The sequence below is a fragment of the Saimiri boliviensis genome, chromosome 17 (genome assembly GCF_048565385.1).
Source record: "Saimiri boliviensis isolate mSaiBol1 chromosome 17, mSaiBol1.pri, whole genome shotgun sequence".
NCBI classification, from domain to species: Eukaryota; Metazoa; Chordata; class Mammalia; order Primates; family Cebidae; genus Saimiri; species Saimiri boliviensis.
This window is the reverse complement of record NC_133465.1, coordinates 6,993,831-7,054,778: the sequence shown is the minus strand read 5'-3', so window position 1 is coordinate 7,054,778 and position 60,948 is coordinate 6,993,831. Positions and strand designations below refer to the sequence as shown.

At 46.7% G+C, this 60,948-nt stretch overlaps 2 protein-coding genes and 1 non-coding gene across 3 annotated transcripts; 2 read left to right on the top strand and 1 right to left on the bottom strand.

Moving 5' to 3' along the window:
* Positions 1-20,277: 20,277 nt before the first annotated feature.
* C17H17orf100 (chromosome 17 C17orf100 homolog) lies at positions 20,278-23,485 on the bottom strand. Its single transcript, XM_074388101.1, has one exon. It carries the CDS (start codon positions 23,483-23,485, stop codon positions 23,150-23,152), a length of 336 nt encoding a protein of 111 aa, XP_074244202.1. The 3' UTR covers positions 20,278-23,149.
* A 131-nt stretch (positions 23,486-23,616) lies between these two features.
* LOC101048001 (mediator of RNA polymerase II transcription subunit 31-A-like) lies at positions 23,617-29,802 on the top strand. Its single transcript, XM_003929114.4, has 4 exons — positions 23,617-23,884; positions 24,692-24,769; positions 25,051-25,144; positions 29,443-29,802. Exons 1-4 carry the CDS (start codon positions 23,617-23,619, stop codon positions 29,633-29,635), a joined length of 633 nt encoding a protein of 210 aa, XP_003929163.2. The 3' UTR covers positions 29,636-29,802.
* A 27,981-nt stretch (positions 29,803-57,783) lies between these two features.
* Positions 57,784-57,927, top strand: LOC141581945 (U4 spliceosomal RNA). The gene has a single exon (XR_012514770.1). It is a non-coding gene; the product is annotated as a U4 spliceosomal RNA (small nuclear RNA).
* The last annotated feature ends 3,021 nt before the right edge of the window (positions 57,928-60,948 follow it).

Below are 60,948 nucleotides of genomic sequence, written 5' to 3'. Positions count from 1 at the left end.
CCGGGCTCTCCTCGCTGGGTGTAGTTCTTTGCCTGTGAAATGGGGACAACGACCCTTCTGAGCTTCTAGGGGCTCATGTCAGCTATGGCGGCTCCTCCCCTGGGTCTCCTTTTCTGTAGAGCTTCTCAGGATGCCCACCCAGACCACATGAGTCCCAGGTCCACCTCAGGGCACCCTCCAGATGGGGGCTGTAGCTGTGACCTGGTGCCACCCAGGGCAGGAGTAAGACCTTTAGAAGCACCAAGCACCAAAATGATGATGTGGCCCCTTCCCTCTTCTTAGGTAAGTCATCAGAAAACAAGACTATGCTTGTGAGAAGACCAGCGCCACTGACGGGGAAGAAAACGCTGTGCAGAGTCCTGCCTGCCCTGCTCCCTGCACTGTCTCTGGGACCCCGTCCATGCAGCCTCCAACAGCTCTGCTCAGAGCACAGGGCTCCGAGACCCCATGGGCAGGGCAGGTCTGAGGCTTGGCGGGCTGGCGCTGCAGGGAGGCCGGGAGCAGGCTCCTGCCCGCTGCTGGGCTGCGGCAGTGTACCGCGGTTCACCACTTCACATTTATAGCTACAGCGCTTCTCAGCTTACTGTCCCTGTGGTCGGAGGCCTGGCTCTCTGGCAGCCACAGCTGTGGTTTGTTGGGTGCCTGCCTGAGTGCTGAGCTGGGAGGGAGGCTCAGAATGTTCCCAGGAGAGCGAGGCCCAGCCCCCAGCTTCAGGCTTGCCCTCGTCCCTTCCTAGAACCTGGCTGAGGCTGGAGGGGACCGCCAGCATAGTGAGGGGACCGCCAGCATAGTGAGGGGACCGCCAGCATAGTGAGGGGCTCCTGGCACCCCTGCTCATCTCTGGTGTTCCAGCAGGAGTAGGAACCTTGCCAGAGAGCAGGGTGGTCCTCAGGGTGGTCCTCAGAGAGCAGGGACCCCTGAAGGCAAGGGACTGGACGGAGGAGGTGAGGGTGAGTCCGGAGGCTGGAGAAAGGGCAGGAGCCAGGTGCCAACGGCCTCTTGGTCCCTGTGGTGCCATAGCCAGTGCTGTTTTCAGAGCCACCAGCTCCTCCCCTGCTGCCAAGGGCCCAGGTGGGCCTATCTGGCCGCCTACAGAGCCGGGGCTGGGCTACCTGGAGCCCGCGGTTTGATGTGTGCACAGGAAGCCTCCAAATGATTTCTAAGCTGTCAAAGCTGCTGCTCTCAAACTCGCATTTCTTTCCCCGCTGGGTTTCACCAACAGTCCCTCCACTGGAGTGGCTGGTCCTGTGTCATTCCTGCCTCACAGTGGGACTTGGTGGGTCCTCTCTGCAGGTGATGCCCCCCCCCCCGTTGACCACTGAGGACTCTGAGGCTTGGATGACCCACCTCCGAAACCCACCTTGTCTAAATGGAGGAGCCAGGACCAGGAACAGAACCCTGATTCCAAAGCCTCTGCTCTTTGCACTGCACCATGGGGTCTCCAAGCTAAGGAGCGGGACGCTGCTGGCTTGACAGAGGCCTGGGAAGAGCAGGGCCTGGCTCCTTCTGTGCACCAGCCATGCCTCTTCTGTGCTTGGGATCAGGTAAGGGGCAGATCCTGTGGCAGGCTGACTCCCTTCTCTCCCGGGGCCCTGGCTCCAGCCTGCTTCTCTGTAACTCCAGTGTCAGGGAGGGAGGGAGGGAGGGGGCCAGTCTGAGACAGGCCCCTTCGATGTCTGGAAGCTCACACCCTGCAATCGAGGGAAACCCCAGAGAGCAAACAGGGGTGGGGAGGTGAGGCAGGTAGGGCCATGATTACTGGGTGGGGTATAGAAGGAACTGGTTCAAGGGCAGGGCCCAGCTTGGGGAGGTGAGATGGGAGGGCTGTTACCTAAAAACAGACCTGATTTTCATATAAATAGAACACCTATTCACTGTGTTTCTTTTTTTAAAGTCAGGATTTTCGTGTTTTCTTCCTTAGCAAACATCCTGGCATGCCAGCCTGGGGTGGTTTCGGCCAGTAACATGGGCAGTTGGCTGGTTCAGGTCATGGTGCCCTTAATCTGGGGCTGAAGCAGTGTGTGGTGTGGTGTGGTGTGGTGTGTGTGTGTGTGTGTGTGTGTGTGTGTGTGTGTGTTTGTAACTGCAAAGAGCAATTCAGTTCTGCATTTACTGACCCTTGCTAGACGCTTATTTCGTGCTGCGAGATGGGGTCACAGGGAAGAATCAGGCTCTGTCCCTGTCCTGGAGGACACATCCAGTAAATGGGGTTAGCTTGGTCTGTGTGAATTGAGTGGGAGTTTTCTAGATTATTTTTTTCTTGCAAGAACAGTTACTGAGCACCTACTACGTGCTATGTATAAAACTGGCAACAAACAGACAGGAGACAGGCCCTGCCCTTGAGAAGTCTAGCAGGAGACAGTGATAAATCATTCTATTATAAAGACACATGCACACATACGTTTATTGTGGCACTTCACAATAGCAAAGACTTGGAACCAACCCAAATGCCTATAAATGATAGACTGGATAAAGAAAATGTAGCACATATACACCATGGAATACTATGCAGCCATGAAAAAGGATGAGTTCATGTCCTTTGCGGGGACATGGATAAAGCTGGAAAACATCATTCTCAGCAAACTGACACAAGAACAGAAAACCAAACACCACACGTTCTCACTCATCAGTGGGTGTTGAACAATGAGAACACATGAACACAGAGAGGGGAACATCACACACCAGGTCCTGTCAGTGGGGGGTGGGGAAGGCTGGGGAGGGATAGCAGGGGGTGGGTAGATTGGAGAGGGATAGCATTAGGAGAAATACCTAATGTAGATGATGGGGTGATAGATGCAGCCAACCGCCATGGCACGTGTATACCTATGTAACAAACCTGCACGTTCTGCACATGTCCCCCAGAGCTTAAAGTATATATACAAAAAAAGAATAGTGACAGTACAATGTCTTCAGGGTTAAAACAGAAGCATGTGTAAGAGACACCGTTGGCTGGAAGAGGGAATCATCCATGTGGGGACGTGAGAACAAGGAACAAGACCCCATGCAGGGAGCTGGCTTGTCCTCTGGTGTGGCTGAGGCAAGGGAGCAGTGCGTAACAGGAGGAGACGGGGCTGGGAGACAGGTACCGGGCCTGAGCTTCCTTAGACCTAAGAGCTTAGCAAGCTGCCCAAGGCCATAGGACCACCCAGGGGTTGAGGAGACGTAGCCAGGCGCGGGCCTGGTGGTCTCAGGCCAGTTGCCTGTGGATGTGCTGTGTGGTCTAGGGGTGTCAGGACAACTCAGTCCCAGCTGTGACTCCTTCACTTACTCACCTAGGCGGCCTTGAGCTACACACAGCACCCCTCTGAGCTCATCTGTTCACGTCTCAACTGGAAATTGTGATACCTCTAACCACGCCTCCTTGGCAGAGTGACAGGAGGAGTACATGAGACGGTGTGTGAGGGGCCCGGCTAGAGCAGGTCCCACAGCGCCTGATGAATGGGTGCTGATCTGCCAATCCCGCAAGGCTACGGGGAGGTGGGACTGGACCTGGAAGGGCCGCGTGGAGAAAGGGCATATGGCCCTCCTGACTCCTGCGGGTAACCCAGGTCCACGAGCAGGGGCTCTGTCCGGGGTGCCATGGTGGGGCTGAAGGGTGGTGCTCCCTGGTGTGTCCAGGCGTGGGAGCTGGGGTAGCCCACTGGAAGAGAGCCTTAGTTGGCCCAGGCCTGGTTAGCCTAGCTGTCCTTGTAAGCCTGGCCTCTTCACACGCCTTTGACGTTTTATTTCTTCTCTGAACTTACGCCTCTTTGGGCAATACCAGCCTGTCTGTGACAACTGTGCCGAATGACCAGGGCTTGGCCCATCTGAGCTTGGGACTCTGGTCAGGGCCAGGGGAGAGCAGCATTTGGGAATATTCAAGAACGGTGCTCACCTGCGTTTTCAGGCCCCCGGCTCGGCCCTTGAGGTCCAGGGCTCAGGTCGGGCAAAGCGGTAGCATCCCAACGGCTCCCACGCCATCCGTGGCCACCTCCAAACCCCGGTGCTGACTTGGCCTTCGTGGAGGCTGCCCTGGGAGGGGCTCCAACAGGACAGGCCCTGAGAAAGGCCCGTTACCTGCCAGTGCTTGGCCTCCAAAATAGAATGCGAAGAGAGCAAAACCTTTAATTCCACGCGTCCCAACAGCAGGTTGGTGTGGGGATAACTATGATCTGATGGGTCTTGAGCTGTAATTACGGAGTCAGAATAAAAAATTACAGGCATTGTGTGGGCTTGTTTTAAATATAACGTAATCCATACCGTCCTCTCTCTTATTTGCTGGATTTGAGGTGGAGGCTTTGGCAGTTGGCACAGGTTTTGCCTGACGCGTAGCAGATAAAAATGGCTTTTGCTCAGTGAGGAGGGCATGGGGGGAGGCCTCTGAGACCCCTGGTGTTCCCGACAGCCCACTTCCCACAACCACAGGCATGTGTGTGTCCGTGCGAGCCCTCTTTGCCGATCGCGCTATCTGCATGTTGTGTTTCTCAGCTGGCCTCCCTGTTTCCCGTCTCCCTTTGTAAAACCCAGATTTGATGCTCTCTGTCTGTAGGGTGAATCCAAACTCCAAGTTCCTTTATGACTTGGCTGCAATCCACATGCCAGCATCCTAGCCGGGAGCAGCAGCTATGGCGTGGAGGTGAAGGGCAAGGGCCCTGGGACCCAGCGGCACAGGCTCACACTCAGGCTCTAAGTCTTAGTAATTACATGTGAGTTGTCTGGGAAGCTTCCTTGTTTTTTTTGTTTTTTTTGTTTTTTTTTGAGATGGAGTTTCGCTCTTGTTGCCCAGGCTGGAGTACAATGGCATGACCTTGGCTCACTGCAACCTCCACCTCCTGGGTTCACCCGATTCTCCTGCCTCAGCCTTTTGAGTACTTGGGATTACAGGCACACACCACCATGCCCAGCTAATTTTTCTATTTTTAGTAGAGAAAGGGGTTCACTATGTTGGCCAGGCTGGCCTCGGACTCCTGACCTCAGGTCATCAGCCCGCCTCGGCCTCCCAAAGTGCTGGGGTTACAGGTGTGGGCCACCGTGCCTGGCCAGGCAGCTTCCTTGACTTTAATCTATGTGCCTTAGCTCCTGCACCTCTCACTGTTCATGCAGGGTTGCTGTGAAGACAGAATGAAATAACACACTCCTAGAATGACCCTCGGCATGTCCCTTTTCTTCTCCAAGCCTTAGTTGACTGATCATTGAAAGGAGGCAACAGAAATATTGACTTTCGAGTTAGTCAATGTTTCTTTCAATGATATTTCTTGGTGTAGTTGATGGTGTGTGGAGAGATGGGCATGTGTTAGTTCAACCTTTCTCAAAAGTAAAATAAAAATACACATGCGAAGTCTGAAAACATGCCATACCCCATGAGCAGGAATCTAAGCTAAGGGAAAAATAAAAATGTGGATAAACGTTTATGCATAGAGATGCTGACTTTAGTATGCTTTGTTTTGTTTCTGAGATGGAGTCTCAGTCTGTTGCCCAGGCTGGAGTGCAGTGGGGCGATCTTGGCTCACTGCAACCTCCACCTCCTAGGTTCAAGTGATCCTCCCACCTCAGCCTCTCCAACTCCAGCCCCCAAGTAGCTGCGACTACAGGTGTGAGCCACCATACCCAGTACTTTTTTTTAGTAGAGATGGGGTTTCACCATGTTGGCCAGGCTTGTCTCAAACTCCTGACCTCAGGTGGTCCACTTGCCTTGGCCTCCCAACATGCTGGGATGACAGGCGTGAGCAGCAATGCCTGGCCCAAGATGCTTACTTAAGTATGTTTTTATACCCTTGAAAAACTGAAAACGTACATACCTAACATTTAGGTAATAGTAATTAAGGTGTGTCAGCTCAAAAGACTATTATGCAGTCATTAATGGTGTCTTTAAAGAATATTTCATTATGTTGAAAAGGCTATGTATGATCTGAGGTGAATAAAGCAGATACAGAATCACATATAATATACGACCTCAGTGATAATAAAAATATGCACAGAAAAGGTTGATAGTGAAATAGAATAGCAGTTATCTTTGATGAACTGATAGGAGGATTAATATTTCCTCCCTTATAGTTTTCTGTATTTTTCAAATATCCTAGAAACAGGCACGCATTACTTGTATACTTTTTTAAAAGCTTAACATTAAAAAGTTAAATAAAATGCGAGGGTAGAGGTTGATGTCAGAGTTCCCTTCTGGCTGGGATTACAGATGTGAGCCACTGTGCCCAGGTGAGGCTACCTGAAAAAAATCAAAGGGTCTTTGATGAGGTCCTGGTGGAAAGAAGGGTGCCACGTGAGTCCCCAGAGGTAGCTCCCCAGGGAGGAAGCCCTTGGAGGCAGGAGCCTAGAGCCCTGTGCCCAGACTCTAGACTGCAGCTTGTCAGGGCTTGGCTAGGACCTCCATGAACCAGCTCCACACCTGGCCAGTTAGAAACCAGAGAAAGTCAGAGGAATCAGAGGCTGAGAGAGTGAGACAGGCAGGCTTAGAGAGACAGCAAGAACAACAGTCAGCGGGAGGCAGGCAGAGGTGTGGGGAGACACAGGCTGAGAGACAGACAGTGGCTGAGACGGGGCGGAGAGGCCCCCACTAGGCAGACTGTGCGTATCAGCACCTACAGACAGGCTCACCCTGGAGATCATCAGGGAATGCAAATTAAAGGACCCCTGATGTGCCATTAATTTTGCACCTACAGAATTAGCAGACATTGACAAAATTATAATGTCTCATGCTGTTGAGGCTGTGGTGAAACCAGCTCACTCTGCCAGCGGCAGTGTAAATGAGCACCGCCTTTTAAGGGAAGAAATCGGGCCATAAGCTCCCAGAGCTATGAAAATGTTCATACCTTTTAACGTGGTAATTCTGCTTCTGGGAATGTGCTGTATGGAAGTCATTCAACAGAACCGTGAAAGATGCAAACCTAAAGATGTTGAGTGCAGCACTCTCTGTTATATGTTGTGGGCTCGATATGGCCACCATGAATTTTTTTTTTTTTTTTTTTTTTTTTTTTTTTTTTTGAGATGGAGTCTCGCTCTGTTGCCAGGCTGGAGTGCAGTGGCACAATGTCAGCTCACTACAACCTCTGCCTCCCGGGTTCAAGCAATTCTCCTGCCTCAGCCTCCCGAGTAGCTGGGACTAAAGGCGTGCACCACCACACCCAGCTAATTTTTGTATTTTTAGTAAAGACGGGGTTTCACCATGTTGGCCAGGATGGTCTCGATATCCTGACCTTGTGATCTGCCCGCCTCAGCCTCCATATATTTTTTAAAATAGGGAGTATTAAGACTATAGGCCTGGCACAGTGGCTCACACCTGTAATCCCTACACTTTGGGAGGCCAAGGAGGGCAGATCACATGAAGTCAGGAGTTCGAGACAAACCTGGCCAACATGGCGAAACCTCATCTCTACTAAAAATACAAAAATTAGCCAGGCGTGGTAGCAGGTGCCTGTAATCCCAGCTATTTAGGAGACTGAGGCAGGAGAATTGCTTGAACCCGGGAGGCGGAGGTTGCAGTGAGCCAAAATTGTGTCACTGCACTCCAACCTCGAAAAAAAAAAAAAAAAAAAAAAAAAAAAAAACTATATAGTATAACACTTAAGGGTTCTTAGAATATGTGAAAATAAGCAGAAAATAAAACCATCTGTATATTAAAATTAATAATTACATAAAACAGCTACCCGAAAGCTCAGGGCAGCCCCACCCCTGCTGGTGAAGGGTGAACAGTTCTTGATCCTGGCTGGCCATACAGACACTCCTGTCTTTCCACAGAGGGGCCTGCCCTACCGCTCACTGTCTGGAGCTGCCCCAGTCATGAAGCCTAATCCACAAACCTCAGTCTGGTGGGGAGACAGGCTCAGCAAAGCTTGCCCACCTGGCCAGCTCATGCGGGTGACCCTGGGGCGTCTAAGTGGTGCTCACTGAGTCACATCCGCTGAGGTGTGACTCTGATGTCACACCTAGAGAGGCCAAACCAGAAAGGAAAAGGGATCGTGGGGTTGGGTCTTCACCTAAGAAAGAGATACAGTGATTTTGCAAGTTCCGAAGTGTCTTGCTAGTTGCAAGCACAGCGGTCTGTTTAAGCCGCTGACGTCTGGACTCCCAGCTGGCGCACCACCGCCTGAAGGCAATTTAGAATAGATTGGAGGCAATTTAGAATAGATTGAAGGCAAAGGAAGAAGGGATCCGGAGATCACTTCTCCTGGACTGCCCCAACAGCAGGCAGGATCTCATTCTAAACTTGATCCTCCAGTTCTGCGTGTTCCCTACCCGCTATTACCCATCAAAGAAGCTGGCACTGAACGGGAACTCGGCGAATTGTGGTGGGTGAATGAAAGGTGAGAATTTCACGTATTCTAAGAACGTAGCATTATGACCATGTAGTATGAATAAGCATGTGTTACCAGACAATTCCATCTCTATCCAAAGCCCGTCTAGCTTTCCAAATGTGCCCGTCATTGTGTTCTGGAGATGCTCTGCCCCTTATTCCTGCCCTGCTACCTGCCAAGGGGATGCCCTTCCTTACAGAGGCCAAAAATATTCACTGACCATGCCCAGGTCCAGATAAACCTAACTTTGTTCACTCACTCCATGGATAGCTACAGAGCACAAAGAGGCTTTGTGACAGCCTGCCCTCGATGTGCTTTCAATCTCACGGGAGAGACAGGAGCCAACGACAAAGAATAATTCATGGAGTGATCCACATGGGTGCTGTGAAAACAAACAGGCAACAGAGTGAGGAGTGAGAACACCCAGGAAGTGGGCTCAGAGTCGGGTGGAGGACTGGGCAAGTCTCCTTGCGGGAGGTGGAAACGGAGCAGAAGTTTGAGGAAAACAGGAGTTTATCTGACAGAAGGAGCATCTGAAGTCCAGGGGCAAGTGTGAGTTCGCCTCAGCCTTCCCCAGCTTCTCATCAGTGAACCACTGGCAAGAAGTTCATCCTGGCCATTCTTTCGTTCATTCATTCATTCCTTCCACCAACACTGACTGCACTCTGGGTCTGTGTCAGTTGCTGTTCTAGGTTTGGGGACATAGGCGTAAACAAGTCAAAGGTCTGGCCCTCCCGTGGGGAACATAGACCGTAAACAATTAGGCAATGAATGAATAATCTCAGGCCCCATTTTAGTAGGTGCTAGAGAGAAATAGAAAAGATTTAGGAAGTAAGAGTGATAAAGGTGGAGAAACCGGAGGGAGTATTTAATCAGGAAAAACTTCAGTGGGAAAGTTATATTTGATTTGACACCTAAAAGATGTGAATAGGCAAAACACTAAAAAATCTGGGGAGGGGCATTTTCAGCAGAGCATGTGATAAGTGCAAAGGGCCTGGGGCACAAATAAACTAAGCGTGTTGAAGGATTAGCACAAACGCCACAAGACAGGAAAAGAGAGCGGAAGGAAGGTAGTGGGAGATCAGAGAGGCCACAGGGAGCCAGGCCTGCTTATGGCACTGTTTCCTGGGATTCAGGAAATTCTAGCATTTCTTGCGTCACAGCTAGGCTCCTGCTTCGTGTCAGGGTTGCAGCTGGAACTGGACCGGGGCCCTGCACACTCATGTTCTTGGCTGGGTGCTGGTGTGTGTCCCACCTTCATCCAGAAGCACCCACTGGCTCAGACAATGAACAAGCTATGCCTGGCATGCTGCCTGCACAAGACATGGGGCCCCCAAAAAAACTCCATCCCCAGGCCCTCCTCTTCCTGTTCTGCCAGAGGGTGTTCCTGGAGTCCCAGCCTGACTTGAAACCAGTTGACATTAAGTGTGCCCTTCAGGAAGGAGCATTAGGGACACGAGGCTGGAGCACGCAGCACCTACAGGGACCTGCTGGCAAATGATGCCAGACAACCGAAGGCCAGGCTAGGCAGAGTGGAGGAGGCGGGGCGGAGTGGAGGAGGCGGGGCGGAGTGGAGGAGGAGGCGGGGCGGAGTGGAGGGGGAGGCGGGGCGGAGTGGAGGAGGCGGGGCGGAGTGGAGGAGGAGGCGGGGCGGAGTGGAGGGGGAGGCGGGGCGGAGTGGAGGAGGCGGGGCGGAGTGGAGGAGGAGGCGGGGCGGAGTGGAGGAGGCGGGGCGGAGTGGAGGGGGAGGCGGGGCGGAGTGGAGGAGGCGGGGCGGAGTGGAGGGGGAGGCGGGGCGGAGTGGAGGAGGCGGGGCGGAGTGGAGGAGGCGGGGCGGAGTGGAGGGGGAGGCGGGGTGGAGTGGAGGAGGCTGGGAAACACCAAAAGTGTTTGAGGAAGGGGGTGAAGGAGTGAAATGTGTTTCAAAAAATATTTAGAAGGGCTGGGGTGGTGGCTCATGCTTGTAATCCCAGCACTTTAGGAGGCTGAAGCAGGCGGATCACCTGAGGTCAGGAGTTTGAGACCAGCCTGACCAACCCGTCTCTACTAAAAATACAAGAAATTAGCTGGGCTTGGTGGTGGATGCCTGTAATCCCAGCTACTCGGGAGGCTGAGGCAGGAGAATCGCTTGAACCCGGGAGGCAGCGGTGGCAGTGAGCCGAGATCGCGCCACTGCACTTCACCCTGGAGGACAAGAATGAGACTCCATCCACCTCCCCCCTCAAAAAAATAGAAACATTTTACTTTTAATTTTATTTATTTATTTTATTTTTTGAGATGGAGTTTCACTCTTGTTGCCCAGGCTGGAATACAGTGGTGCGATCTCAGCTCATTGCAACCTTCGCCTCCCAGATTCAAGCGATTCTCCTGCCTCAGCCTCCCGAGTAGCTGGGATTGCAGGCGCCTGCCACTATGCCTGGCTAATTTTTGCATTTTTAGTAGAGACAAGGTTTCGCTATGTTGGCCAGGCTGGTCTCAAAGTGCTGGGATTACAGGCATGAGCCACCGTGCCCAGCCTAGAAGCCATTTTAGAAATAGATCAGAAAAAAGGAAAGGAGACAGAGCAAAGAGATGATGAAATCCTGAACTAGGGCAATGGCTTTGGAGCTGGTTTCAAGAGACAAAGCAGGTGGATCCACTGGGTTGATTTGTATGGTGGGGAGGGTGGGTAATTGTGAGAGAAGAGTCAAATCTAGTGGCGACTTCTACCAGGTGGCTGGGCAGATGGTGATCTCCCCGGAGGAAAAGCAGGCCGACGTGTGTGGGAATACGGCCAAAGTCATGGTGGGGAGTTGGGGACAAGAGGCAGATGGGCATTTTGGACGCTCTGAATAAAAGATGGATCTAATTAATCTAAAACAAGATGCCCAGGCCTTAACAGCTTGGTGCTCAGGACAGAGGCCTGGGCAAGAGAGACATGTGCAGTCAGGCAGCAGTTGCCACTGTGAGTGGTGGGGCAGCGTGCAAAGTGAGAAACTAAGGCTGAGGAAAGAATTCTGGGGACCATTGACATTTGCTAGTCATGGGGTAGAGGGAGAGTTCAGGTTTACAGAAAACAACAGAGGAGGCCGGGCGTGGTGACTTATGCCTATAATCCCAGCACTTTGGGAGGCCAAGTTGGACAGATCTTGAGGTCAGGAGTTCAAGATCAGTCTGGCCAACATAGTGAAACCCCGTCTCTACTAAAAATACAAAATTTTGGCCGGGCGTGGTGGCTCACACCTGTAATCCCAGTACTTTGGGAAGCTGAGGCAGGTGGATCACGAGGTCAAGAGATCGATACCATCCAGGCCAACATGGTGAAACCCCATCTCTACTTAAAAAAATACAAAAAATTAGCTCCAGCTATTTGGGAGGCTGAGGCAGGAGAATTGCTTGAACCCGGGAGGTGGAGGTTGCAGTGAGCCGAGACTGCACCACTGCACTCCAACCTGGCGTCTGGTGACACAGTGAGACTGTCTCAAAAAAAAAATTTAGCCGAGTGTGGCGGTGTGCACCTATAATCCCAGCTACTCGGGAGGCTGAGGTAGGAGAATCACGTGAACCCAGGGGGTGGAGGTTGCAGTGAGCCAGCGCACCTGGGTTTGGATCCTGGCTCTGCTTCTTCCTAGCCAGGAACACTGGGTAAGTCACCTAACCTTCTCAATCCCTTGTGTCCCAAACTACGTCATCTAGGTGTGAGGCGTGCATGAGTTAGTACCTGTAGGGTGCTGCCCACAGTGCCTGGGGGAGATGGGAGCTCAGTGTGTGTTCACTGCTCTTAGATATCAAAGTTCCAGGCTGGATGAGGTGGCTCACATCTATAATCCCTTTGCACTTTGGGAGGCCAAGGTGGGCAGATCACCTGAAGTCAGGAGTTCAAAACCAGCCTGGCCAACATGGTGAAACCCCATCTCTACTAAAAATACAAAAATTAGCTGGGCGTGGTGGTGTGCACCTGTAGTCCCAGCTACTCTGGGAGGCTGAGGCAGGAGAATCACTTGAACCCAGGAGGCACAGGTTGCAGTGAGCTGAGATTGCACCACTGTACTCCAGCCTGGGTGACAAAGCAAGACTCCTGCTCAAAAAAAAAAAAAAAAAAAAAATCAAAGTTCCTTTTGGAAGGGAATGTTGAAACATCTCTTCAGAACTGAGGGAAGACAGGAGAGTCAGTCCTTCCTGACTCAATGTGGATATGTCATACGAAGTTGTTTTTTTTTTTTTTTTTTTTTTTTTTTTTTTGAGACGGAGTTTTACTCTGTCGCCCAGTCTGGAGCGCTGTGGTGCCATCAAGGTTCACAGCAACCTCTGCCTCCCGGGTTCAAGGGATTCTCCTACCTCAGCCTCTTGAATCGCTGAGATCAAAGGTGCCTACCACCATGCCCATCTAATATTTTTGTAGTTCAGTTTGTAGTTTTAGTAGAGATGGGGTTTCACCATGTTGGTCTCAAATTCCTGACCTCAGGTGATCCACCCGCCTCGGCCCCCCCCAAAGTGCTGGCAATACAGGTGTGAGCCACTGCACCCGGCCATGAAGATGGTTTCACAGGACTTTGATTTAAGAGAAACTAGATACCTGAAGTATTCCCAGGGAGGTGAGAAACATCCGAAGACAAGGATCCAGCCTATGAATGGAGACCGGAAAGCAGCTGCAGTCATATCACACAGAGTGCTGTGATGCCTGGGAGGGCCAGGTACTTGGGCCCATCTCTTTCAGAAGCTTCAGGTTTCTGTCCTGCTTGGCATTCCCCCCTGCTTTCCAACCCCAGCCATTGCTGCTCTGCGGGGATTGTCTGCCCTCTACTGTTCATTGTCTGTAATGACACAAACTGAACGGACCGCCAGGAACTCAGGGTCACTCATTGGTAGAGACCTTAAAGACGCACTTTTCTCCAACTCTTTAGACCCTGACTCCCGGGAATACATTTTACACTGTAATTCCAAACAAAATTTTCACAAAATAATCTTTACCAGCCAGACACAGTGGCTCACGCCTGTAATGCCAATACAGTACTTTGGGAGTCCAAGGTAGACGGAAACCTGAGGTCAGGAGTTCGAGACCAGCCTGGCCAACATGTCAAACCCTCTCTCTACTAAAAATACAAAAATTAGCTGGGTGTGGTGGTGTGCGCCTGTAGTTCCAGCTGCTTGGGAGGCTGAGGCAGGAGAATCACTTGAACCCAGGAGGCAGGGATTGCAGTGAGCCATTACACTCCAGCCTGGGCAACAGAGCAAGACTCCATCTAAAAAAATAATAATAATTGATTAAATTAAAAATAAAACTAAAAAAAAGAAATGTATTGTCTCAGGCCACTCCTGACCAAATGCTGTGCTGAATCTATCAGTCTTACACCTTTTAGAGAGAAGGTTCTACACTATCATCTCCGCAGAGCCCAGATATCTGTAGACACCTTTCTAGAGATGCCTTTCTAGGTCCTACATGTTCTTATTTTTGGAGATCCTGATCCATATCATACGATGCATACTAAAATTTATGCACATTGGAACTTACTGTCTTAGTCCATTTTGCATTGCTATAAAGGAACACGTGGGGCTGGATTATTTATAAAGGAAACAGATTTATTTGGCTCACAATCTTACAGTCTGTGCAAGAACCATGGCACCAGCATATGCTTCTGGTGAGGGCTTCAGGCGGCTTTTACTCATGGTGGAGGGTGAAGGGGGACAGGCATCACAAGGAGAGAGCAAAGGAGCAAGAGAGGAGGGAGGTGCCAGACTCTTTTTTTTTTTTTTTAAAAAAGATCCTTTATTGAAATATTTTCCTTTGTGCCTCTTAACTAGCTGGGCATTCCACAGCACACTGTTGACGTTATCTATGATGTCCTGAGGGTGGCAGCCATCAACATTACAGCCCACAGACTGGGCAGTCCCCAGGATCTCTTTAATGGTTCCGGAGAGTTCTCTGGCTAAAGATTGATGCCACATATGTGGAGCTATGTTGGCGATCTCATCAAAAGTGGTATTCCCACTGTGTTTAATGTTTTTCTGTTTCTTTCTATCTTTGGTGGTTCCTTGAGGGCTTTGATGATCAGGGCAGGGGCAGAAGGCACCACCTCAATCTGGGCCTGTCTGTTCTGAATGGTCAGTTTCACTGTAATCCTCAGGCCATTCCAGTCACCTGTTGCCTTGGCAATGTCACCACCAACCTTTTTTGGAGACAGAGCCAGGGGGCCGATCTTGGGGGCCAGTGCAGAAGTGGCACCAACTTCACCCCTGGTGCACCTCAGGTATATGATTTGACCTTGTTGGGTTCGAACTTTGGCAGTATGGTGGAGGCAGCTGGTGTTGGATGAACCAGGACTCAGGATGACGGAAGAAAGTTTCACCTTGGCCTCCTCTGAGCAAAAAGCAAAAGCCAGACTCTTTTTAACAGCATTATTTCACTGGAACCAGGAGTGAGAACTCAATTCTGCAAGAATGGCATCAAACCATTCATGAGAGATCCACCCCCATGGTCCAAACCCCTCCCACGAGGTCCCATCTCCAACACCAGGGATCAAATTTCAACAGGAGATTGAGGGAACAAATATCCAAACTTTATCACTGATTAATTTCAATTTTCTTTCTTTCTTTTTTCTTTTTGGGATGGAGCCTCACTCTGTTACTAGGCTGGAGCACAGTGGTGCAATCTCGGCTCACTGGAACCTCCGCCTCCCAGATTCAAGCGATCCTCCTGCCTCAGCCTCCCGAGTACCTGGGATTACAAGCATGTGCCACCATGCCAAACTAATTTTTGTGTTTTTAGTAGAGACAGGGTTCCACCATGTTGGCCAAGATGGTCTCAATCTCTTGACCTCATGATCTGCCAGCCTCGGCCTCCCAGAGTGCTGGGATTAAAGGTGTGCGCCACCATGTCCAGTCTGTTTTCTTTCTGTATTTTGAAGCCAATGCATTTTTTGAGCCTCAACCATTTTTGCAGGCCCTTGAAAAATTAACAGGCCTTAGGGACTATACCTTATCATGACTAATGGGTGACGTAGCCTTGGATCTGGCAAAAGAATCTGATCAATGAAAATACATTAAGGAGCAATTTAACCACTTAGCCCTTCTCTCCTGGTCATTTTTACCTGTCCTGGTTCAGGGACCCCAAGAATTCCTGAGGCCTTGATTAGATCTCAGCTCTTAAGAACAGCAGTGTTGTTCAAACCTCATGGACAGTGACACAGAGTCAAAAATGAAGTTTGCTTCAAGATACAGCACATATGTACTGAAATACAAGTTTTCATAAAACACATAGGCTGTAAAAGACTGTCCCACACACTGGCTAGGGCAAGGATGTTTTGGAAATATAAGTCACAAAACTCTTCTTGGAAATCAATTGTATGTCTGATTAAATGCTTGAGCAATTTCTTGATGAATTTTAATGAGATTATGACTTCTTAGAAACCAGTTACCTATGCACCCAGCTAATGTCAACCCTGAAGGAAAGGAACCCAAGGAACTTTAACTGTCGTTTAATAAATCTAATAACCTTTAACTAGAACTTCTTTTCCTGTATCCAGTAAGATAAAGGCACATGGAGAAAGCTGAGAAACTGTCTTTCGAAACTTAAAAAAATATATATATCAAAGATGGGAGCAAGCCAAAAACTTTGAGAACAGGTTTGCAATGCAAATAAGTGAGACTTTGTATTCAGAATATTTGAAGGACTCACGTAAGAAGAAGACATGAAAGAAGAAAAACGAGCAAAGATGTGAACAGAGAAGTCTCAGAAAAGGAAACGCACAGTGGCAATACTCATCTGAAAAGATGCTCTGCCCCACTCGTAGACAGGAAAGAACAGAACTTAGAATTACTAAAACTTTAGAAACTTGGAGGAAGGACCCTGGAGAGCCGCAACTCAGACTTTTGATAAGGGGTGCCGGTTGGCTGGTACCGGTATTCTGAACAGGGATGCAATAAAATTGGTTCTTCAAACATTAGAAAGTTGCAACATGGATTCAGCTGCCACTAAGAGAAGGAACTGCGGCTACCAGGGTGAAGTAGTTGCTGGTATGAGCTCAACATGGAGCCAGGTGGCAAGGCAGAAATCTGGTTTGCAGAGACCTAGCCTTAGCATGAAGCTGAGTATAGAAGGTAGAGGGTTAGAGCCAAGGTACAAAGTCTAACTGCCACAGTCAATTCTATTGTTAACCAGTATTATATTTAAACTTCCATACCAAAAAGAAAAAATGTTCTTTTCTATCTCACACAATGCAATGATTCTTCATAGAAATAAAGATACTATTAGTGTCTCCTTGAGAAAAGAGATACACGAGGTCCCAAAAGTCACCACTCCATAAATGTAGTCACAGTCCTGTCTGATATTCTGTTGTCTAAAAACTAAATTATGAAGTTAATCTTCAACAAAATGTATATAAAATAACGAGGAGAAGACTTTCAGCTGGAGTGAAGAACAAGGAACCAGATTTACCCTCTTGCCTGAACTAAGAAACAGACAGAAGTGGGTCCCACAATTGCCCCAGCTTACTGCCTGGAGAAAACTTCCCAGCTGCAGAGTAGGGAGAAGGAAACCCAGCAGAGTCCTACCATCTCCCTGATTTAAGGAGACAGAAAGAGCAGTACTGGGAGGCCAATACAGCCAGAATTCACAGGGCGGCATGCAGAAATTGAGAGCGTTGTACAGAAAGATAGCTCTAGAGAAACAAAGGTCCCCATCAGGTATTCAGCTGAATACAGGAGAAAAGGGAATCAGGTGTTACTTTGAAGATAGGATTTATCAATGGAAGGCACCTCAGGGTGGCCACAGCAATGACCTCAGCCATCAAGTGTCCCCTCAGAAGATGAGACCACAGCTCATGGAGCTGGAAGTCACAGCTATGCACTCAGCATTTGGCCAGAAGCGAGATCATTGGAAGATCCATGGACGAGCAAAGCCGAGGTGGCAGGGATCCTGTGCTGGGCAGTTGGAGATGGAGCAGGGGCAAGACATGGGGAGAGAAGGCATGAGTGCCAGGCGCTCCGCAATCTGATCCCCTCCCTTGAGTGTTTAACTTCGCCCTTGTTCTCCAAAGGTGTTTTGCTTTCCCCGTCTCACTGCTGCCGCTCCCTGTAGCTACCATTTCCTCCCGGCCCTTTCTTCCCCCTCGCTGCATTAGCACCCTGCAAGCTGCTCTGCCTCCAGCATTCTGCAGAAACTGCCCCGATAGGGCCTCCTCCAGCCTCCACTTCCCCTTTCAGTCCCCGCAGGGTGGACAAGTTTCACACTGCCTGCTTCCTTCATCCCACACTCTTATTTCGAAATCTCATCTTTTAGTCCCACCTTTACACAAAGGACTAAATCTCCAGTTCTCAGCTGCCTGCTGGACAATTTCAAGGTCTTCCCTTTACCTCAACATTGGCCAGACAAAAGCCTACCTGAGCACCCTGTCCTCTTTATCTGTGCTATTTCTGCAGGCACCTGGCCTGGCTTCCCTTTCCTCTCTCCTTGATCTCTCTTTGCACTCGCATCCATCTGTCCTCTCCATCCCTACGGTCACTACCCACATGTGAGCTCCCCTCTTCCTGGGGCCAGTACTGGAATATGTCACCCTAATCCCCGTTTCTAGCATCTCCCCTCTCTAACTCATCCTAAACACGACGGCCCACACCATGTGCCCGCAGCACATTTCAGCACCGCCTTCTCCAGCTCCCCATCTCATTCTCTTTAGCCTGGTTTAGTCTGACCCCCAGTCCAACTGTCCCCTAAGAATCTCCTGACTCCTCTGCCTCAGCTTCTACCCGGTTTGTCAATGGCTTGAACTTTTGCAGCAGAGATGGCGAGGCCACTGGAAACGGCTTTTAAAACCGAGAAAGCAGGAGGACCGACGACCGCTCCGGCGACCGCAGAGTTTCCAGGCGCGAGAGCAGGCGCTCAGGAACATCCCTGAATTTCCGAGGAGATTGAGCAGCGGGAACATTTATTGAGCGTTTACTGTGTGCCACCAGCTGCCCACCCTAGGGAGGGAAGAAGGGAGGAAGGAGCGCGCTTTTCCACCTTCCGTCCTCCGTTCCCTCCCTGCGGAGTTGCGGGGCCACCTGCTCCGTGCGCATTTTCTTTCTCCAAAGCTCGGAGCAAGAGCATGGGGGTGCGGGGAGCAGGGCTCAGCAGGTTCAAGGGGACGTGGGCGGTCGGGGGCGGGGCGGATGTTGGGCAAGGACGCGGGAGATGCTCAGGGTCTAGAACCGACTGCGCCGGATTCTTGTTTAGAGGGAGGTGGAGCGAGGGAGGAGGCGCCGGTGACACGAGGGAGGCAGGAGAGGTCTGGGAGGTGGGAAAGGGGGCGGACCTCATCCGGGCAAGTTTCTTTTAAGTTCCCTGGGACAGGCATCCGGATTTGGGGAACTGGGAGGGAGCTAGACCAGTGATGGGAATTTGGAGTTGGTGGGAGAAAAATAAGTAACAGGACCCGGTGGAACCCCAGGTTGATATGATTTATGATGGGATGTGGGTCGGGATATCGGCAGTGTTCTCCTGTCTTGGCTACCCATCCCTTCCCTCTCACCACCCACCCACCCCAGGCGATAAAGCCCGAAAGGTCGGAGATCCAACAGCGCTAGCGCTTGAAACAGCTTTTTATTTTTTATTTTTTATTTTTATTTTTTTTTTGAGACGGAGTTTCGCTCTTGTTACCCAGGCTGGAGTGCAATGGCGCGATCTCGGCTCACCGCAACCTCCGCCTCCTGGGTTCAGGCAATTCTCCTGCCTCAGCCTCCTGAGTAGCTGGGATTACAGGCACGCACCACCATGCCCAGCTATTTTTTTTGTATTTTTAGTAGAGACGGGGTTTCACCATGTTGACCAAGATGGTCTCGATCTGTCGACCTCGTGATCCACCCGCCTCGGCCTCCCAAAGTGCTGGGATTACAGGCTTGAGCCACCGCGCCCGGCCTGAAACAGCTTTTTAAAATAGAGAAATTAAGAGGACCGACTGCCGCTCCGGTGACCGCTGAGTTTCCAGACAAGGGAGCTCTGTGCAACGAGGGGCGCACAACTGAGGGGAGCATCCCCTCGATTCCAAGGAGATGGCGTAGCCGGGACATTTATTAAGCACTTACTGTGTGCCACCTGCGTGTTTTCTATCCAAAACACGCAGGGAGAAGGAATCAAAGCCTGGTACAGCAGGCAGGCGAGGTGGGAAAAGGAGTTATGCACGCGTGTATCACGGACTTTGGGGCAAGTCTGGATGGCTGGGAAGCCGACCTCCATCTAAAGGGAAGCCCGCGCGCGCGCACACACACACACACACACACACGCGCGCGCCTCACAAGTTGGATTGCTGGAGAGGGCGAAGTAGGCAGAGACCCAATCTGCCGTGGCGCTTGAAGAAGGTATATTTAGGCTACTGAAATCATTCCACCAACTTTGCACACTTGTCTTCTTGTCTTCCTTGTGCCACACTCTGGGACTACTCATTTCCCCCCCAACTTCTTTTTTTTTTTTTTTTTTTTTTTTTTTTTTTTTTTTTTTTTTTTTTTTTTTAGATGGAATCTCGGTTCTTCGCCCAGGCTGGAGTGCAGTGGCGCGATCTTGGCTCACTGCAACCTCCATCTCCCGAGTTCAAGCAATTCTCGTGCCTCAACCGCCCGAGTAGCTGGGATTACAGGCGCGCACCACTAGGTCCGGCTAATTTTTGTATTTTAGTAGAGATGGGGTTTCACTATCTTGGCCAAGCTGGTCTTCTGGCCTCGTGATCTACCCGCCTCGGGCTCCCAAAGTGCTGGGATTACAGGCATGAGCCACCGCGCCCAGCCAGGACTCACTCCATTTGAGGGCAAAACTCTTGCCTCCCTGGGCTCTTGCCCCTCTGGCGCTCCCACAGCCGGGCACCGAACCCTTGTCATTAGGGTGCCAGGAATGGGCGGAGCCACCGCCCCATATCCCACAATGCCCCGGGACCGGAAGATGGCGCCGTGGTTTCCGGAACTTCTTCCGCCCCGCTGGGCTTTTGCTTTCTTGGGCTGGTGTTGATTCAGTGTCTGCTTGGCGTGGCCACTGCTGTCGCTATGGAGACAGGTGAGTAGCCCTCTGAGCCTGGAGTCGTTGCAGATAGACCTCTCCTCGGCCCAGACCGCTTCTCCCGCTTCCCTGGCCTCACTCTCTGCAAGGTTAGTATGTGGACAGGGAGGAGAGAAGGCTCTTGTAGCTTCTAGAAAGGCTAAGGTACTCTGCAGTTTTCCTAATTTGGTTTGTTTGCACATCTTTGCTATTCAAACACGACCCCACCAGCTCCCCAGCGTGGGCGACACTAAGGGAGAGGAGTTGTGTCTTAAAGCGTGTCCATGATTGGCTTTCTGCTTCTCACATGAGCTTGCATAAGTTTGAAATATTGTCGCCAGACTTCTGTATCATTCTGCTGCTTGTGCTTCTTATATATGCATACGTTCTGTGATCTTTTAGGCTCTCTGCAGTCTCTTTTTAAGCTTGCATCCTAAGTTTTTCTTAACAGATTCAGCACGTAGCTTTTGCGAAACTTAATCACTGTTAACAATTGTTAGAACGTATTATTAAAATAGGGGAAGCCACAATTACTGCAGCCTACCTTAGTGATCACTGTTCAAATTCCTGCAAAGTGGCCCACGAGTGGTAGGAATTTGGCTCCGTTTGTGTTGCTGTTTTCTTTGATGACTTCTCTTTAACTTTAGAGGTAACCCTCTTCCATGACTGTTTCTTAGGTCTCACTACAATCCTGATATGCAGAAGTAGGGTGCTGCCCCAGTGGACCATGCTTTTCAAACTGCTAAAACTGTCAGTGTTTGTCAGCCTTGGCACTATTGACATTTTGGGACCAGTGATTCTTCGTTGTTGGCAGAGGGTGGGGGTGTTGACCTGTGCACTGTAGGATGTGAGGTGGCATCCCTGGCCTCTACCCACCAGGTAGTAGTAGCACCTTCTGTGCATCGCCCCCCAACTTTTCCACCAAACTAAAATGTCTCTAGACATTGCCATATATCATCTGGGAGACAAAAGTCACACTTCGTTGAGAACCACTGTCTCACGTTCTGCACACAAAAGCCAGAAGGATATTTTTTAAATGTAAATGGCATTATGTCATTCCCCTGTTGGAAACCCTCCAGTGTTTTTCTGTTGACCTTAGAATAAATCTCAAACTCCTTACTGTGGCTTAGAAGACTTTCTGTGGACTGGCCCCTGCTTGCTTTTAATCTCCTGTCTTCCATTCTGCTTCCATGTATATATAATTGCCCCTCTCTCACTCCAGCCACACTGGCCTTTTTTCTGTTCCTTGAACATTCAAAACTTGTTCCATCCACCTTTTGTATTTGCTGTTCCTTCTGCCTAGAATGCACCCTTTCCAGATCACTGTTCGCTCACACATATCTCAGATTAAATGTCACCTAATCAGTAAGGCATTCCCTGACCATTTTATCAAAAGAAACCTCTTACTTCCATTCTCTATCACATTACCCGTATATTTCCTTTATAGTGCTAATCACAGTAGAAAATTGTCTCCTTTCATCATTGCTTGTCTACCTTTTCACCAGAGTGTAAGCTCCATTAGAGTTGGGTCTTTGCCTTTTTTACTGCTATAGTCCAGGTTCCCGGAATACAGACAGTTCCCAATGGTACAAAAGCGACATTCAGTAGAAATACTACTTTAAGTACTCATACAACCATTGCTTCTCACTTTTAGTACAGTACGCAATAAATTACATGAGATATTCAACAGTTTATTATAAAATAAGCTTTCTGTTAGATGATTTTGCTCAACTTTAGGCTAATGTGTCCTAAATGTGTATAAGGTATGCTAGGCTAAGCTAGGATGGTTAGTAGGTTGTAGATAGTAAGTGTATTTTCAAATTGCCATATTTTCAACTTACAATGGGTTTATTGGGAGGTAACCCCATCGTAAGGGGAGGAGCATCTGTAGTGCCTGGCACAGAGCAGGTTCTCAATAAATATGACTCTTGTCCATCTTCTTCGAACCTCAGGTCAGGTTTCAATGACCTCCTTTCGCTTTCTCTTCTAAGATTATTTTTGCTTGCTGGTGGGTTTGCTGTAATTTTTTTTTTTTTTTTTTGGAGACGGAGTTTCGCTCTTGTTACCCAGGCTGGAGTGCAATGGCGCGATCTCGGCTCACCACAACCTCCGCCTCCTGGGTTCAAGCGATTCTCCTGCCTCAGCCTCCTGAGTAGCTGGGATTACAGGCACACACCACCATGCCCAGCTAATTTTTTGTATTTTTAGTAGAGACGGGGTTTCACGTTGTTGACCAGGATGGTCTCGGTCTCTCGACCTCGTGATCCACCCGCCTCGGCCTCCCAAAGTGCTGGGATTACAGGATTGAGCCACCGCGCCCGGCTTGCTGTAATTTTTAACTACATCTAACCTACCTTTAAAAAGTGTATGGATAGGTGTGCCCGGTACAAAGACTTAACATAAAGAAAACCATTTACTTTGAAACATAAACAGACGCCAATTGATAATTTATGAGTCTGTTTGTTGCCTCTCAAGCTTTTAGCAGGCATGGAATCATTCCACAGGTCATTATTTCAGTTTGGTCTCTGTTCCTAAGGGGTGAAGGTCATCTGAGGGCTTTGGATCCCAAACTCACCTCGCTCAGAGGCTCAAACAGCCTCTTTGTCCATCAACCCGATTTATGCAGCATCCTGGGCCTCAAAGCCTTTTGTGCTGGCTTCAAGTGAAAATAATTCACTGAGTCAAAAGTAGGCTGGTCCAAGATGCTGCAGGAGGACAGTCAATAAACCTTGGCCGTTTATTGGAACCGTGGCTTGGCTGTTTCTTACATTGATTTATGGGCTGTTTCCATTAAACCAAAAAGCATTGGTCCACCTGGCAGCTGGAGGCCTTTCTGTCCTAGCTGAAGGCCCTGGCTCCTTGGTGGCCTTTGGGAAGCAGCATCTCATCAGGCCATTTTTTCCCTCTGGCGGGGAGCAGCCGGCCTGGCCCGTGGGACCGGGCTCTCTACACAATGCAGAGACGTCTTCATCTGCAGAGACGAGGCCCTGACGGGGTGGGAGGCCGTTTCCATGCGCTGCAAGGAGGCTTCCACGTGCAGAGAGGACGCCTCGAGGACGCGAGGGAGCCGCTTTCCTGACGGTGAGAGGGAAGGCCCCTGGCTGCAGCGCTGGGAGGTCTCCACGCCGTGGGACGAGGTCTCCACGCGGACCGTGGACGTCTCTGTGTAGCAGGCGGTCCCCACCCCGGGCGAAGACTGCTTGTCCCCTCGAGTTGAGGCCATTCTGCCAGGCGTGAGGGGGCCAGGGAGGCCTCTGGGCACCCCACACACCAATGGTCACCGCAGGCAAAAGAGAGGAAAACCACTGTGCTGCCACAGGCGGGAGCGCCACGACACGATGACATGGAAGCACCATGGTCCTTCGAAGGCTACACTGGGCTTCTGCCCCTGGGTCGCTCCCAAGGCCGGGTCCCCACCCCCTGCCGGTCGGGAGCCAGCGGGGTTGGAGCTGGCCGGGGACGGGCGGAGCCTCCCCGCCCCATATCCCACAATGCCCCGAGACCGGAAGAGGGAGCCGTGGTTTCCGGAACTTCGCTAGCCGCTCCGGGCTTCTGCCCTGTTGGGCTGGTAGCGAGTTGGTGTCTCCGTTTGTTATGGTTGCCGCTGTCGCTATGGAGACAGGTGAGTGGCTCTCTGAGCCTGGAGTCTTCCCAGATGGAACTCTCCTAGGCCCACACCGCTTCCCCGAGGCCGCCTTTCAGGCCTCACTCGGCAGGGTTCGTATTTGGACGGGGAGGAGAGAAGGCTCTTGGTGGCGTCTAGAAAGACCAAGGTACTTTTCGCAGTTCTCCTAATTTGGTTTATTCCACATCTTTGCTCTTCAGAAACCACCAGCTCCCCAGCGTGGGCGAGATTCAGAGAGGACTTGGGTGTTAAACCATGTCCTTCTCAGTTGGTTTTCTGCTTCTCACGAGCTTGCATGTTTGAAATACCGTCGCTAGACTTGTGTGTCATTCTGCTGCTGGTGCTTCTCCTATATGCATACACTCCACGACCTTTTAGGTTCTCTACAGTCTCTTTTTCGGCTTGCATCCTAAGTTTTTCTTAACGGATTCAGCACGTAGCTTTTGCGAAACTTAATCACTGTTAACAGTTGTTACAACGCATTATTAAAATAGGGGAAGTCACAGTTATTACAGCCTAAGTGATCACTTAAAATTCCTGCAGAGTGGCCCACGAGTGGTAGGAATTCTGCTCCGTTTGTGTGGCTGTTTTCTTTGATGATTTCTCTTTAACTTTCGAGAAATTTCTAACTTTAATTATCAAGGCTCCGCTTAGATTTCGAAGAAAGGTTTTTATCTCCACCCACTCCCAGTTTAGGAAGATCATCTCAATATTAGTCAGGTTTCTTTATTCTTTCCTTACCACAAATCAGTATTATATACAGTGACCTTTATTTCTGGTGATTTTTGCTCTCTTGTCTCCTAGATGATTCTGGAAATCGACTTCGGTTTCAGTTGGAGTTGGAATTTGTGCAATGTTTAGCCAACCCAAATTACCTTAATTGTAAGTTTGTAAGCACCTCATTCAATTGAGTAGCTATTAATTTCTGACAGAAGAGTTGCAATTCAAAATAGTATCTACTTGTACACATTCTCACTGGAATGAAATTACACTTAATGCTGGTGTATAGATGTAATTGTGCACACTGGGACTTGTGTTTTGAATCCGATGTGTGTTGGTGGTGGGGGTATTATGTAAACAGATCCTTTATATTAGGGGCAACAAATCATAGTTTAAGAACTGGTTTGAACTACAGATTTTCTTTTTTTTTAAATGCTTTTCAGTTCTTGCCCAGAGAGGTTACTTCAAAGACAAAGCTTTTGTTAATTATCTTAAATTGCTTTACTGGAAAGACCCAGAATATGCTAAGTATCTAAAGTAAGTTTAATTTTTATAATCCTAAGCATGTGTATACTTTATTATATAATAGATTTCTTAGTTTCACATTGGCAAAAATATATTTTGAATCTCTCCACTTCTTTTAGTTGTTGCCACTTTAATACAAGACACCCTCATCTCTAACTCGTATCACTGCAGTAATCTAGTCACTGGTTTATCTCTGCTTCCTGCTCCCCTGCCCCTACCCGCAAACCAAACAAAGCAAAACAGCTTTCTACACAGAAGCCAACTTAATTACTTAAAAATATAAATCAGAACACTTTACTTTTTTGCCTAGAACCTTTCACTGGCTTTCCATTCCATGCGGAATAAAATCCAGTCTCTCTTTTTTGGGCTAAACCCCTCTATGATCTGGCTCTGCTTTGTCTGACCCTGTCTTTTACCAGCCTCCCCATCTCACCAGGTTTCTGATCCCGAAGATCTCACAATCCGTAAATGTAGTCACATAGCCATGGGCTAAAATTAAAGAACACAAAAAGGGTGCCTGTAAGGAAGGTGTTTGGGGTTGTTTGGAGGAGTCTTACCTGAGTCTTAGAGCTCCTGTCTTTTCTTTAAGGCCTCTTATGTGCCAAGAACAGTGCTAAATGCTTCACATCCATTTATTCATTTATGTGTATATATATGTTTACCATTCAGGTTGTTCAGCAGACACTTTCCTGTTAAAGCTAAGTTGCAAGAAGCAGTTTATAACCAGAAAGCAATTCCCTTTTAATGGTAAAAAACAACTACCCTTGAACTCACACCCCTGCTTTGTCTTAAGCAGGTAGTCAGAAAGCAGTAGTGAACCTTTTTTTAAAAACAAAAAAACAAAAGATTGAGAGGAAAATGTTTCAAACTCGTCTCAAAGTCACTTTTCTACGTGCAGTAACAGATGACTCAGGAAGCATATACATCTTGTGTTGCCTGCAGGACCATTTGTATCTTTTCTGGCTTTTTATCAGTTTAATAATCCAAAGAAAAGACTTTAAAAAAAGTATATGTCAACAAATGTTGTATGTATGTAGATTTACAGACTCAGTGTTGGAAGCCTTAGCCACCAGTAAGTTTAATTTTACCCACAATCTTGCTGAGAGATGGTCATCTACACTCTGTTTGGAAGTTTCCATTGATCCTATGTTACTCTGTCAAGGACAGCTGAGTCGATTATTAGCCAGAAGTTATAAAGTTCTTCCTTATATTGTGATATAATATACCTCCTTGTAGCTTCAATCTGTTTGTCCCTGGATTAAGCTAGAACCATTCTATACCCTCTGGAGGACAACAGCCTTTTAGATATTTACATTCAAGAGAGATTGCAAATTAGCCCATTTTGGGCATTTTATTTAGTCTGCCCAAGATTTTAGTTTTTTTTTGTTTTTTTTTTTTAAGTGCTTGCCAGCATTTAAAAATCAAAAAGTTTTATTTAATAAATGCAGATTTCCAGCTACTCTTTAAAAGCTGGAAGATCTAGCAGCCATAGATATTAATTCTTCAAGTCAACAACTGGCTGAAGCTGAGAGCAGCTGTCAGCACTAAGTGCTTTCCACCTGGTGGAAGAGACCTTCTACCACTTGGCCTGCTTCATTGCTAACCAGTAGCTGCCACTGTAACGTCTCTCTTGTGTCTGTTTTTCTCAACTCCCTTCAGCCATTGTGCCATGGTGCCTGGACTTCTCATGAGTTCAGGTTCCCTCCTTTGGATATTTGGCAGTTGTACCTTATGCAGTTCAGCCAAGAACTAAATACAGGCCTTCAGATGTGGTCTGAGTACAGTGGGCCAGAGGTCCTTTCTTTTCTTTATGTGGACATATACCTCTATTAATTAAACTTATGTTTATATTACTTTCGGGGTGGGGGTGGGGAGAGGATCACATTGTTGACTTGCTGGGAGCATTAATGTCAACTAAAATATCCTTCGGTTCTTATTTTCATCAATGCTGTTGAGTTCTCCCTATCTTGTTTATTTTCTAAAACACCAAATGCAGAACTTTCCTTTACTACTTCTGTTTCATCTTGTTGACTTGTAGCCTATCCAGAGTATGATTCTTTATTGTCATCTAATATATTCCGATATAATCGCTCCCTGTCTAAATTCTAGTTATTGACCAAATGCTCCTTGAGACTTCTCTTGGTTGTCACATTATTTTACAGTTGAAGAAACTGAACTTTAGAGAGGTTAAGTACCTTGTTAAAGGCTACCCGGCTGGAACTTACATCCTGGTCATTTTAACTACTCATGCTGCCATGAAAGGGAATTAGCCAGGGCAGGTGTGAATAGAACATTCTAGCATAAGCAGCCAGCAATCAGAGCAACTGTGTATTCTTAGTGTGTAGACAGCAAACCTTTACTCCTGTGGAAGTTACTCTCTTAGAAGCATGGTGCTAAGCCCTCTATTCAGTGTGATGTTCAGGTCAGCAGCATTGGTTCCATTTGGGAGCTTTTTAGAAATGCAGAGCTCAGGCCCCACTGCAGACCTAAGGAATTAGTCTGCATTTTAAGAAGTGATTCATACATACATTAAAGTTTTAGAAGCGCTGCTCTGGTATCCTATTTTCCAAACTTTAGTCATTTGCATATCACTTCTACAACTTTGGCTTTATCTGCATACTTCCTGTATTTCCATGTATTTTGTCTCATTTAAATGCTTTTGTGTTTTTTCAACTCGAAATACACTTACAGAATACCTGAAAAAACAGTAAAGAGAATTCCTATATTTTCTTCACTCAGATATTCCAAATGTTTAACAATACAATCAGCAAAAATCAAAACATTAATATTATTACCTAATCTACAGAGGGCAGATTTTGCCAGTTGTCCTGCTGGTGTGCTGTATGCAGTACAGGATCCAGTCTAGGCCTGCATATTGCATTTATTGTCATGTTTTCTTAGTCTCCTTTAATCTCAGTGGTCTTTTCTTTGCCATGACTATAACAGAAATGATTTTGTATCTGTCATGTATCTATAGTCACATGAAGTCTATTTGTCCCACTGCTGGTGATATTAATTTTGATAACTTGGTTGAGGGTGGTACCTTCTAGGTTTCTCTGTATCAAGTTACTATTTTTCCTTGTATATTTAATAAGTATCTTATGGGGAAATCCCTTGAGACTATGTAAGTATCATATTACATACACTTTTGTCCATTAATTTTAGCATCTTTTGACAATACTTGCTTTCGAAGAAATAATTTTCACTGTGATGATTTTCTGATTCTATCATTCTCCATTTATTAGTTTGGAATTCGATTGTAGGGAAGTACTTTCCCTCGTTTTCTATTTATTATTAAAGTTACATCCATTTAGTGTGGACTTTTGGATTCTTACTTTTATTCTGTGAATTTTAATTACGTATTTTCTTGCTCTGAGTAGTCCACATTTGGCCATTAGGAGTCCCTTCAAGTTGGCTCCTGAATACTTTTGATCCTCCCAAGAATTTTTGGCACTTTTTCTTCTGGCACTACGTAATGTTCCAGGCTTATCTTGTCCTTTCCCTGTCTTATCCCTGAATCGGCCTTTTCTCCAAGGAAACGTGCTCCTTGGAAACTGGGCACTGTGTGTTTATTAGTACCACAGTGTCACTGCTTCTAGGCCCTCTTAGTACACAAAGCTCAAGAACTCTATATATGTATGTATGTGTGTGTACACATGCACACACGTATGTATCTGTCTAGGTCTCTATATATTAAAAGCCATAAGTACATACTGTTTTCAATACCAGCTCAGTAACACAGGGTTCATTCTAGCCTTGTTCCTTTCCTTGTCTATAACTCCTTTTCTGATAGCCAAAATTTGGCTCTCCGTATCCACAGTATATTTACTTGTCCAGTCCTAGAGTCTACCTAATTTCAGAATTGGTATATCCCTGTGGACAAGAGTACAATGTATATGCATAGTCCTCTTTCAAACTGAAAGTTGTCTTTTTATCACTGTTGAAGGAAAAACCAGTAACTATCAATTAAACACATAATTACTAAAATATGTTCATATTCTTCACCTTGGAAACCACTAGAAGGGAATAGCAAGGTTTGTCCCTAAATCTTCACTCTGCTTACCAGTTACTGTGTTCTGTAGTCTTGAGCAAGTTAATTTTTTCTGAACTTAAACCTCCTCACTTGAAAATTTTGCTGAACACTGACTTTTGATGACTATGCAGGGGAAAACCCTATGCTGCTAGAGTGTACTAAGTTAATGTTATAGAAATGGTAGGCTACAAGATCATTTTTAAGAGAATAACTGAATTAGACCTTGGCATTATTTACTTAAATTATGTTGTTCATTCACTTATAAACTTAAACCCAGGTACCCTCAGTGTTTACACATGTTAGAGCTGCTCCAATATGAACACTTCCGAAAGGAGCTGGTGAATGCCCAGTGTGCGAAATTTATTGACGAACAGCAGATTCTGCACTGGCAGCACTATTCCCGGAAGCGGATGCGCCTTCAGCAAGCTTTGGCAGAGCAGCAACAGCAAAATAACACATCGGGAAAATGAAACACTGGATACAGACGAGGCTCCGAAGACATAGTACAGTGAAGACAAAAAAAAAAAATGACAACTCTTCCTATCAAGCTTTATTATGGTAGCCCCTAGAACCTTTAGTGTGCTTTTTAATCCAACTAACTTTTTATTGTCAATAGACCATAACTGCTAAACCGGAAGTGTTCTACTTTGATTTCGATATGGATTTTAAGGTGTTTCTTTTTTAAGCATTTAGCATAATCACCTGATTAAGAATGGAAAAGTTATGTGCTTTAGGCCAAATTAAGAAGGCAATGGGGCATGGGACGGGTGGGCCACCAAGTATACTGAATTCTAAGGCTAGCTTTTCCTGATATAGTAGGGCAAGGCTTCTCCTGGAACCTTACTGTGTCTCAGATCAACTACTCTACCACTCTTACCTATGTAGTGAGAGTAGCGGAGTCAGCGACTTTACATCACCAGACAGGAGCTGCATAAAGGTTCTTAAATTCTGCAGGAAAGGAAATACCTCTATTACCTGCTTTGCAAGGTGGCTTTAAGAATCACTGTGACCTCACTTGATGTAGTTATGGCAGGACAACTAGGGGTTAATTATTAATTGGTCTCTTGACTTTAGAACAAAGATGAGGAGCCTCAGTACTGGTGCTCACTTGGGAAAGCGAACACTGCTTTGGGAGGTACCACAAACCAGGTGCTAAGTTAAGTTCTTCCTTGAATTCTCAGAACCTTGTGTATAGAAGACAAAACTGAGGTTTGGACAGGGTGAGTAACTTAAGTTACCTGCGGTTACACAGCTAGTAAGTGGTAGCATCAGTGTAACTGACTCCCAGGTTGGAGTTCTTCCCACCACTAGGTTATATAGTCTCTCTAGCCCCTCTTCGCCACCTGCCTCATCCCAAGTAAGGCACGTTGAGATGGCTGTAAAACGAACTGCCTCTAGTGCTCAGCAGTCTTGTTTTTTAATAAAGGAAACAAAACTGCCTGAATTAAGCAGAGGCTGGATTATAGGTACTGTGCTTTCCTTCAGTGGTGAGGTTAGGCTCTACATTCCAAAATCAAAGAAGGGGTTTCAGGAGTATCAGTTGCTTTGCAGATGCATAGAATTTAAAAGATCCTGATCTTTTTAGAGATTTGGAAGGTGTCCTCTGTACCTTTAGGAGCTTTTAGGCATTTCTGTCACTTTCAATAATACATATTTGAGCCTTTACTGCTACTTCTGAAGATATATTACAAGCAAACTAAAGGTTCATGGGCATTTTAATAGCACTCTGTTTAGACACATGCCAGTTTTTTAACATCATTTATTGCTAACATTGAATTCAAAGCAAGTATACAGTTTTTTGATACTAAAATCAGGAAATCAAGACATGACTGCCATCATAAAATCTTAATCTTCAGAGAACAATATTTCCACAAGGTTGGCCTGAAGACACTCATTCTACCAGTTTTTGAGGCTGTAAGAGAAGGGCAGTCTAATCTTAACTACTCCTATAAAACATTACTAGGAGTGGAATAAGTTCTGCCTTGAATGACACTAATCTTTGAAGACAAATTCCTCAATTGAGAAACTATCAACCAGTTATAACAAGTTTTATGACTCAAGATATTTGCTGTAAGATGAATCACTACCATACTTGGCTCAATGGACTTAAACCCCAAATGCCAGGAAGCTCCACAGACTAAAACAGGAGACAGTAAGCCCAGTACCCTCTTCTTCCCCTCAGCTCTGTAATTTAGGATCCCAGGGGCATGATTGAAGTAGAGGAGGTACCCTTTTTAACCAGACTTATGAATTCCATGGAAAACAACTGTTGATGCAGGTATTTTAAGGAATTATGAGTCAGCCTACTTTCTGATTATAGAATTTGTTAACAGTGACTTACCATGAAAAATACCCAATAGCTAGATATTTACATTATCAGTTTATTGGGATTGGCCAGAGGAATGGACTCTCAGCAGCACTCTGAACCGCAGTGGAATTGAGATGCAGGTCAAGATCTTATCAGAGTTGGATCCAGAGCAAGTTAAAAGAGTTTTGATAGTGAATTACAGGCCCAGCATAGAAAGATACCTACTGTTCCATACTTAAGTAGTGTAGGCACTGCTGTTACTTTCAAGTTTTTTCTGAAGTCATTATTTGGATCTTTCCAACTATTCCGAAAGAAAAAGTCATCATGAAAAAAATTTATTTGGTTTACAGTTTGCTTAATATTTGACATATCCCTACATTTTTTTTAGTAATCATTGTTCTTGCAAACACTTAAAAAAAACTTGAGGACTATGGTTTAATCTGTTAATTACCCTGTGCAAAGTTTTAAAGCGTGACTAAGATGTAAAAGTAAAGCCAGCTAAATTCTGGGTTTACACCAGACCAAATTCGTTGAATTACCCTTAATTCAGGTGGGCATTTTAAATCTGTATTTCATAGCTTCTAATTGTTTAAATTCTCAGACATTAACTTATAACAGAGAAACTGGGTGAGTCCCTGAGGCCCTTCCCGCCTAAGTTTACAATTTGCGCACGTCTGTGAAGGTAGAGTATACATTGCCACTTACTAAGGCTTGTCTGTTACTTGGCAGTAGATGAACACACATCCTTCACTAACGTGCTTCAGCCCCTCTCGTACGACTGGTTCAGCTTAAAAAAAAAAAAAAGTTGAGATAAACACCTCAACTCTACAATCAAGCACTGATAAACAGTGTTCCTCTCCCCTTCCCCCAGTCTTGGTAAATACTCAGACTTTAACCTGCAGGTAACTAAAGAGGTCAACAGAAGTCAAGCGTCCACTTCTGGTCTTAGAGCCACATTAGGGGTAAGGACCAAATCCCAGTCCCAATTTGCCCCCGCACCACCGCGCCCATAGCAATGGAAAGCAGATGCATTTGCTGACCAACACATGCATCCTGTAAGACACACAGTACTGGCTAAGTGAGAAGTTTTAAGGAACTAGATTCCACAATCATCCTGGTAAAATTGTAAAAAGAAAAGCGCTCTTGGCAGGGCGAGGTAGGATTTCATAGGAGGAGACGGGGACAGATCAGATTGTCCCGCGGATGTTTGGAATCAAGACACTCTGCCTCCACTAAGCCCCCTTTCTGGCCGTAGCCTCGAGCTTCCTGCCGTTTCTGCGGGACAGGAGCCCCCGAATCCCGGCCTCACCCTGTACGCAGTTGGGGCCACCAGCTTTTCCCTCTAGCGTCCTTAGAACCCGTAAAGTAGGTGAAAATGGTCTTGCCATGGTGCTGTTCCACGGCCGGTTGAACTCCTCAGAGCCAGACGCGCTCACCACCTGCGGGCCATCGGCGTGACGTGGGACTGCTGCAAGGAGTGCACGTCCGGTTGCCGAGGGCAGGGCGCACGTGGGCGGGGCGGGGCTGCTTCCGGGCAGGCAGGACGGGAGCTGGGCGGGGCGAGGCTGCTTCCGGGCAGGCAGGACGGGAGCTGGAGCCGCCGCAGGTACGGGAGCCTCTGAGGGCCACGATGCACCCGCATGGCTTTCCGCTCTGGTTTCTCAGATCTTTCTGGGGTAGCTGCACTGCCAAGCCCAGGCCTCTGCTCCAATCTAGCCCCAGCCCCGGCCCCATGGACACTGGCTGCAAAACTTAGCCGCCTTGCAACACCTGAATCCTTAAGCAGTTCAGGAGCTTCAGCAGCTCCCACGCCGCCCTGCGCCTCTTGCTGTGGTGACTGGGATGGCGGCCGGAAGGGCAGCCCAGTTGGGGCCCCCCTTGCCCACCTCCCAGTAGCTGCAGCCTCGCCCCAGGCCAGGTGGGCTCAGGCCGGGGCCGGGGGGCATTCTGGGAAGCTAGATATTAGTAGCAATGTTAAAAAAGGAGTACACACCCTCCGCGATGTGAAGAGTAATACCCTCTTTCCTTCCAGATGCTAGGAACAACATCATGGGGGGTCGTGTACAGCACGTGCGACGTTGGGATCAGTATCATCTTCTTTTCCCCTGGATATTAGGAAGGATATATCGTTCTGTGAGAACAGATTAGGAACGATATACGCCTTCTGCCCAATCAGGAGTAATGTCATTTTCTCCCACCCCTGAATATTGACAGTAATATCATCATCTCCCCCTGGGTATTAGAAACAATATCACGGGAGGGGGTGTACACCTTTTGTGATACTGGGAGTCGTATCATCCTATCACCCCCTGGAGGTTAAAAACAAACTACGGGGAGGTGTACACCCGCTGCGATATTAGGAGTATTATCATTCTCTCTCCCACTGGATATTAGGAACAGTATCACCCCACCCCCCGAATATCAGACACAGTATCAGAGGGAGGGTGTACATCCCCGGCGTTGTTGGGAGTAATATCATTTTCTCACCCCCACCTCTGTTTATTGGAAACAATACACACTTGGGGTGTACACCGTCGGCAATATTGGGAGTAATATTTTCTCCCTGGATATTAGGAACGGTATCACAGGGGAGGTTTACATCTCCTGATATTTGTCAGTAATATTTCCCTCTCCCCATGGATATTAGAAAGAATATCATGGGGAAGGAGTATATTCCCTGTTATATTGGGAGTAGTATCATCCTCTTTTGTCCTGGATATTAGAAATAATATCACAGAAGGGACGTACACCCCCAGTGATATGGGCAGTAATGTCATCCTTTCCTTCCCTGGATATCAGGAACAATATCACAGGGCGGGTATACAGCCCTGGCCACGTTGGGAATAACGTCACCTCTCATCCCCTAGATGTTAGGAATAAAGGAGGGTTGTGCGCTTTCTGTGATGTTTGGAGTCATATCCTCTCCATTTTTGGATATTAGAAACAATATTACCGTGGTGGTGTACATTTCCTGTGATATTGAGAATATAATCATCCTCTCTTCCCCGGATATTAGGAACTATTTCACAGAAGCGTTGTACACCGCCTGTGATATTGGAGCAATATCATAGGGGCGTGTAAACTCAATGCAATATTGTGAGTAATATTATCCTCTCCCACCTAAGTATTAGAAACAATATCACAAGGGGTGAAACATCCCTTGTGATGTACATCCCTGGATATTAGGGCCGCTATCACGGTGGGGGGTGTGGCTGTACACCTTCTAGGATATTGGGAGTAACATCATCCTCTTTCCCCTTGTGTATTAAGAACGGTATCAGAGGGCGATGGACACGGCTGCTTTACTGGGAGTAATATTCTTCCTCCCCCCCACCCCCGATATTAGGAACAGTATCATAGAGGTGGTGTACACCCCCTGCGATGTGAAGAGTAATATACCCCTCTGCCCCTTTAGCTGTTAGGAACAACATTAAAGACAGTGTGTACATCACCAGCGATACTGGGTGGAATATTATCCTCTACCCCCTGATACCAGGGAAAATAGCCCAGCATTGGTGTACAATTCATACAATATTGGGAGTAATATTCTCTCCCTCCCCACATTAGAAACAACACCACAGGGGGCTGTGATATTGGGAGCAATATAATCCTCTCCCTTCCTGGATATTAGAAAAAAAATCTCAGGGGGGCATACACTTTCTGTGATGCTGGAAGTCATATCATCTTCTCTTCCTCTGGATCTTAGAAACACTATCATAGTGGGGGTGTACATCTCCTGTGATATTGGGAGTAATATCCTCTTCGCCACCCTTGCTCCGGACATTAGGAACAATCACAAGGGTGGGGTTAACACCCCTGCGATATCAGGAGTAATATTATCCTCTTCCCACGTGGATATTAGGAATCATATCCCAGAATGGGTGTACACCCCCTGTGACATTGGGTGTAATATTATCATCTTCCCCCCTGGTTATTAGGAACAGTTATCACAGAAGGGTGTACACCTTCTGCAATTTGGGGAGTCATATTGTCTTCTTCCCTCCTGGAAATTAAAACCGATATCCCAATGGGGATGTATACACCCTGCGATATTAGGAGTAATATCAGCCTATCTCAGTCCATCACAGTGGCTCACGCCTGTAATCCCAACACTTTGGGAGGCCGAGGCAAGTGGATCACTTGAGGTCGGGAGTTTGAGACCAGCCTGAGCAACGTGGAGAAACCCTGTCTCTATAAAAAATTAACCAGGTATGGTGGTGCATGCCTATAATCCCAGCTACTTAGGAGGGTGAGGTGGAAGAATCACTTGAACACAGGAGGCAGCGGTTGCAGTAAGCTGAGATCACACCACTGCTGCACTCCAGCCTGGTGACAGAGCAAGATTCTGTCTCAAAGAAGGTGGTGGGGTGGGGGGTGGATATTTATGAATAGTTTCCAAACTTTGGAGGGATCAAGAAGGGAGAGGAAAAACAAAGGCTTCCACTCACCTTTGTTCACAAAATTGTGGTTTACCAAATCATTATAGATGCCTTCTAAGAAATACATTTCTTAAATCTAGAAAACAAAAGACGTAAAGGGCCGGGCATGGGGCTCACACCTGTAATCCCAGTACTTTGGGAGTCCCAGGCAGGGGAAGGGAGGGGGAATGGGGAGGGGAAGAAGGGGCTGGGATCACCTGAAATCAGAAGTTTGCTACCAGTCTGACCAACATAGTGAAACCCCATCTCTACTAAAAATATAAAAATTAGCTGGGCATAGTGGCACGTGCCTGAAGTCCCAGCTACTCGGGAGGCTGAAGCAGGAGAATTGCCTGAACTCAGGAGGCGGAGGTTGCCGGGAGCCAAGATTGCACCATTGCATTCCAGCCTGGGCGACAGAGTGGGACTGTTTCAAAAAAAAAAAAAAAGAAAAAAATTTAATAAATCAAAAATGTTTTCAATACAAGTTATAAAAACATTATCTTAATAGACTTTGTTTTGCTCGATCTTGCTTATCAGTTTTTTGTACCCTTAGGTTTCCTTATTAGAGTTCTAGAAATTGGTTTTCAGTTCATTGATTTTTATTTTTATTTTTATTTTTGAGACTGCCTCTCACTCTGTCACCCAGACTGGAGAGCAGTGGCACAATTTTGGCTCACTGCAATCTCCACCTCCTAGATTCAAGCTTTGTCATGCCTCAGCCTCCTGAGTAGCTGGGATTACAGACATCAACCACCACACCTGGCTAATTTTTGTATTTTTAGTAGACACGGGGTTTCACCATGACGACCAGGCTGGTCTCAAACTCTTGACCACAAGTGATTCACCTGCCTTGGCCTCCCAAAGTTCTGGGATTACAGGCGTGAGACACTGCACCCAGCCCATTGATTTTTAAAAATGTATTTATTTGTAATGTATTGAGGGAGTATAAGTGTGAGTTTCACACATGCCTGTGTCACATAGTGGTGAAGCCTGAGTAGTACATTGATGTGACTTATCAGAAACCTGTGTGCAAGAGGGCTCCTTAGAGTTTTTTCCATAAATGGCAAATGTGTGGGCAGGGCTCGGTGGCTCATGGCTGTAATCCCAGCACTTTGGGAGGCTGAGGCTTGTGGATCATGAGGTCAGGAGCTCAAGACCAGCCTGGCCAACATGTTGAAACCCCGTCTATACTGTCACCAATTAGCTGGGTGGGGTGGCAGGCACCTGTAGTCCCAGCTACTTTGGAGGCTGAGGTGGAAGAATGGCTTGAGCCCAGGATGCAGAGGTTGCAGTAGAGTAGGTGCCCAGCCTAGGTGACAGAATGAGACTCTGTCTCAAAAAAAAAGAAAATTTGGACTATTGCTGATTTCAAATATTTTTAGAGTAGAATTCAAAATGGTAACTGTGGATGATGGAAACAGTAGTTATGATGAGAATTGATGAAAGTTCCCAATTCACAAGAAAATTTAATTTCTTATTTTATTTGCAGCATTTTAAGACAGTAACCGGAATCATGACCGACAGCATCACATCAGGACCACCAGAACGTTTTTTGTTTGTTTTTGAGTTGGAGTCTCACTCTATTGCCCAGGCTGGAGTGCAGTGGAGTGATCTCAGTTCACCAGAACCTCCTCTTCCTGGGTTCAGACAGTTCTCCTGCTTCAGCCTCCTGAGTAGCTGGGATTACAGGCATGTGCCACCTTGCCAGGCTAATTTTTGTATTTTTAGTAGAGACGGGGTTTCACCATGTTGGCCAGGCTGGTCTCGAACTCCTGACCTTGTGATCCACCTGCCTCAGCTTCCCAAAGTGCTGGGATTACAGGCATGAGCCACCTCACCTTGCCGGAACACCAGACTTTTATAAATTTCATAAAATCTTCAGAATGCATTAATAACTGGGTTTTTGTTTGTTTGTTTTTTTTAGATGGAGTCTTGCTCTCCAGGCTGGAGTGCAGTGGCATCATCTCCGCCCACTGCAACCTCTGCTACCTGATTCAAGCAATTCTCCTGCCTCAGCCTTCCAAGTAGCTGGGACTACAGGCATGTGTCAGCATGCCTGGCTAATTTTTGTATTTTTAGTAGAGACGTGGTTTCACCGTATTGATCAGGTGGGTCTCAAACTCCTTGACCTCAGTTAATCCACCTGCCTCAGTCTCCCAAAGTGCTGGTATTATAGGCATGAGCGACATGCCAAGCCATTAATAACATGTGTATACACATATGACTTTAGCAAATATTTAGCATAGCAATCAAAATTCAAATCATAACATTAAAATTGTATGTGTATATAATTTTTGGAACATGTTTATCAACAATATACCCATAAATACAACTGAGATGAGATCTACTGTCACCTCGTCTGACAATGCCCTCCCATGCAGTATCACCACATTTGACAATGCCCTCCCATACAACCTGCCAAATAAATCTAGTCACTTAATATCTCTACAAGATTGGCAATAACATTCTTCAGACTCCCTGAGGGACCCAGCTGAAAAATCCCAGAGTTAATTTTAAACCAAGAATACTTGATTTAGAATTTTGATGCTGGCCAAACCCATCAAAGATACCAAGTTTGAAAACACTTGATCAGAAGAGAATCACAGGTCACTTTTAAAAGAATATTCAGACCGAGCACGGTGGCTGACACCTGTAACCCCGACACGTTAGGAGAACACGGTGAGCGGATCACGAGGTCAGGAGATTGAGACTTTTGGCTAACATGGTGAAACCCCGTCTCTACTAAAAATACAAAAAATTAGCTGGGCATGGTAACACGTGCCTGTAGTCCCAGCTACTTGGGAGGCTGAGGCAGGAGAATCGCTTGAACTCAGGAGGTAGAGGTTTTAGTGATCCAAGATTGTGCCACTGTACTCCAGCCTGGGCGACAGAGCAAGACTCAATCTCAAAAATAAATAAATATAAAGAATATTCATTTAACCAGAGACTTCAAAAGCAATACAGAAAGTTACATGGATATAAAAACCTTAACCCTTTAGGCCAGGCGCAGTGGCTCACACCTGTAATCCCAGCACTTTAGGAGGCTGAGACAGATGGATCATCTGATGTCAGGAGTTCGAGACCAGCCTGGCCAACATGGTGAAACTCCATCTCTACTTAAATTACAAAAATTAGCTGGGCATGGTGACACATGCCTGTAATCCCAGCTACTAGGAAGGTTGAGACACGAGGATTGCTTGAATCTGGGAGGCGGAGGTTGCGGTGAGCCAAGATCATGCCACTGCACACAAACCTAGGCAACAGAGAGAGAGATTCCGTCTCAAAAACAAACAAAAAGAACCTTTAGCCCTTTTAAAGCTGTTTTGCTCAGCAATCAAAAAAGAATACTTGAATTTAATCAAACAAGGACAAGTGTGTACAGGGTTATGGGTGTACACACATGATGACTTTGGTCATATCTCCATTTGCCACCTGATCCACGCATTGGAATGGCATCTTTGCTGACCGGAAAGCCAGTATTATAGGTGGTGTAGGAGGCACTCTTGGGCTTGAGACAAGATTATTGTTGTGTAGAAATGTCATCGATTGTGTTAAAATTATTCTCCATGGGCTAGAGAACACAGCATGGCGTTTAGAATGAGACAGCTTTGACTGGTCTCCACACTGGCCAGCTGTGTCCCACTGGACAAAGTGCTTCATCATTCTGAGACTTAGTTTTTGTTGTTTGCTTGTTTATTGTGAGATGGAGTTTTGCTCTTGTCGCCCAGGCTGGAGTGCAATGGCGTGATCTTGGCTCACTGCAACCTCCACCTCCTGGGTTCAAGGGATCCTCCTGCTCAACCACTGGAGTCCTGAGATTACAGGCACCCATTACTACACCCTGCAATTTTTTTCTATTTTTAGTAGAGTTGGAGTTTTACCATTTAGCCAAAATGGTCTCAATCTCCTGATTTTTAAATAACTATATACACACACACATATACATACAACTATATATATACACATACATATGTGTGTATATATACATATAGTTGTATGTATATGTATATATATATTCATATATAGTTATATGTATATGTATATATATATGTGTATATATATATATTTGCTCTTGTTTCCCAGGTTGGAGTGCAATGGTGCAATCTTGGCTCACCACAAGCTCCGCCTTCCAGGTTTAAGTGGTTATCCTGCCTCAGCCTCCCAAGTAGCTGGGATTACAAGGATGCTCCACCACACCTGGCTAATTTTGTATTTTTAGTAGACATGGGGTTTCTCCTTGTTGGTCAGGCTGGTCTCGAACTCCCAACCTAAGGTGATCTGCCCACCTCACCCTCCCAAAGTGCTGGGATTACAGGCATGCACCACCATCCCAGGCCTAAATAACAACATGTTTTAAAAAGCCACATTGTCCTACAGTACCCATTTCTCTTGCATATTTAGGAAATTGAGGTTTTTTTTCTCAAACATGCTGACATATGGGAAATAGGATGCAAAATGTGCATGAATGTTTTAGACACAGTTTGAGGTTTCCAGGAGATTTCGTGCTGGGGAGGCTGCTTGCTACCAGCTCCCAAAGCTCTGGGAGGACATAGTATTCATCCCCCCCCAGCAGAGGCTGTGAGGCGGGAAGCCCTGGGGAGCACCTGAGTCTTAGGCTTTTAGCATAGAGTCTTTATTGTTTGGGCCCATGGCACAGAGAGATCCAGGGTCTCTGGCTTTCTGTGACCTTTGCCTTCCTTGCCAACAGAAAATGTGACCCTCCAAAGCAAGAAACTTGAGGGCATGGGTCACCCCAGCCCTGGCATCTGCCCAGAGCTTGAGAAGGAAGGAACATTCTCCAGCTACCTCACAGGGCTGGCACAGGTGATCACTGCCCTGTGTGGATCACCCAGCTGTGTTGGGCAACCTGAAACCCATCCGCAGGAATGCGAGGAGGAAAATACAAAAGTCTTTATGTGAGCCCTGAGAAGGCAGATGCAGCAGAAACCTCCAGGCGGTAACTAGCCCTTCGGACCTGTGGTGGAGAGAGAGCATATTGACGATCATGTGTACTCACACTCTAGGGTCACCAGGTGGCGCTATGGCCTCATCTGTGGCTCTGAAAAGGACGATTTGGAAGGAGATCATCACAGCTAATGTTTAAAAAGCCCCTACCACGTGCCAAATTATTCACCCCTGGCAACAACCTAAGGAGCTAGGGATTCTTATTATCTGTATTTTATAGCGAAGGAAACAGAGACATAAAGAGGTGAATTATCTTGCCCAGATCACAGCTAATAAGTGGTGGAGGCTGAATAGGACCTACACAGTACCTGCGGAGCCCACATGCATTGGTCCCACAAGTGTTTATTGAGCACCTGCCACCTACAGGACCTTGTGTGATTAAATACGGTTATGATTAATAATATAAAAATGACAAATCATGGATACTTTTTTTTTTTTTTTGCTTTGCCTTCCTTTTTTTTTTATTGCATTTTAGGTTTTGGGGTACATGTGAAGAACATGCAAGATTGTTGCATAGGTACACACATGGCAGTGTGGTTTGCTGCCTTCCTTCCCCTCGCCTGTATCTGTCATTTCTCCCCATGCTATCTCTTCCCATCTCCCCACCCCCGTCCCTCCCCCATTTCCCCCCAACGGACCCCAGCCTGTAGTGCTCCCCTCTCATTGTTCAACACCCGCCTATGAGTGAGAACATGCGGTGTTTGATTTTCTGCTCTTGTGTCAGTTTGCTGAGAATGATGGTTTCCAGGTTCATCCATGTCCCTACAAAGGACACGAACTCATCGTTTTTGATGGCTGCGTACCAACACTTTTTAGAGGTAAGATTTTCTTTTTTGTTTATTTTGTAGGTTTCAGGCCCAGAACTGTATATACAGTAATAGTGAAATTGATCCCACTAGTTATGACAGAAATGATGATACATTTAAATGAGTTGGGTGTTTTAGAGGTATTATCTCATGAATCCTTGACAGAAACTGAATGAGGAACGAAATTTATTGTTCCCATTTCACACAGAAGGAAACTGAGGTGAAGAGGAGTAAAGTAATTTTGCATGGCATGAAGTAGAAATCCGAAGTACAAGAATTTAAATTTGGTTCTGACCTTTTCTGAGGCCCTCATGCTCTTGACCACTACAGATTCAAGCATCACCTTGTTTTTCCACTCATTCAACAAACATGTTTTTAAAAATTGTCTAATAGGTTGGCCCTCATGATGAGCTTCTGTTCCCATTCTGCAGGTGGCGAAGCCCTCGATTGTCCTGACTCCACAGTTCCTGTCCCATGACCAGGGCCAGGTCACCAAGGAGCTGCAACGGCAGCATGTAAAGTCAGTGCCATCCCCCATGCGAGGACCTGAGGAAGGTGAGTGAGTCAGACAGACGAGGCCTGGCACCCTTGAACAGTTCCTGGCCTCGGCTGCCCCACGTCTCACAGCGGGCCACACAGGGGGAAGCGTAGGCAGCCACAGTACTGGCTTTTTCTTCCTTTTTCCTTCCATACCAGTGTCTTAGGGATGGGCCAGAGTAGTTGACTTATTTGGATAAAAACTGCTGTCTTGTGTCAGAAACTCAAGAAGAATCACTGCTGGCACGTTAGCCTAAAGAAAAACAACCAGACAAGTGCCCAGCGATACTTTAAAGATTATTTATTTGTTTATTTATTTGAGACAGAGTCTTGCTCTTTTGCCCAGGCTTCAGTGCAATGGTATGATCTTGGCTCACTACAACCTCTGCCTCCTGAGTCCAAGCAATTCTCCTGTCTCAGCCTCCCAAGTAGCTCGAAATATAAGCCTGTGACACCACACCTGACTAGGTTTTTGTATTTTTAGTAGAGACAGGGTTTTGCCATGTTAACCAAGCTGGTATTGAACTCCTGACCTCAGGCAATCCTCCTGTCTCGTCCTCCAAAGGTCTGGGATTACAGGGGTGAGCCACTGCACTTGGCCTAAAGATTACTTATTATCCTGCAAAATTTAGGCTGGGTGTGGTGGCTCATGCCTGTAATCCAAGCATATTGGGAGGCAGAGGTGGGTGGATCACCTGAGGTTAGGAGTTCAAGACCAACCTGACCAGTATGGTGAAACCTCGTCTCTACTAAAAATACAAAAATTTGCAAGGCATGGTGGTGCATCCCTGTAGTCGCAGCTAGTCAGGATGCAGAGACAGGAGAATTGCTTAGACCCAGGAGGTGGAGATTGCAATCAGCTGAGATTGTGCCACTGTGCTGCAACCTGGGCACAGAGTGAGACTCTGTCAAAAAAAAAACATTTGAAAAGGAAACAAATCAGCAGCTTCTAAACTGTTTTTTAACACGACTCATAATAAATAAATTCTATATTACGTATATATGTTCTATATTTCTGAATAAAAGACTTAACAAAGTCATATTTACAACACGTAATTCATATTTTTTATTCTACTTCATTTGTTTTGAATGCTCTTTGCAATCTATGAAAAGTCCAATAGTAATGATTAAATTACTCATAAAATTGAGCATTATCTTGTCATTTAAAATGATAATCTGAAAAACGATCTTTTGTTTTTGAGCTAAAAATATTTTAATGATATACTATTTAAGAGAAAAACACTGATTATGAAAGAATACCCACGGTTTAGTATTTTTCGAGACAGTCTCATTTTGTCGCTCAGGCTGAAGTACAGTGTCGCGATCTCAGCTCGATGCCACCTTTGTCTCCCCAGGTTCGAGCAATTCTCCTGCCTCAGCCTCCTGAGTAGCTGGCATTACAGGTGCATACCACCACACCTGGCTAACTTTTGTATTTTTTAGTAGAGACAGGATTTCACCATATTGGCCAGACTGATCTTGAACTCCTGACCTTGTGATCCGCCCACCATGGCGTCCCAAAGTGCTGGAATTGCAGACGTGAGCCACTGTGCCTGGCCCATAGTTTTATCCTATCTGTTTAAAAATAAAGATTGAGTTGGGCGCGGTGGCACACGCCTGTAATCCCAGCACTTTGGGAGGCCGAGGCGGGTGGATCATGAGGTCAAGAGATCGAGACCATCCTGGTCAACATGGTGAAACCCCGTCTCTACTAAAAATACAAAAAAAAAAAATCAGCTGGGCATGGTGGCGCATGCCTGTAATCCCAGCTATTCAGGAGGCTGAGGCAGGAGAATTGCCTGAACCCAGGAGGCGGAGGTTGCGGTGAGCTGAGATCATGCTATTGCACTCCAGCCTGGGTAACAAGAACGAAACTCCGTCTAAAAATAAATAAATAAATAAAGATTGAAATAATACATATGCAAATAAGTTTACATTTCTCTTTTTGTAATACTTTGCTGCGTTGTCTGGGTATTGACAATCAATTTGCATTCTGAAGCTGCATGGCTAACGTTGAGTACTCACTGTGTATGCCAGGCCCTGGGCTCAATGCTCTACATACATTTTTATTTCATTTAATTCTCTCTACTACCTGAGATAATATAGCCAACCCATGTTAGAGATTTGGAACTGAGGCTCAGAGACTGAAAGTTAAATGCCTGAGGTTGCAGTTAATAAGAGGCAGAGCTGGAACTGAAGCCCCACGTGTACCTGACAACCAGTTCACGTTCTGACGGTAGGCTAGTCTGCTTCACAGACCATGGAATAGATGGTGTGTGCCTGCTAAGATGGACCAGGTATCACTGTAGGTAATAAACAGCCCCAAACAATAGAAATTTACAGCACTGAAGGCTCTTTGTCTGCTCATGCTGCACGTCCTCCATGGCACTCCTGGGCCCTGTGCTCCACATCCTCTCATCTGCCACCAGAATAAAGGAGCAGCCTTCATCTGGGACCTGTCAGCAGCTCTAAGAGATGAAGGAAGCGGTGGCCAGCCTCAATGGCTCCCAACCCTTTTGCCTCGAGGTGACACACTTCACTTCCACTCACATCTCCTGAGTCAAAGCAAATCCCGTAACTACCTCCACCTTCAAGGGGCCCAGAGAACCTGAAATACTCGGTGGACTCCATTAGGGCCACCATACGGTGTCAGCCTGTGCAGGAGACTGTGGAGGGGCAGAGGAGGAGAGTGGGGAATTGATGGGAAATGACAGCAGGACTGAGTCACCCTGCATTTGCTTTATCCTCTACCAAGTGGAGTTTGTCCCAGAGCTGCACAACATCAGCCGCAGCGTGAACAAACAGGGTAAACTTCAGAAAAAGCAGTTTGTTCAGACGTGATCAGCAGTGAACTCAGAAGTCAACTGGGTAGCATTGAGTCAGTAAATCTCTGACTGCCTCAGTTACCCCATATGGTAGTGGTGAAGATGGGAGCATTGAGAGAGTTGATATGGAAGGATATCAGCAGTGTGAACGTTCAGCATTTTAGTTCCTTTAAGTTAAATCCAGGCACTGTCTTTCCTGCAAGTCTCCTGTTTCCTTCAGATTGCACAGGTGACAGTGCTCAGCTTAGGGCTGGAGGTCATGAAGTACTGACTCTCACACCACCAGTTCCCCTGTGTCATGCATGCATTCTGTGCACTTTTCTGTGCTAAACACTCCCAAAACGTTGTGGGGATTGATTCTTCCTCCTTGTTCCAATGGCCTTGGGTGACTCAAGTGCCCATTCAATGACCAGGACTCAGAGGTCTTAGAGTGATGCTCCGTGAGGCCCCAGGTGCCAGTTGCTGCCCTGTCAAAGTGTGAGGCAAAGGACAGGGCATCGTCCGTGGGGGGCAGTGGTCAGCCAGGCTTGGTGACTCTACCTGGTGGACAGGTGATCCTGCACCTTCCACCTCTGATGCCTCTGTGCCTGTTTGTCCTGCTGATGCTCCAGTGGCTTGCTCAGCATCCCAGCCTAGGCCCAATGCCACTGAAGACAGACTTGGCCCCTGGGGACCCAGGAGACCTACAGGACTCACTCAGCTGTCTCCAGGAGTTCACAGACCCTCATTCTTATCAAAGACCTAGGAGCCCTACCCCCTGGCCCTCCCTCAACAGCCGTAAGTCATGATTTGCTGCTGTTATCATCATCACTGTCTTTAGTGGCCAAGGACCTTCCAAGGTGCCAGCTCTGGAAGGAAAGATGTCCTTGGGAGGTGGTGACATTTGATACAAAGGTGCTCAACAGGTTGCTTCCTCCTATCCTCAGACAGTCTTTGACACAGCCATTGACACTCACATTGTGTGGAAGGAAAGCAGCCCAGGGTCACACCACTGGTCAGCAGCACAGCTGGCCTCAAATCTAAGGTGCCTGGCCCTGCCTCCATGAAGGACCTGCCTGCAAGGGAGGTTGGCCCTTGCTTTGAGGAGGAGTTCCTGGGCTGCATGAATCACCTCCCCAGTTGGAGGCCCCGAACTCTGCTCGCATCTCCTTCCTTGCCCTGTCTCTGCTTGGGCTATAATCAAGGTGACCCCAGCAACCCTTCATGGACATGATGGTACTCTCTGCCATTCACTTTTGGGCTCACCTCACTTCAACACCCGCTTACTTGGTCACTCTTTTCCAACCAAGACAACCCCAATCTGGAGCTCTTTATGCAGGTGACAGCATACGAATAGAATTGAATGCCATAGTTGTGTTATCCCTGTTTTTCATTTTCCTTGTGTCTCAGGGTTGTTTTTCTATTTATGGTGAAGGCATTGGCTTTCCATTTGTAGGATGAATAGAGTATTTGCAGTTACAATAACTTTATGTCATAGTAAATTGTAAGGAGATTTAAAGCAGTGGCTTTCAGCTGCGAGAGGCCTGAGTATGTTGGAGCACTGTGTGATGAGGCAGAAGTTTAGCTGAGGACGGGTCCACGAAAGATAATGGACAGTGGGGCTCTGACCTGGTCACTAGAACCCTGGGTCCTGCTCACCAGCGTGGCACTCCTAGCCATCACTCGTGATGCCGCCAAACCCTCTGGGTATTGTGGCCAAATCCCCCAGGAGAGAGGCTGATGAACTTTGTCTCTTGAAACGCACAGATTCCTTGGACATCCCTGGGAACTCAACCATGAGAGTCAACTTGGTTTTCTCCCTCTCATTAGGGTTCAGAATTAGAAGTCCACCTTCACAGGCAGTAAGATAATATAGATAAGTGACACCATCACCCCGTTTCAGATGTTAACATGTCTAGGTGTGTTAGGGGTAATTTGAGACCACACGACCTTGTGCCACACAGTGGAATTCCTGGGCCAGAGGGAGACATTTGATTGCCATGTTATGATCTTCTCACAGAGTGTCAAGTCAGTGTTGTTGCATTTTGGATTCTTTCTTCTGTTGGTATCTTAAAAGGGCACTTTGAATTTCCAAGCATATAATAATTTTTGGTTAGCTTTTAATCATTGACTTCTAGCACAATTCTGTGATCAGAAACCTGCTGTGTGATTGGATTTGTCTGAAATATATTGAGATTTGCTTGATGAACAAAATAAGTCGGGTTAATTTTTGTAAATGTACCATGCATGCTTAAAACCAGTGTAGCTCCAACATTTGTTCCTGAGATACAGGATGATGGACGGATGGCTCCATGGATGTGATGGAGATGGTTTACTGTTGGGACTTTCCGCATCCTTCTGATGTTTTGTTGCTTAGAAGATGAATGGCTGAGAGGGGGCCGTGGAGCTCCCGCTCTGCTTGTGTGTGAGTTTCTTCCTGCCGTCCTGCCATCATTCGTTTCTTATGTTTTGCAGCCAAGACTGACCATGAGAAACCCTGGGAGCTCAGGAAGGAAGGAGCCGCCCAGAAGCAGGGGTAGGGAGCTGGTGGGGAAGCCCAGAAGTCAGGTGTGTGAAGGTTCCAGAGAGCCTTGGGAGGCGCGTCAGGGGCTGAGATGGGGTGGGGCACTGGAGGATACAGGTGCTCCGTGGAATGTCCACTGTGCGGTACCACGTTCCAGGGCCAGGGATTGGTGGAGAGGGAGTATAAAGCCCCAGGGTTGCTTAGGCAGCACCCAGACAGGAGAAGGTGTGGTGGAAACCAGAGCCCTGTTCTCCTAATTGCTCCTGAGCCTCCTGCTTTCTTGCACCGTATATCGTGTGGCTTCCCTGATAGACTTCCTCCCTGACTTGTAGCTGAACCTTCCACTAGCCCTTGAGGACTTAGTTTAAACAGGATCCTTTTCCAGAACCCCTCCTCCAGGTTCCCAACATCCCCCCTTCCCCTCTCTCCCCTTTCCTCCCATTCCCCTACCCAACTGAGAACCCACCCCATCCCCATCCCCTTCCCTCCCCCAGCCCTAAGCCACCCCCACCTCTGTCCTGGCCACCTCAGGGCGCCCTGAGAGGACCAGGACATGCAGGTGCTGTGGCTGCTCTTTTGGCTCCTCCTGGGGTTTCCTAGCCATCAGTCCACCCATATGAGTAGACGCTGGACCCGTAGGGTTTCTTCTTTGTTATTGGTCTGTGTCATGTGGCAAATGACACAGTGCAGGCCTGTAATTTCAGTGCTTTTGGGGGTTAATGTGGGAAGATCACCTGAGTCCAGGAGTTTAAGATTAGCCTGGACATCAGAGACGAACTCCATCTCTACAAAAGATTCCAAGATTAGTTGGTTGCCCACCGCACTCTTGTCTCAAACAGAATAAACCAAAACAAAGTGAAATTTGAGTTTTGTGTCATCTGGTTTGATGACTTTTTAGGAACTTCTGAGTCATCCATGTCTTCTGCTCCTGGGGGCGGCCTCTAGGGAGTCTGTGTCCAGCCAGTGTGATGGGAGCTGAGAAGCCCATCAGATGGAGAGGAAAGGGTGACACCTGCTGGGAAGTTTGCAGCTCGGGAGTCACTAGGAGTGACGTGACCAGGATGTGAATGAGGACTGTACTGTCCTTTGTTTTGTAAAGTGTGTATGGTGCAGATCATTAATTGACCCAAAGGAGAAAGGGTCTTAAAGTCCTTGTGTTAGCCAAATATAAAGAAATGACAGGCCAGGTGTGGTGGCTCATGCCTGTAATTGGGAGGCTGAGGCCAGCAAATCAGTCGAGGTCAGGAGTTCCAGACCAGCCTGACCAATATGGTGAAACCCTGTCTCTACTAAAATTATACAAAATAGTCAGGCATGGTGGCAGGCGCCTGAAATCCCAGCTACTCAGGAGGTTGAGGCAAGAGAACGGCTTGAACCCAGATGGCAGAGGTTGCAGTGAGCCAAGATTGCACCACTGCACTCTAGCCTGGGTGACTGAGCAGGACATTCTCAAAAAAAAAAAAAAAAAAAAGATTTTTTGTGATTTTTTTTTTTTTTTTTTTTTTTTTTTTTTTTTTTGAGACAAAGTCTCCCAGGCTGGAGTGCAATGGCACGATCTCGGCTCACTGCAACCTCCGCCTCCCTCGTTCAAGTGATTCTTCTGCCTCAGCCTCCTGAGTAGCTGGGATTCCAGGTGCCTGCCACCACACCTGACTAATTTTTATATTTTTGGTAGAGATGAGGTTTCACCATGTTGGCTAGGCTGGCTGGAACTCCTGACCTCAGGTGATCTGCTAGCCTCAGCCTCCCGAAGTGCTGGGGTTACAGGCATTAGCCACTGCGCCTGGACTTTTTGTGATTTTTTTTTTAAGATCATCAGTTATTGTTAATATTAATGTATTTTATGTGTGGCCTAAGATAAGTTTCCTTCTTTTAATATTGCCCATGGAAGCCAAAAAATTGGATATGCCTGCTTTATGTAAAAAAAAAAAAAAAAAAAAAAAAAGACACCCTACATTTGGAATGCCTAAAAACACTACCAGCCATGCCAAAAACATGAGACTGGTAACTTCCAATCTTTTTTGAGGCAGTGGAATACCCTGGTGATATCTGAGGGGTATGGTTACCTCTTGAAGGAGGTTGATGGTTTCTAAAAATTATCATTTTTTTTAACTGAAATATTGTAAATGTCACTGACCTTTTCATTATTTCAACTATGATTATTCCAGGCCATCAGTTTTCCACCTGATTATTTGTATCCTGGGCATGACTTTCTTGGCGTTCTCTGGATGCTTATCACTATTGTGTTTCTGCAGTTGGACTTTTAAAATTAGCTTGTGTGAGAGTATACTAAGTTCCTGTAGAGGTATATTTGTAATCACACATAAGAAGAAATTATTTAAAACAATTCATGGTTCTGGACTTTATTATGAATATTGTGTTTTACAAAAAACATCAGGGAAATGATTTATTAGCATAAGAATTATAAAAATACCTGCCATTTACATTATGAAAAATAAGTAGGTTGGTGTTTGTTTAATAGAATGTCGACAGCGCTTTGGGTTAAAAATAAGTTTGTTGGTTTGTTTTAACCTTCGTGCTCTTTATCAGAAATGGAGTATGAAGTTTTGGCACTTAAATGGGAAATTCTGTCTAACCTTTTCTGCTTTATAATTCTATTGTTTGGCTGGAAGGAAAGCTGTCACTTTCCTCTCGAAAGGTTCACTGCAGAAATGGACCAACGACAGACAGCTTCACAAGGAGAAGAAAAACAGAACAGGCAGAAACGTGGGAGCCAGCTGAAAAATGAGACTGCAAGAAGGGTCAGATGGTTGATGCTTCAAGAGTACTGTCTTTTCAGGGGAGAGGGAGATAGATGGAGATGGGGGCAACTTAGAGCGGGAGTAAGTGATTTTTAGGGGAAATGAAAGAGCCCAAGGAACAAACAGTTGGCCTGAGACAAAGTTCCTCTGAGATCATAAGGAAGAGGTGACAAACCGCAGGACAGTGGAGGGCAGAGCAGCCCTGCCTCCCACGATGCGGAGAAAGCCCAGAGAGTCTGTTGGAACCGCCCTTCAGAGAATCAACGAAGAGTGTGTCTGGGCAGGGTCATTTCGAATGACGTCACTCCAAGTGCACGTTCCCGGTGGCAGGTGGAGAGGGATCAGTATGTCCAAAGTCTGTACTTAACGGGAACCTGGCTGCCACGTTGTGCCATCATTTGAGCCTTTTTGTCCGCTGGGTAACTTGAGCTGCACGTTTTCTCTTGCCATTCATGACAGTAAAAATGTGGTTGTCTGGGTGCTGACCCTCCTGAACAACGATCCAAGAAAAAAGCACTGATCCCACAATGCTGTTTTATGTTCAAGGGAAGGGGAAGTATGTTTTATTTTTATGACCTAGGTAACCCGCCATTTGGGACTGCCTTTCAAGATACGTAGAAAACAGAAAATATTTATGAAGATATCTATGCACAGTTAACAGGTGCTTGAGCTCTCTCTCTCTCTCTCTCTCTCTCTCTCTCTCAATGGAGTCTCACTCTCTGGCAAGTGGGATGAGGAAAAAGAGGGTGGTAGGTGGGGAGTAGGGGGCTGAGCAGGAGGGAGAGAAGATTTGCAAAAACACAGTCGGAAGAGAAGAAAGGGAAAGGAGACGGTGGTTACAATGATTTTGGGTAGATGGAGGTGGGGGAAAGAGGGTGGCAAGGGGGGGGAGAAAAAGGGGTTCAGAGAGGGAGGGGGAAGAGAGTGGCGAGCAGGAGGGAGAAAAGGTTTTGTGAAAAGAGGAGGAGGAACGTTTTTAAGTAGATGGAGGGGAAAAGAGGTGGCAAGCGGTACATGTGGGTGTCGTGCTTACCTAGCACAGTTTATTGAAGAGACTGTCCTTCCTGAAGGTGGCTTCTTGGTGCCTTTGTTACAAATGAGTAGACAGTAAATGGGTGAATTCACTTCTGAGCTCTCTATTCTGTTTCATCGGTCTATGTCTGTCATTCATCTATCTCTATCTATCTCTGTCTCTCCCTGGCCTCCTTTTTTGTGCCAGTTCCATGCCGTTTTGGTTCCTACAGGTTTGTAGTATAGAGGATAAAGGTGGCGAGTGGGAGTGGGGAAAGAGGGCTGGGAAAAAAACGATGGGGAATATAGTTTGGGGTGTCTGGAGGACTAAAAGGGCGGCAAGCAGGAGGAGAAGGGTTTGTGAAAAGAGGCTGGGTAAGTGTTTTTGGGTAGATTGAGAAGGGAAAGAGGGTGGCAAGAGGGGGAAAACAGTTTTGGGTGTGTGAAGGGAAAAGAGGTGGCGGGCAGCCGGCGTGGGGAGGAGGCTTTGAGACAGGATGGGGGCGATGTTTCTGTGTGGATGAAGGAGCAAAAGAGGGTGACGAGAGCAGGAGGGGAGAAAGAACGTGGCCAGGGGAAGGGAGGAAAGACGGTGGGGAGAAACAGTGGAGACAAGTTTTGGATCGATGAATGGCAAAAGCAGTCGTGAGCAGGAGCCTGGAGAAGGCTTTTCGAAATGACAGCAGGGAAAAATGGTGAAAAAGTTTTGGGGTAGATGGAGGAAGAAAAAGGGTGGCGAGAGGGAGCAGGCCAAAGGCGATCGGGGAAAGCAGATGGGGAAATAACGGTGGGGGACAAAGGTTTTGGGTAGCTCTTTTTCTGATTTTTAAATCAGATTATTTGTAATTTTGCTTTTGAGCAGTTTGAGTTCGTTGTATGTCTTGTGTGTTAACTCCTGGCCTCATGCGTAGTTTGCAAATGCTTTCTTCCATTTTCTGGATTGTTCCTTCATGCTACTGATTGCTTCCTCTGCTTTGCAGAAGCCTTTACATTTAGTGTTAATTGCACTTTGTCCGTTTTTGCTTTCGGTGCTCGTGCTGTTGATGTCTGTTTGAAAATCCCTTGTCCTAACCAATTTCATGACGGATTTGTCCTATCTTTTCTTCTCTGGGAGTTTTGTAGTTTCAGGTCCTACATTTAACTCTTTATTTTGAGTAGACTTTTGTACATGGTGAGATAACGGTCTAGATTTACTCTTGTACATGTGGGTGTTGTGTTTACCTAGCACAGTTTATTGAAGAGACTGTCCTTCCTGAAGGTGTCTTCTTGGTGCCTTTGTTAAAAATGAGTAGACAGTAAATGGGTGAATTCACTTCTGAGTTCTCTATTCTGTTTCATTGGTCCATGTCTGTCTATCATTCATCTATCTCTATCTATCTCTGTCTCTCCCTGGCCCCTTTTTTTGTGCCAGTTCCATGCTGTTTTGGTTCCTATAGGTTTGTAGTATATTTTGAAATAAGTTAGTGTGATGCTTCCAGCATTTTTCTTTTTATGCAAGATTCTTTTGTCTGAGGTATTTTGCATGTCTATGTAAATTTTAGGATTTTTTTTTTTCTATTTCTGTGAAAAATGTCTTTTGTAATTTAATGTAATTGTGCTTATTCTGTAGATTCCACTGGGTGATATTTTAACAATATTCTTCTAGTGCTTGGACATGGGATATCTTTCCATTTACATGTGTCTGCTTTAATAGCTTTTATCTCTGTTTTATAGTTTTTATTGTGGGATCTTTCGCCTTTTTGGTTAAGTTCATCTCTAGGTATCATTTTTTGGTGGAGGTAGTAGCTACTGTAATGAAGTAGCTTTCTTGATTTCTTTCTTAGGTGTTTCACTATTGGCACATTGATGTGCTACTCATTTTTGTATATTCATATTGTGTCTTTCAACTTTAGTAAATTTATTTGTTATTTCTAGTCGATTCTTTTGTGTGTAGAATCTTTAGGATTTTCTCTCTACATGTATGTGATTATTTTACCTGCAAATAGAGACAATTCGACTTCCTTTTTTCCAATTTGGGTGCCTTTTATTGCACTCTCCTAACTGCTCTTCCAGTACTGTGATACATAAAAGTGGTAAAAGTAACCAAACTTGTTCCAGATCTTAGAGGAAGAGCTTTTTAACTTTTCCCCATTGTTTATAATGTTAGTGGTATTGTAGCAGGAACATCTGTGGGAAACAGATTTCCTGAACACTGAATAAAGGAGGAAAGAGTTTATTCAGCTGGGAGACCAGGCAGTAATTTGTTGAAAGCCCAGCTCATTTAACAAAGGAAGGTTCTGCCTTTATATAGGCTTATACTTTAGATGTTACACGTGGAAGAATCTTAGGTTTATAGCTTTAGGAATCACATATGAAAGGGTTCGGTTTACAGTTTTAGGACTCACATGTGAGAAGGTCTCTGTTTACAGTTTCAGGAATTACATATGAAAGGGTCCTGGTTTACAGTTTTAGGACTCACATGTGAAAAGGTTTCTGGTTTGATCTTGTTTTAAGTAAAAATAGTGTCTTCCAGAGGGTTTCCCCAAGACCAAGCGTGTTATTTTCAGGAAGGAGATTCAGGAGGCGCCAGCTGGCCTGCTGTCTCTTCTATTGAGCTGCACGGTGGATGACAGAGGGGGAGGGAATCCTAGATGCCTGGGTCTCCTTCCTATTTTTGTCATATATGGCCCTAACAATGGAGATGGTTCTAGTTATGGGTTTGGCATAGAGGCTGATTGCTGTGTTAACAAAAATTCCCATCCCTAGTTTGTTGGGCATTTTTACGATGAAATGGTGTTGGCTTTGTGGAAAGTACTTCCTGCATCTGTGGAGATGAGTACCTGGGTTTCTTCCTTCTGCTTATTTGATGTTTATTTGCAGGGATGGCTTTAGTATGCAAAATCAGCTTTATTTTCTGAGAAAAGGATGTAATGATCATGGTCTGTAATCCTTCAAATATGGCTTAGTGTCAAATTATGATCATTTTGTTGAGCATTATTAATTGTATAATTATGCTAGACATTCATCTATGCCTTTCTTGTTCTTGCGATTTTATTTCCTAGTGTCATTTAGTATTAAATTGGGGATGAGACTGCCTATAGGTTGGTTTTGTATTTAGAGTATTAAGGGTTAGAAGTTTGGAGGATAAAACTGAGCAGAAATGGGACATACCTTAGGGACTGTGGGGAAGAGTGGCGTGAGGTCAGGGTCAGTCAGGGTGTAGGGTTAGCAAGAGAGTGCCTGTAGCTTCACCAACAGTGAACTTTATCCATCCTTTTAATCTTGCAAACCAGGCAGGCAAAGATACTTCAGAGTTTTAATTGGCACTTCCTTGAGTTCCTTGTTGAGGCTCAAACTCAGCAGGAGTACCTGGGAAGAAATTAGAACGCAGAATCCAGAAGGTCGGAGTGCAACTTTAGGACAGGGCATCAGCCAGCGGCTGAGCTGCAGAGGTTCCCAACTTATTTCAAATTTTGATGAAAAATAACATGTTTCATACTTTTATCTCACAACAAAACTGGACTTTTACAAATTTATATGGCGAATTTTATATATTTTGGGGTTAGAGATTATCATCTTCTAGCTTTCCCTAATATTTCCCTCATATTTTGCCAGCCCCCCAAGTAAATCCCAGTGCAGCAGGAGCGGCCTCGGGAAAGGGATCTCCCGAACACCAAATAAAGGGAGGGGGGAGTTTATTTGGCTGGGAGAACAGACAGTAATTTGAAAACCCAGCTCATCTAACAACGGAAGGTTCTGCCTTTATATAGGCTTATACTTTAGATGTTACACATGGAAGAATCTTAGGTTTATACTTTTAGGACTCACATGTGAAGAGGTTTTGGTCTAGAGTTTCAGGAATCACATGTGAAAGGGTTCCGGTTTACAGATTTAGGACTCACATGTGAAAAGGTTTCTTTTTTGATCTTGTTTTAAGTAAAAATAGTGCCTTCTGGAGATCTTCCCCAAGGCCTAGCCTGCCACCTACAGGAAGGTAAAACCGGATGCATCAGTTGGTCACAGCCTCTGCTAGCCTCATAGTCTTTGTTTTTTATTGTTAGTTTTGAGACGAAATCTCGCTCTGTTGCCCAGGCTGGAGTGCAGTGGTGTGATCTCGGCTCACTGCAACTTCTGCCTCCCAGGTGTTGAAAATGCCCACTTTGAATGAAGAGACTCCCCAAACAGGCTTTGGGCAGTGGGATAGGAGTTGGTTTTATAGGTTTGGGGTGGGCAGGGGAAAGTTACAGAGAGTAAGATCAGTTACAGTGGTGGGGGTGGGGGCACGGAGTATACATTACCATAAGTTTAGTTACAATGATGGCTGGGGGTGAGGGAGAAGGGCAGTGCAGATGACAGGATGGGTGAGAGGTATTCACATTATCATAAGAACAGTTAAGATGGCAGGGTTGGGTGAGGGGCTTGTGCGGGGAAGCTCCGCTGGGCTGGGTGACCAGGGACAATGGTGAATGCGGGCGGTGGGTGGGAGACGATCAGGAGGCAAGCAGGACTTCAGACTTTCAGGTTCCAGGTTTGCATATGGAGACCTGACACTGGTTCAAGCAATTCCCTGCCTCAGCCTCCCGAATAGCTGGGATTATAGGTGCCCGTCACCACACCTGGCTAATTTTTGTGTTTTTAGTAGAGACGGGGTTTCTCCATCTTGGCCAGGCTGGTCTTGAACTCCCGACCTCATGATCCACCTGCCTCAGTCTCCCAGAGTGCTGGGATTATAGGTGTGAGCCACCGTGCCTGACCGCCTCTTAGTCTTTGTCTGAAATACAGGGGCAGAGGTATTCTTCCCAGGGCGGTCCAGGGTCCGGTGAGACAAGTTATGGAGATCTATCAGCAGAATGACTCGGGCAAGGGAGAGGCTCCACAGCTGTCTTCTTTCCACAGTTGCTCAGAGCAATTGTGAGTGAGGCTGGAAAGCAGCCCACGTGGGAGAGTGGCCGTGTACATGGAGGAGGTCGCCTGGTGAGGAAGGAGACCCAAGCATCTGAGATCACCTCCCCCTTGACTTCCACACTGCATTTCAATAGAAGTAAAGGCTGGCCGACCGGGCACCACCTTATAGCTCGAAGGCATGGTGTGGGGGAATCATTCTGGAAGGCATTAAGTTCAAACCCCCACCCCACGCCTACTCCATGGACCAAGACCCTTTCACATGTAATTTCTAAAAATGTAAACCCAAGACCCTTTCACCTGTAACGTCTCCAGTTGTAAACCTGTATAAAAGCGGGGCTTCTGATTGTTAGAGGAGCTTGGCCATCAGCCAGTTATGCCGCCTTGCTCCGGCGCGCCCTCTGCTGGTGGCCGGGGGCACTGCAGGGCCCCGGCGCTCACAGCGCTGGCCGCCCTCTGCTGGTGGCCGGGGGCACTGCAGGGCCCCGGCGCTCACAGCGCTGGTGGAGGACCCACGCCCTCTGGTGGCGGTCCCGCTGCACCACTTAAAAGTCGGAGCGCAGAGTGTTCAGCGCCATCGTTCTGGAAATGCAAACGGACACTGAGCCCACTAGCCTGTGTGTTTCTAAAAAGGAAGAAGGGAAAATTAATTGGAAACAATAGGAATGAGATAAACATGGCTGCACATTTTACAACATGGAAAAGTTCACTCAACATAGTCTTCATACTTAAAATGCAAAACTGTCAGAGGCATCTTAACCACAGTGACTTTATTTTAAATAAAGGCTTTAGAAAAAGTTAAATCTGGGCAGGGTGCAGGGCTCATGAGTGTAATTTCAGCACTCTGGAAGGCCAAGGTGGGAGGATCACTTGAGATCAGGAGTTCAAGACCAGCCTGGGAAAATAGTGAGACACCCATGTCTACAAAAAATATAAAAATTAGCTGGTGTGGTGGTGCGTGCCTGTGGTCCCAGCTACCCAGGAGGCTGAGGCAGGAAGATCGCTTGAGCCCAGGAGTTTGAGGCCGCAGTGAGCCAGCCATGATCACACCACTGCACTCAAGCCTGGGAGACAGAGTGAGACCCTGTCTCTCTCTCTCTCTCTCTCTCTCTCTCTCTCTCTCACACACACACACACACACACAGACACACACACACACACACGTTAAATTTGTTGGATCATATATTTAGGGGTTGAGCACCTTTGGTTATAAAATATTTACGGTTTCAGGAACAAGTTAATAACTAAATAAAGACCCAAAACATATAAAAATATAAGAGTAGGTTAAGCAAAAAGCATTCTTAATTTAAACATAAGTTTAACTTTAAAGATAATAGTCCACTCATAAATTATTGTTAAAATCAATAGTAACATAGAAAAGTACCAATACGAATAGCCTGACACAAACTGATCACAGGCCTTTATAAGAGACAACACTATTCTTAATAACCTCCATAAACAACATTAAGGCACCATGGCTCACGCCTGTAATCCCAGCACTTTGGGAGGCCGAGGAGGGCAGATCACTTGAGGCCAGGAGTTAGACACCAGCATGGCCAACATGGTGAAACCCAGTCTCTATTAAAAATACAAAAAAATAGCTTTGCACAGTGGCAGTATCATAGCCAATGATATGATTTATCTGAGGCATGATGATTGCTAATTGAAAACTTTTCCCAATACCCCACCGTGACGACTGGAAATAGAGTCAGCATTGGCAATTATTGGCAGTCTCTATGGGGACTGAATCAAAAATAAATAAATAAATAAGTAAATAAGTAAAAATAAAATGGAAAAGAAATACAAAAAAATTAGCTGGGCATGGTGGTCCACACCTATAGTCCCAGCTACTTGGGAGGTTGAGGCAGGGGAATCCTTAAACCCAGGAAGCAGAGGTTGTAGTCAGCTGAGATCATGTCATTGTAACAAGAGTAAAACTCCGTTTCAAAAATAATTTTTTTTTCTTTAAAACAAGTGTGTTCCTCCCCTTGCTTTCTGAGGATTCCCTGCTCTGTAACTTAGTAGTGGCTAATAAACTCTCCTAACGTCACTAGACTCTGCAGCTCGCCATAAATTCCATCTCGTGTGAGATCCAAAAACCCGTTGTTGGAATCTCGGACAAGACCCCTTTTCTGGTGACAAAGCTATACTAATTCTTTCTTTTCTTTTTTGAGATGGAGTCTTGCGCTGTTGCCCAGGCTGGAGTGCAGTGGCGCGATCTCGGCTCTCTGCAACCTCCGCCTCCCAGGTTCAGCGATTCTCCTGCCTCAGCCTCCCGAGTAGCTGGGATTACAAGCGCCTGCCACCACGCCTGGCTAATTTTCGAATTTCTAGTAGAGACAGGGTTTTACAATGTTGGCCAGACGAGTCTCGAACTCCTGACCTCAGGTAATCCACATGCCTAGGCCTCCTAAAGTACTGGGCTTACCAGAGTGAACTACCTTGCCTGGCCGGCTTGTATCCTTGGTGATCGCATGGATACGGAGGGTGGAGGAGGAGGTGTGTCAAGCAGATACTGCTCTTGGATTACCACCTGGGATATTAAGTACAGGGCTCTATTATTGGTTCGAACCCTGAGAGTGCCAGCAAACAGCTCGAGGCGGTGTGGAGCAACACACTGTTTTAATGAGCGCCTGGCTGCAGGTGGGCTGAGGCCTAAAATGGCGTCAGCCCCACGTGAGGGTGAGGCTGGGGTTTTCTGGTCTCCTGTAAATGGGAAGTGTTCCAGTCTGACGTAACTGCTCCGTGGTACCTAGGCGGCCTCTCTCTCGATCTTCAGGGGGTCCTTGTCTTCTGGCCTGCCCTCTTCCGGCTTCTGCTCTCCTGCTGACCCACGATGCTAGTGCACGTGGTCTTGTACCTTGGGACCAGGCCTGCGGAGGGAGGAGTTATCCCCCCAAGATTTCAGGCCCCGGGGAGAATCTTTCATTAGGGAGAGTAGGCTGGCTGATTTTCCTTTGTTAGGCACAATGTGGTTTTGCGGGTGCAGTGGGGTGCCTCAAGCTGAAAGCTTGACTCGTCGTACAGGCCATGTGGCCGTTCCTGTGGCTGCCAGGCCACTTTGAGGCTGAGAGAGACAGTTTTGTCTGGCTCTGTCCTGCAGATGTTTATGGATGCCTTCTCTGTGCCGGCACATCTGGGATCCACCAGAGAGGATCCCGTAAAGAGATCTCAAAGGTCTTTAGTCCAATGTATTTATCACATCATTTTCACAATCAAAGATGAATAAAATACAGAGGCATATTTAGTGATAAGGTTGATGGCACACCCGTGCTAGGCGGTGTTTTAGCTCCTTGAGGCACCAAGGAGTTGCGACAATCCTTTGCCTTAGAGTTTTGCATCTGTAAGTCCTGCTGTTGAGGGCTGTGTGCATCAAAATGTCTGATTTGGTCAGGCGGGATCTGGGCTGTCTGTAAGCTTAGGTGAGGGGAGGCTGGTGTCCAGCAAGTATCCAGTACCCCCTCAACACCCCAGTTCTGCTCCACCAACCTTCCAATTCTAGGACTGATGCGGAGGCCCTCAGAGTGACTTAAGAGGGGGAGGTATTCAGTGTGCTCTGTGGCTAGCTTGCTTGGGAGAGTAAATTGTAAATCCTCTGCTGATAAAACTCTGGGAACAAGTGGTGTTTCAGCTTGAGTTTCTCGTAAATGTCTTGCAGTTGTATAAACCAGAGTGTGTATCCCACAGGGCAACATGAGGGTCCCTCTGCCACCCTTTCTCCCAGCAGCCTAGGTGGGCATCTACACAGAATAATGTGTGCAGCCTCACTGGGTGAAGGTTTGCTATCTAACCGGAGGCAGGAGATAGCCTTGGTCTTATGAAGGCCTTGGGTGCGCAGCTCATTTCAGCCCTGATCAGCCTGATGCAGGCCCTGGGCCCTGGTTCTGGAAGTGAGAATACACCCTGGACTTCCACTGCATGGCTGGCACAGTGGGCATTCAGGTGCCTATTTGGGGACTGTTACCGAGTCCTGTGCCAGATGCAGTGGTGCAGAGCTGGGAGCCAAGGGTCCCTGCTTCTGCTGGAGAATCTGGGCAGATGTAAAGGCTTAAGGTTAGGGGAAGGGGTAGGGTTAGTGTTAGGGGTTAAGGATAGGGTTGGTGTTGAGGTTTGGGGGTTGGGGTCAAGGGTCAGGGATTGGGGTAGGGGTGGGGTTCGGGTCAGGGGGTTAGGGTTTAGGGTTAGAGGTTAAGGTGGGGATAGGGGTGGAGGTGAGGGTAAGGGTAATAAGCAGATTAGTAAAAGCAATTCTGCTTCACTTCAGTAACAACCTTCTCCAACTCATTTTGTCTCAACAAACTTATTTTTCCGGCAGAAGAATCCCAAGCTTCTTAAAGCACCCAGTGATTTTTCACACCTTGAATCTGTGAAATCCTCATGTTTTCTTCTACCGTATGCATAGTTCAAACATACAAGATAAGGCAAACCCAGACGCCTTCCTGAACAGACCCAAGAAATTCCTCTCTTTCTCTCTCTGGAACAAAATGAATTCTCTAGACCATCAGTACTAACCTTCAAAAGCCAAACCTGTTTGTGAGATCTCCTTCAGATACTACTGTAGACCCAAGTGTTTATATTTATATGATATTATTTTAGTATTTATATTAATATAAGGGAGAACGTTTACATCTGTCTATGCCACATGTGCCTCTGGCTTATTGCCCAATTAATTGTAGCCTCAGGCTAAACTTTGGTTTCTGTTTCTAATTTTTGTCAGAATAAATAGAACTGATCTCCAAACATCTGCTTTTGTGGTAGGGACTC

Bases quoted from the DNA above. Each gene is read 5' to 3' on its own strand.
- C17H17orf100 (XM_074388101.1), bottom strand. From the start codon at position 23,485: ATGGCCTCAACTCGAGGGGACAAGCAGTCTTCGCCCGGGGTGGGGACC.
- LOC101048001 (XM_003929114.4), top strand. From the start codon at position 23,617: ATGGTCCTTCGAAGGCTACACTGGGCTTCTGCCCCTGGGTCGCTCCCA. The intron at 23,885-24,691 runs GTGAGTGGCTCT...CTTGTCTCCTAG, and splicing joins CGCTGTCGCTATGGAGACAG to ATGATTCTGGAAATCGACTT. The intron at 25,145-29,442 runs GTAAGTTTAATT...ACTTAAACCCAG, and splicing joins GAATATGCTAAGTATCTAAA to GTACCCTCAGTGTTTACACA.